General features: G+C 45.4%; 3 protein-coding genes across 3 annotated transcripts; 1 reads left to right on the forward strand and 2 right to left on the reverse strand.

The window, feature by feature from the left end:
* Positions 1-15,396: 15,396 nt before the first annotated feature.
* On the forward strand, positions 15,397-19,541 carry LOC127342030 (uncharacterized). Its single transcript, XM_051367971.2, has 8 exons — positions 15,397-15,723; positions 16,598-17,276; positions 17,829-17,945; positions 18,023-18,201; positions 18,288-18,381; positions 18,489-18,566; positions 18,706-18,807; positions 19,032-19,541. The coding sequence occupies exons 2-8, from the start codon at positions 16,722-16,724 to the stop codon at positions 19,161-19,163; spliced, it is 1,257 nt and encodes a 418-aa protein (XP_051223931.1). The 5' UTR covers positions 15,397-15,723; positions 16,598-16,721; the 3' UTR covers positions 19,164-19,541.
* Positions 19,542-20,214: 673 nt separating this feature from the next.
* LOC139831209 (uncharacterized) lies at positions 20,215-22,103 on the reverse strand. Its single transcript, XM_071820554.1, has 3 exons — positions 21,830-22,103; positions 21,014-21,228; positions 20,215-20,850 (listed from the first exon to the last, which is right to left on the reverse strand). The coding sequence occupies exons 1-3, from the start codon at positions 22,101-22,103 to the stop codon at positions 20,215-20,217; spliced, it is 1,125 nt and encodes a 374-aa protein (XP_071676655.1).
* A 3,304-nt stretch (positions 22,104-25,407) lies between these two features.
* On the reverse strand, positions 25,408-29,689 carry LOC127312836 (uncharacterized). Its single transcript, XM_051343672.2, has 3 exons — positions 29,379-29,689; positions 26,315-27,911; positions 25,408-26,229 (listed from the first exon to the last, which is right to left on the reverse strand). The coding sequence occupies exons 1-3, from the start codon at positions 29,597-29,599 to the stop codon at positions 25,735-25,737; spliced, it is 2,313 nt and encodes a 770-aa protein (XP_051199632.1). The 5' UTR covers positions 29,600-29,689; the 3' UTR covers positions 25,408-25,734.
* Positions 29,690-72,089: the final 42,400 nt, after the last annotated feature.

Raw genomic sequence — 72,089 nt, forward strand, 5'->3', positions numbered from 1 at the left:
TATGATCATTTAGTTTTTGACTTGTAATATCACTTTATGCTTTGATTAATAATGTTTTGTCGCTATGCATGATTATGGCCATTATTGCTCTCTTAGTTGGTCACTCCTAGTCTTTTGCTAGCCTCCGCCTGTACTGAGTATGAGCTCTACTCGTGCATCCAACCACCAATAACCAAAGTTTTCCAATTGTGTCCACCATATCTACCTACTAGCATTATTGCTATTCCAAGTATATTCATCATGTTTTTATTTATCTTCCAAATTAAATTTTGGCATGAGAAAATTAGTCAGTAAAGCTCTCACGAACTTGATTTCACATTTACTTTCTTGCACTTAATAAACTTGATCATTGTGACTATCTTATGAAGTTTATATGTTTGCAAATTGCGAGTTGGGAGTTAGCACAACCATGCTTTCATGGGGAACGCTTTCAACATTGCACTTATTCATATTTAGTTGATGTCATGTTCTTTTGTTTATGGATGCCTAGCGGTGCGAAATAAAATGAAAACTTGTAAGTCCATGGAGTTTGTATATGTGTTAGAGAAACGCCTGGGCCGCTAATCTAAGCCATGCATCATTCATGGTGGAAATTTACAGCGAACCATAGTGAGCATTCTATGAAGCGTTTCCGATAAAAAGCTATACCCATAGTAAATAAAAAGATTGCTGAGATGCTCATTGTCTGTTTGTCTTGTCATTTTGGCATGGGATTGCTCCTACAAGAGTACTTCCATATCATGGGGCAGGAGGTACCCCGTTGGCGGTTCTCGATGATACATGTATACTTACAATGACAAGAACTTATTTGGGACCTAAGTTGAGTAGCATGAGGTTTAGGTACTCGTATTCAAGGGGCATGAGATTTTCAACTTGTGATTTGTCAAGCATATAACTCATATTTGCCATCACATTAACTTTAACCATTCAAGATGCTTATGATAGGGGCAATGAGAGCTCAAAGCTAATGAGTACCATACTTTTTGGAAGGTTTATAAAACTTGTTAATCTTGCTTACTCTGCAAAGAGTCTCTCTTTTACTTTTATGTTGAGTCTTCATCTTCGGCTTTATGAACCAATTAAGAGAGCATAGTTGTCATTCTTAGTGCAATGTGCATAGTCCCAAAATTATTATTGATTGATTCATGATTATGCTATTGCTTGTTCTTAAATTACTTGTATCTAGTCACCCTTTGAACTCTAAAGGTGTCCTAGCATTTATGTTTTGCTACTTCATAAAGGACATGTTGAGTACCACTTTACTATGTTTTCTCTATGCTCATAAACAAACAATTGCTTTCAATTCACTATTATTCATGATCCTTTGTTTGAGTTACTCTTCATGTTAAAACATAGTTGCTAAGTTCTATTGTTAGAATTATATCTATCATGCCTATGTTAGAGTACTTTGATCCCAGCTCACAATGATTTACAATGCTTGATCAAGATTGTGTTGGCTTCATGTCACCTACAAAATTATTTTGTTATCACTTACCTACTCGAGGACGAGCAGGAGTTAAGCTTGGGGATGCTGATACGTCTCAAACGTATCTATAATTTTTTATGCTCCATGCTTGTTTTACACCAATTTATATATGTTTTGTTCATGCTTCGTTGCACTTTTATACATTTTCCGGCACTAACCTATTAACAAGATGCCACAGTGCCTGTTTTCTGCTGTTTTGTATTTCAGAAAAGTTGTACAGGAAATATTCTCGGAATTGGACGAAACAAAAGCCGAAGTCAATATTTTACCGTAACGAAGACGAAGTCCGAAGGGGAGTCGAAGAAAGGCAGCAGGGCGGCCAGACCAGACCTAGGCGCGCCCTGGCCAGCGCCTAGGGGTGGTGTGGGCCCCCCTGGGCTCTACCGACCTCGCCCTTCTGCCTATTTATTCACGATCTTAGGAAAAACCTAAACACCCGAGCCTCCATCCACGAAAAGTTCCGTCACGGCCGCCATTCCAGACCCTAGCTCGGGAGGGTTCTGAAACTCTTCCCGGCACCCTGCCGGAGGGGGAAATCATCGCCGGAGGCATCTACATCGCCATGCCTGCCTCCGAAGTGATGCGTGAGTAGTTCATCCCTGGATTATGGGTCCATAGCAATAGCTAGATGGTTGTCTTCTCCAATTTGTGCCTCATGTTTAGATCTTGTGAGCTGCCCTACATGATCAAGATCATCCTTATGTAATCCTACATGTTGTGTTTGCTGGGATCCGATGAATATTGTATACTATGTTGAGATCGATTATATATTCTTGCCATATGTTATTTGTGATCTTGCATGCTCTCCGTTGCTAGTAGATACTCTGGCCAAGTAGATGCTTCTGACTCCAAGAGAGGGTATTTATGCTCGATAGTAGGTTCATGCCTCTAGTTTTCTGGAAGAGTGACAATAACTTCTAAGATTGTAGATGTTCTGTTGCTACTAGGGAGAAAACAACAATGTTTTATCCAAGGGTAATTCTATTGTTTACTTTACACACATTGCTTAATGCGATAATCTGTTGCTTGCAACTTAATACTGGAAGGGGTTCGGACGATAACCGGAAGGTGGATTATTTGTCATAGACGCAGTTGGATTACGGTCTATGTATTATGTTGTAATGCCCAAACGAATCTCATAGTAATCATCTTGTCATGTATGGTCAGTATTCTGTCAATTGCCCAGCTGTAATTTGTTCACCCAGCATGTTATTTATTTTATGGAGAGACACCTCTAGTGAACTGTGGACCCCGGTCCTTTCCTTTACACTGATAAATTCATCCACTGCAATCCTGCTCTATTTATTTACCGCAAGCTCTGTTCTCTTTAATTACTGCAAACATCTCCTTCCACTCGATACATTTAATCCTTTGTGTTCAGCAAAACTGGTGAGATTGACAACCTCACTGTAAGTTGGGGCAAAGTATTTTGGTTGTGTTGTGTGCAGATTCCACGTTGTTGCTGACGCCGGTAGTGCGCCCTGCCAATAGTCAGCCAGCAACACTTTCAGAAGTCACGCCTTTCTCCTACTGGTCGATTAAACCTTGGTTTCTTACTGAGGGAAAACTTGCTGCTGTGCTCATCATACCTTCCTCTTGGGGTTCCCCAACGGTGTGCAATCTGCGCTCATCAGGCCGCGCTCGGCGTAAGCCGCGCGCTGCAGCTCGTCGTCGAAGTTCAGCGGCAGTCCTGGGTAGTCAGGATGAGCGCGCAGTGGCATGCATCGCTGATGGTACCGGGAGAGCTCATTTGTCGACTGTTGCTCCAGTTTGAATTGCGTGCGCTCCTCCAACTCCTTGTTCTAAGCAGCGTGGAGGCTCTTGTCGTGGTTGTCGAGGTTCTCCGTAGTCGCGATTGCCGAGATTGTCGTGGAGAACGAATCTAGCAACGGGGCGGCGTCCTCGACGCCTGCCATGAGAACGGCGACATGGCGAGTGCGTATGCCCCGCGGGAGCTCGACGTAGTCTGTCTCCGACTCGGTGACCGGGAGGATGGAGTTTTCCTCGAACTCGCCCGGGTTGGAGACCGAGACGATCAACTCGGCGACCGAGGCTGGGGTGACTGATCCGGCGACTGAGACAGCCGTGGACGAGTCGGCGTTGTCGAGCAGGGCGGTGTGAGGCCTAGGAGAGTCGAATGAAGCCCCTCGCCCTGTCTCCCAGGCGAGTCCTTCTGGTGACAGACCTTGTGGGACATATCCCCATCATACAACAATCTATTTAGAAAACGCCAATCTCCCAGAACAATATGTAGCTCTATATAATATTATGTGCCACAAAAGCGATACAACTGCCAAGGTGTTAGAAGCTTTACCACCAAATGTGACGTGTAGAAGAGATCTGGTTGGTCCCAGGTTAGCATCATGGCATGCTTTGAGACGGTGTGTGGCAGGGCATTGACATGTTTTGATGTAATATACATGAGAGTGATAAATTCTTTGTGGATTCTATGTACAAAGCATTGATCCGGCCGAACGTGCTGGGTACGTCGTGCCTTCTCTCGCTCCCGGAATCTCCATCGTCGCTTTCCGTCAACCCTAAGCCCCTCATGGTGGGCATTGCCGAGGAACCGCCTCGTCAATTGGCGCCGTCTGTGGGGATCGAACCCACGACCACGTGACTTTTATTTCTTAGTTTTATTTTTCTTTTTTTTTTGGCTATGTGCATCCGTAATGTTTTAGGGCATTACGTTGTTGCAGAGGCTAGGTGTAATTGATATCCTTTGATATTAATATATTCCCTTTATCGAAAAATTACGATATTTTGGGCTGCCAAAACACGTCACGTGCGTTCATGATATTTCAGGATTTCGTACGCCCAGCCTAGGACCAATCAATCTTGACGTTTTTTTCTCATCAAGGATGACGACACGTGGCAAACAACATCTTGATAGCTGTTAGTCGTCGACTCGTTGTTTCACTTCAATCCACTACCGAGAGTAGATAAATGGAGGCCGAGCTACACGTGAAAAATTATACAACGATCGATCAGCCTTCCTATTGGCTTGTGAACTTCTGGAAACGTCCGCAGCTTGACTTCCCCATCGGTCAGATCTGAAACACTCACCAAAGCAAGCCTCGCCGATAGCGCCATCACCTTGATGGCAGCAGATCGGGGTTTGGTTGGCAAGATCCACCAGATCTGAGCCGCAATCGAGCTTTATTGGGGGAGGGGAAGGGGATGCAGTGATGGCATCGCCGGCAACATCCGGCTCCATCCTCTGGAGCGCCGCAGACAGCAACAGCACCACCACCAGCCACCGGCCACCGCTCGTGAGCTCCGATGACGAGATCCCCGACGGTATCAAGCCATTCTCCACATGAGAAACACTAGATCTAAGCTTAGAACAACAACTAATCCCTCGAATCCAAATTAATTAATTCAACTTTGCTTATCTAAATATGGATGTATCTAGACATGTTTTTACTCTAGATACATACCCGTCTAAGCAAAGTTGAGTCAATTAATTTAGATCGGAGGGTGACATAGGCATCCCCAATGGGCTTGCCGAAGAAGGTACCCGGGGTTTGTTGAAGGCCCACGACCCGAAGTTTATGAAGCCCGGAAGCCCAGTTGTGGAGCAGTTTGGAAACATAGAGTTATATTAGAAATAATGACTTGTAACTACTACGGGTCGAACTCAAAGAGTCTCCCGGACTTTGTAACTTGTACACCACGAAGCCCTCGACTCCGCCTCCTATATAAAGGGGAGTCGAGGGACAAAGAGAGGATCGATTCATTGTCAACATAATCCTAGCTTTCTAGCAGTCGAGTACTTTTCCGGCTGAAACCCTCGAGATCTACTTGCCCTCTACTTCCGCTAAAATCCTAGTCTATAATCCGTAGACATTGACAAGTTAATACCTTGTCAATTGGCGCCGTCTGTGGGAATTAGAGGCGACAAGGAGCTGATCTCGATGGCACGTTCAACATCGTCGATATCTTCGGTGGCAAGCAACGCGATGGATGGAGGTAAACGGATCGAAACTTATCTAGTCGATTTTATTCCTCACCCGCCCTCCCGTGTGGATGCATATGCGTATCTGGAGGAGCCCATGGAGATGACGTTCGGAAGTTTTCACTTCCGCGTCGGGAAGGATGGATCTCACCGTCTCGCGATGCCGAATTCTTCGGGATCGTTCGCGGTCGATTCTGATTTCTCGGGATCAGCATCATCCTTCGAGTCAGGCGAAGAGGAGATCTCGCCGTCAATCTTCACCAAGCCCGCGTCAAGCGGAAAACTCGCCAAGATCTTCAGCAACATGTCCTTCGGGTCGTCTGCGGACTCCAATATAAGCTGTGACTCAGATAGTGTCGATAGCTTCATCGACAAATCTACCCTTATTCGGGAGGTCTTCGCCGATCGTTACGACGGTGTCACCGACCCAGAAAAGAACAACTCAGGGCCAACATATCATCAAGTATACGTGATTGGCGAATCCAACGGTACGATATACATAGAGAAGTCGGCCTCCTCTCTGCCGTCGTCTCCGGCCGGCGAGGCCGCCGGAGAGAAGGGGGAGAGGAGCCGGTGGCGTGGGAGAGACTCTCAAGGGGCGGGTTGGAGAGAGAGAGAAGAGGAAGAAATGAGAGCCCCCTGGGAAAGAACATTATTGTTGTTGTTCTGCTAGTAGCTTGAAACTCAAAATTTCGGCCGTGCGCCCAAGCATCCCGCCGCATCCATTCAAAAATCCCCTGACTAACTTTACCCTTTTAACCCTGGTCTGGAAGCTACAACCCACCGACCATGGAGGGCTCATTCGGTAACAAGAAATATCTTGCCTAGATCCCCAACCCTCCCCAGAGGCCCACACCCACCCACCATTCGCCCCATTCGCTCAAAAATACTCTCACACGCCAAAGCACCGACTCTCTACAGTACTAGATCTACTTCGCCGCCGGCATACTCCTCCACAGCGTAGCCTTGATCGTGTTGGCTGTCCACCCACCGGATCCGCTCCCCCGCCGCCCTCGCCACCGATGGATCTGCTTCACCGCCGACCTAGTCCCCCCATCCAGTCGTCACTTTCCCCCCAAATATTCTCAACTCAGAACTCCACCTCTCCACCTTACTGTAACTGCTTCAACGCCGGCCTCATCCACAGCGTAGCAATCAATGTCTTTCTTGTCGACGCACCGGATCCTCTCCAACGTCGTCCACGGAACCGGATCTACTTCACCGCGGCCCCCATCCACAGCAGCTGATCTATTCCACCGACTACCTCGCACTACAAATAATTCGCAAGTCCATAACGATTTTAGTTCGTCAGCGAATGTGCAAAATCCGTCATAGAGACATGATGCTGACGGTTCGTAAAACCGTGGCGAACCTCGCGTCACAAATGGCCACAGTGACGGTTTGGCCATCCCGTCATGAATCCGTGACGACATGCCTAAGCTCGGAGCCCGCCCGGCCCATATCGTCATGACGCGAAAACTCCGTCATGGTGTCGGTTCTCCCGTTCGGCGACCATTGCGTCAGGTGTGCCAGGCTAATGATTGAGGTGTCCGGTCTGTCGGGTAACATCACCTTTGTCGTTTACGATGACGTCAGTCGAAACGTGGACGAACCAAGATTAGCCAAATGGGCCAATCAGACTAACACTGCATCGTTTACTATGTGGCCACGTGTCCCTATTGCCGGTTGCCACGTGGCACAACTTTCCAGACCGAATGGACCAGTAATAAGCGCGTAGCTGGCCCAATGAAAATGCGACACGTGGCACAACTTTCTCGCTGAACGGACCAGTAACATGCGTGTACCTGGGCCAATGAAAAGGCAACACGTGGCACTAAGAGGTGCCTGCAGCGCCAATGAGAGTGCGGCACGTGGAAACACGAATCTGGCCCAATTAAAATATCTTCCATGAGGCTCGTAGATATTAATGCAAAATCCGGCCCAATTAAGATTACTCCTATCAGGCCCATAAATATTAGAGAAAATGTGGCCCAATTAATATCACTTACAGGGCCTAAAGATCGTAATGTTAAAAGCGGTCTTACTAAGATTATATTTACTGGGCCGAAATGCGAAATCCGGCCCAATTAAGATTCCTTCTATCAGGTCCATAAATATTTGAGAAAATATGGCCCAACTAATATCACTCTTACGGGCCTAAAGATCGTAATGTTAAAAGGGGCCTTACTAAGATTACATTTACTGGTCCGAAATATTGTAATGCAAAAAGAGCGCCCAATTTACATCCCTCCTATCAGGCACATAAATATTTAGATCGTAACCAAATTCGGCCCAGCTTGGATGGTAAGCACAACTAATACAACATGTCGATAGGCTTTTTGCAGCCCATTTAGCTGTAAGGCCCAATAGCTTAAAAACAACCAACAATAACCACGCCAATTGTTTTTGAAACGTAACAACATCAGTTATTATTAATTATAATAACTGACGTGGTTATGTTTCAAAACGTTAGTTACTATTAATTATTACAGATTCGTTCTCCTCAAATAGATTTTTTTTGCAGAAGAAATTCTAGGCTCATAATAAAATCTCAGACATGTGGACAATCAAAATAACAGTCCAACTAGCAAGACCGAGGAGAGGAAAATAACAGTTCGACCGTGCGATGTCAGGCATGACATTATCTGGGCCAATTTTTTTATCTTTGATTTAGTATTATCTCGCATAACTTGTCAATCCTTGCCTCCATGTCAGCCTGTTGCTTTTCGGCTTCTTGGACAATGTTGGCAAGCTCCTCCATTTGATCACGCTGTAAGTTAACAACATCCAGGAGCTCTGCGCTGGCCCTCTTCTCTATCGCCAGATCAGAAGCAAGGCCATTCATTATTGATGCAGTGGATACTGCCTTGGCCTCACTCTTAGGTCCTCCAGATACCATAGGTACATAGAGTTGTTCTTTCATTTCAGTCTTGGTTTGCAAAGAGAAACAAGGTTATCAGATGCAGGAAGATACATTCTCGTTAGAGAGGACTCGTTGAAAGCCGTCTTACTAGTGCATCATGTACATCGGTGGAGAAGTCATTTTTCAGGCTGATGTGACACTCCTTAAATAATTCAAAAGAAGTGGGATCCTTGCAATTGTACTCTTTTCCCTGAAATCACCGACATACATGAGACCAGCTTACAGGTACGTGGATTTTGTATAAAGGTACAATATGCACAAAGGCTCATACAAACAGCTACCTACTTACTTTAATGTACCAGCAGTTGTCCAGCATAGAAGTTAAAACTTACCACATGAAATTTGCAATGTCAACAACATGGAATGGAAATGCCATTAGTGTTATTATAGTTGAAACATCTAGCATATGCATTGAGCGAAAATAAAACTAGATACTCATCATACTTGGTACATTGTTCGCATTGTTCTGATGAACTAAACAAACGTCTGGACTAACCAAATTTTGTAGGTTGTGCACTGCATAGCAACACAACACAGTATCTGGATGAAACTGAACCTTGGAACAGATTTTCTGGTTATTTGCATATCTTATACACGGATGGTAGAATGAAACTGACCTTAGCATGAGGATCACTGAAGTGCTCCGCAGACTTGTCAAAAATCCCTTTCTTTCGGGGGCAATTTGACCTAGTGTCTCCTTTGTTCTTAATCCGATGTGAACGCACATGCATATGATTCCTGAGTGCATTGTTGTGTTCTCTTGCAAACTTTGATGCTATGACGGCAGGCTCGAGCCTTGTCTTCCCTTTTGGATTGAAAACTGCAAGTTTGCCACACATAGGCAGGGGCAACCTTTTGAGTCCGTTTGCCTTGTTTTCTCCCCTTTCAACAGAACAATCACCTTCAGCGTCTGGGTCAACATAAAAGAACAAACGTTTAGAACATTAAAGTGGTACTCCTGGAAGTAACTTACTAAATACAAGAAACATCACTACTACCACATTGTGGAGTTTAATATCTCTAAGGGCATGGTCCTGTATCATCATTACCTATGTTAGAGGGAGGAATTTACCTACTAAACGTGAATAAAGAATTAGGATACTAAGACTCCCCTTTTACTAGACTTTTCCACCGAAACTTGGTTTGGAAGAGTAGAACCTAAACGAGTTACAACAAGGAAGCCTTATTTCAACCTTCCTGCCTCTGCATCTTTTGAGTCTGTTTCCCAATGGAATAATAACCACAGAAAAGACACGTGTATTATGACGTGCGTGAGGGATGAACAGAAGGAAAAATGATGCAGAGACACAAATGTAAGAACTTAGAACCAACGAAATCAAGGTGTACCCGGCATATCCTTTAAAATAACCAAATACTCCCTCCTTTTGGAAATATAAGATGTTGAAGCACTTTCTTTAGTTCACCCACTTTAGTTTGTATCTAGTCTACTTTTAGTACTATGTAGGTGTTCACTCACTTTAGTTTGTATCTAGTCTACTTTATAAGCACCTAAAACATCTTAGAGGGAGTATCTTCTAGAATAACCAACTATCTTCTCCCGAGATCTATATAAACAAACAAATGAACCGCCAACTAGCAAAATTGACCATACAATCGGGCAGATCAAGAAACAATCGAGTTAACTAGGCGTAAAAGTAGAGTATACCTATTTCTATGCTGTTGCTCCGCACCAATGCTCGCGCACCGAAGACACAGCTGACCGAGACGGGCGTGAACGGCACCGGCGGGCGGGAGGCCGGGAAGGAGATGATTTTGCCGAAACAGTGACTTTATGGTCCCCGGGGAAATGGAGGGCCACGATGTGAGAAAAGAGGCAAGGATCTGTAAGAATAAAGGGACGGAGAAATAGGCTAAGGACGGTGGTGGATGTGGCCGGAGACGGAGACGGAGGCAGATGCCGATCTAGGGTTTGTTGAAATGGGGAAAACCATGTTCATTTCGGCTGGGTGCGGGTTATGGTGCCCTTGGGTTAAAAGTACTACAATATCCTTCAGCTCAAACGCAGTTGCGGTGTTACAATTGGCTGAGTCAAGGATAGATGGGACATTACCGCTGGTTCAAATTTTAGCCATCCCGCCAATATGAATGCAAAATTTGGGGACATTTCAGACAGGTGGGTCCACCTCACTCTTGAATTTCATGGGCTCAAGTTGGGCTACCTACACACCGGCGACACCGCCACGCGAAGGGACATGGCCACGCGGAGGGACGTGGCTAGACACATGGGTACATTACGATATTGCCTATACATTTGTATTTTCGATTTTTTTTTTAAAATGTTTGCACTCAAATTGCCTCAATATAGCCCGAGCTAGAAAAAATTAATTGTTGAGCAAGGCTAAGCCTGGGAGTTTGCTGGACTTGATTGGGGTTGATTCAAAGTCGATCGGTGACCATAGGAGAGGCTAGCTAGGTTTATTTTGATTTCCCGAACAGCTTCAGATTTTGTGTTCAATCGCGTGGCGGTCTATGCAATTATGCACCAGCAATAACTGACTCAGGACAGCACCTTTTTCGGGCGTCAGACCGTTGATACGACGTCTGGTGTCACTATTCACTGTACGATGTGGCCTGTATTAAAACGACGAGTAAAGTCATAGGAGTACTCCATTGTGACCTACGTTTCTGCACTCTACTAACGTGTGCAAATAGTCAAACACACATATGCACAAGTTTGGAGAAAAAACCACTTTTGGAGAAAAGTGATGTGCGAGAGGAAGAAGGCCGGCTGTTAGTTAGGCTTTTCCTTTAAGCAATTAGGAAAAATAAAATTCCCTATCGTGGATACGGTCGAAATCGTTTAAAAACACCAACATTTGCGAAAGTAAGGCAACTCGCTCCGCACGCGACAAGTGACGCGCTGTGGTGCCAGAAAATCTCTGGGAAGTGGTCTCCTTGCTCGCCACGTGTAGCAAGGGGAAGCAATGTGGAGATGGGGGAGAAGAGAGAAGGCAGAGGGGGTTGCGTTGTATCAGTTTTTTCTTTTATTTTCTAGATTCGTTTTTTAAAATGAAATATCTTGAGAACCGTAAGTCCAAATTACGAACCGTTTTCACTTTTGAGACCCTCGCGTCGAGATCTTCAAAACTAGATCCCATGTTGATAGGTTTCGACATACTTTTTTTCATACTTCCAATACTAGTATGGTTGTAATCGTGGTGTGTACCTAACTGTACTCATGCTTCCAATACTCGCTCGTCTGCGTCTGCGGGACTGTACTCGCTCTCGTGAGGTAGTTTCGATGGATCGATTCACTTGTTAGCTAGCTAGGTAGTTGTGATTGATCACTTGTTTGATGCGTACCTCGCGGCGGGAGGGCACGTACCTGCGCACGCGTGGCCAGCGGCAGGAGCGCGTACTTCGCTACGCGCGCGGACTCTTGATTTGGAGCACGTACTTGCGCGGGCGGGTGGATTTGCGGGACTGCAGGGCCTGCCACGTGTCAAACACTGTTACGTTGTGGAGGAAGTTTTTCCCTTCACGAAGGTTGGTGTGGTGGTACCCCAGACGTGGGAGACAGAAGCTTTCGTGCGCCTTTGTAACGTCTAGGCAAGGCCCAATAACAAATAATTACCCCCCGCTCACCATCAACGGGAAATAAATTATTTTATTTTTTCTACTCCTATTTCTACTGAGGAAGGTAAGCAAATTCTGTAGCCGAACCAAATCAAAGCTTAATTTGTTTGCTCATCGGAACAAAATTTTCTCTGTGACCTCCCCGTGGAACAATTTCAGTTGCATGGTATGCAAAAAAAAAAAGTTTTAACTATCTTTTCCTGTTTTAGAGGCCGGGTTTAATTTTGTCCTCTAGTCCTTTGATCAAATGCCTTCTTTTTTTTTTCCTTTATAATTCGTTTGGCCAATCACACCAACCAACCCATACTTTTCAGCTGGCGATTAAGCATGTGTACTTAGCTGACCATGAGTTTCTCGTGTACCAGTTGTAAAAAGTGGCACATGTTGGGAAAACTTGGATACAACCGGTTAACCTTTTAATTAGAGATTATCCATGTAATGTTATTTGACAATATGTAGAAGAATCAAAATAAACTTCGACACATAACTAGTACCACCAGGAGAAATAATTCAAGCGGCCCCCGCGTTGCTCCTCCCCTGGGCGACACGGGCGGCGAAACCACCGCGCTGGCAACCGCCCCTCGCCCTCCTCCACCTCCTTCCCTGTCGTCGCCGGTCGTCTCCGCCGGGCAAAGCCCGCGCGGAGTTGGCGGCGGCAGGACCTGTTCTCTCTCCGGCCGGTGGAGGCTCGCTCGCGGTTTGGGGGAGCCGCGGCGGCGGGATGCTGCTCGGGTCTTGGCGGCGGGAGGATGCGGCGCTGCGGGCGGTGGTGATGGTGGTCGCGGCGGAGGGGGTCTGCGGCGGCCCGGAGCGCGCGGCGGGCGGGCGGCGGTGGTGCGGGCCCGATCTGGGCTCGACTTGGGCCGGTCGGGCCGCGACGGATGCGGGCGCTGGGAGGCTGCCTGGCGGCCAGTTCTGGGGCAGCTGGTGGTGGCCGGTGCGTCAGTGTGGCGTGGTGGCCTTAGGAGCGGAGAGGATGGGGCAGTGGAGCATGGCTCGCTGCTGCTCTCCGACGAGGCTGCAAGGCGGGCGCGGAGCTGAACGGCAAGGCGGCGGCCCTAGGATCTCTGGTCGGTTGGCGGCCGATGCGGTTGCGGCAGGTGGCATGGCGGCTGGTTCGGGGAGCCCGTGTTTCTGCGGCCGCCGGCTCTACCTTGGATCCCTGTGTCGGTGTCCGTCGAAGCTCCCTCTCTGTGGCGGTTGGCGGCGCCCGCGGTGCTCTTCTCGGTGAGCTTGGTCAGCAGCAGTGGTGCGGTTCGGCTCTTCAACCCCGCGTGTTGCGGGCGGTGGCTTGTGTGGCTGCGGAGGTGTCGGCAGTATGGCAGGAGCGCGGCCTCGGGGTGGGCGTGGAAGCTGGAGCGGCGGCTCCTGGTTTGTTGATGTCGTGCTTGGTTGCTTGGGCAGCTGTCTCGGCGATCCGTTTTGGGTGCGTGACCTCGGGGTCAACGTGGAAGGTGGAGCGGCGGCTCTTTGGTGCTGGTTTCGGCCACTATGGTGGCCGAGCCATCGGCTAGTCTGGGGCGCGGCCTTGGGGCCGGTGTGGAAGGCGGAGCAGCGGCTCTCTGTGGTGTGGGTTCCGGCTGCTTGGGTGGCGGAGCCTTCGACCAGTCTGGGGCGCGACCTCGGGGTCGGCTTGTGGAGCTTGTCTCGGCCCGGTGGAGGTTTTTGGGTGGAGGTTGCGAGTTGGATCCGGTTGAAAGCCCTGTCTCCGGTTGTGGCTGGAGCCAACGGCGTCGATGCCCTTGGGCGCCGTTTCCTTCTTGGAGGTGCCGTTGTGGTGAAGCTCTTGCCCCTCCCCTAAGTCAACTTCGGGGGAAACCCTTGATCATTGCGATCGGACGATGGCGGCATTTTTGTGTCGTTTTCCCTCTTGCGGGCTTCGTCTTTGGAGTTGTGCCTCCACCGGTGTGACAAGCGGTAGATGGTGGTTTTGGTGGTGTGCCGGAGCGGCGGCTCTGATGGGTTGTAGGGTGGCTGCTCTGGTCGCTTGGGTGACAGAGTTGCTGGCTTGGCAGGTGCGCGGCCTCGGGGCTGGTGTGGGCGTTGGAGCGGCGGCTCATGTGTGGTAGGGTGTTGTCTCCGGTTGCTTGGGTGACGGGGCCATCGGCTCGTTTGGCGCGTGGTCTCGGGACCGGCGTGTGTGTTGGTGGTGTACTGGTTTTCGCCTGGTTTTCCGTAATTAACCAGGCAACTTCTTCTTAATGAATGATCAGGCAAAGCTTTTGCCTTGGGCTTCAAAAAAAAAAAAAAACTTCAGCACCACTAGTGCACCAACTCACAGATCATTGCTCGTGTCGGAAAGTAACATATGCGTCCACATATTTGAAGGGAATGTCACGCTCGGAGAGCCAATTTTCTGATCGAGTGCCTACAATTTTGAATTGAAAACTGCATTAGCAAATCAACACACATGGACCAATAATAAGATTTGAAACACATGAGATAGGGATTGGAGCAATCTCACCAAAGAAATGTGGTTTAACCACAGTATGAATGAGACAAGACAGGTCTTCTCAACCTTATTTGCCTCTCTTCACTTCTCTCTTGGTTTTCTTCTCCAATGAAAGCTATCCTTAATTTTCATCACTCCACCCTAGTGGTGGCTAGATGGGAGGCTTATCCTTTTCCTTCGCTCATGTGAATGTTCAAATGACCATCAAAGAAAAAACTAAGAGATTCCTCGTGTTTGGGCTTTGCATCTTGTCCCTGCCCACACGTCATTTGTTTGTGGACTGTATATAAAACCTAGATCTTGTTTCGGTATACTAGAGATTCCTTCTCGACACTAATAAACGGAACCTCTTCTTTTGAAGCCGTTTTACTAACTTCAATGCCAAAGCGAGCTTGGACTGCGCGAAGCCTGCTAATTATCTAGAAAACTCGAAAACTGCCATCTCAAAGTCTCAAAAATTCATGAAAGGCAACGGCTCAAAAATAGTGGATTCAATCGTCCAACTCTCTAGCTTACACAAGAAATACAAACATCGGCGAACCAATGGTTTAGAAAAAAAGTTCAGATCCATGTTTCTGTTGTAACCAAGAGGATAAAGCACCATCCATAACCAGTGGAACACCACGTGGACTTTTTTTTTTCGGGATTATTTGAAAACCTCAAAAACCTACCTATTTCGACGAGCTCCAAAAATCCCCAGACTATTATAGTACGGAGTACATTATTTTGTGAACCGAGGCATAACCTGGTGGTTGAGATTGGCTGATGCACTTTGGGTTTCTTTTCCTTATAAAGCTATATTTTTTTTTTATTATAGTACATTATTTTTTAAAAAAATTGTCCTCTCGCGTGCTGATAAACTACAGCTCTGACCAAATCACAGTAGATAATTCATCGATTGATCACCTCACAGGCTCACCCTGTATTTTGCCTTTAATTAATTGGCTTGACCAAATCACACCAGCACCAACCACCCCAGCTTTGCCAAATGCCGTGTTCTTCTTCAATGGATTTGCGAGGGGATCACGACTCCGACACACACAACAACAACGATATCAGGGCAGCCACCACATTGACCGACCGCCCACTCCCCCGCACCTCCTCGCACGTTCGTCCTGTCCCCTTCCCCGCCTCCTCCTCCATCCCGGAGCTCCGGCACCGAACATCTGCTAGCTCCGCCGGCTGGTCATCGAGCTTGTGTGGACCGTAGGTGGGGAGATCCAGCGCGCGCGACTGGGATTTGTCGTCTCTGAAGATTCCAGCACCCGGATAGATCCAAAAGCCAGCGGTGGTGACTCGGCTCCTAGGTACCCTTTCTTTCTTGCTCCTTGTTATCTTATCATATCGCGAGCCCTGATCCGTATGCTTTCCTTGCGCCTTTGCCTCTGCTGTGCATCGCTGCCAAAATGTGTCTCATGCCAAATGCAAAGCCAAGGGGTCGAGCGCTGCTGCGAGCGACGCCGGCGCGCGTTTCTATTGACCTTCCATAGCAGCAGCTGCTCGTGGCCTGGAGCTGACTAGATGCTCATCCTGCCATTGTGCGCTGTAGGCAGTAGTTGTTCTTCCGTTCGGTATGGGAAAAGGAGGCTTCTTTTTCTAATATATACAGACTAGTCCAGAGTCTGAAACTTCTTTCCGGGAATGACCATTCATAGCGATGCCTAAAGTGCTGCCAGCAATCAGCAGCAATCGATCATGGACTCAGGCAAATCTGTTCGCTACACACGAATGCAAAATGAGGGTGTCTGTAAATTTCATTTATTCACTTGAATCCTTTGCAGAATCGGTAGAACCTGCCACTGCTTGTCGTGCTAGCTTGATGTGGATCTTGCTCTTCTTTTCAGTTGCTAATCCATTTTTTCAGCTCAGTATATGGAAAATGAGGGTTCTTTTCACGGAGTAGTACACGGCGTGATAGTTCACTGAATGTGTGTCCACACATTACCTTGCGAACACATGAAAAACTGGATTTCCACCCCAGGGGTTACTGAAACAATGCCATATATAGTCATGTGCACAATTTAACTACTTTTCAATTGATCCCTTTTTAATCTGTTGGTTGGGGTCTGGTGGAGTGTACTGTTCAAGTTTAATTTTCCGCATGACTTTCTACATCTTGGTTATAATTGTTCTCCATACCATGCATGGCAACTAAGGTTTTATTTGCTCGAATGGTTGTAGGGATCAACGACGAGAAAGGAAAGCAAGAAGGCAGCACCAAAAAAAAGTTTTCATTTGGGGGTGGATTTTGATATAAATAGTGATACATATATAGTGGCATCACAATAGAAATTTGGATAAGAATATGTTTGGGATCCAACCCAGGGATTTGGTAGATGATTTCAACCCCAGGAGGAGGAGGTGGTCATTGTGGACCACGCCCCCTGCATCCATGCCCACCACCAGCCACAACACCAGGTACAAAGTACCCCGGAAGGGCCATGCCAATGCCTACCACTTGTCTGTGAAGTTTGAAGATCTCTGTGGCTTCATGGTGGAGGGCAATGTGGATGACGTCAATGTTCTGAATGAGGTGAGGGAGAGGATAAGGGAGCAAGGGAGGGTGTGGTGGGCACTGGAAGCGAGCAAGGGCGCAAACTGGTACCTCCAGCCGAGGATCTCATCCAACGGTGGCGAGGGTGTGATTAGGGCCACGTCGCTCAAGCTATCAGTGCTCACTAATACAGTTACATTGAGGAGGCTGATCAGGAAGGGGGTGCCGCCGGCGCTGAGGCCGAAGGTATGGCTGTCCGTGTCTGGTGCAGCCAAGAAGCGGTCGACGGTGCCTGAGACGTACTATGACGAGCTGATCAGGGCCACGGAGGGGAAAACCACACCAGCCACTCGCCAGATCGACCATGTAAGTTTTCATCTGCTCTTTTTCTGTTGATGCCTTCCTACCTCCTAATGGTTATACAACCATGTTTTATTATCTTGGAAGAAAGGAAATGATTATGTCTGAACATTTATGATTGATCTACACCGTTTTGCCAGTTCAATCTGGTTCTTTGTTCTTTAGATTCTGACAGCGGTTCCACATACCAAGAACAAATAGAGAATTAAAGAGTACAGTTTCTCTTTTAAGAGTATACTTATATTGCTTGTTAAACTTATTAATGAGCAACTTTTTTTTTAAAAAAAAAGAGCAACATCTTGCAAGCATCAAATGGCTTCAGCCATATGAATACTTGGTTTCCATGTGCTTCATTGGTTCAAGGATGTTCAAGAAACATTCTTCACACTGCCTGTGTGCTGCAAGGTCACTCTGTGTAATTGATCTACATTGTGTTTTATCTTGATGTGTAGCTTATACGGTTTTATCAAGATCATGTTCATCACTTATCAGCATACAGTGGGCTGTAAACTAGTTTGGTGAATCTTTGATGTAAAGATTAATGCTTTGTCTTTATAGGATCTCCCTCGCACCTTCCCTTGCCATCCTTGGTTGAACAGCGAGGCAGGTCAGGCATCTCTTCGACGTGTACTTGTTGGGTATTCGTTCCGTGATTCAGAAGTTGGATATTGCCAGGTAACCATAGTGCCATGTTCTAGTTTGCCAAATGTTATTTATTTCAGAAAGCACCTTCTAACAGTTGTGTACTGCAGGGTTTAAATTATGTGGCTGCTCTATTGTTGCTCGTTATGAAGACAGAGGAAGATGCATTTTGGATGCTTGCGGTACTCTTGGAAAATGTTCTTGTCAGTGATTGTTATACCGATACTCTTACTGGCTGTCATGTTGAGCAGCGAGTATTCAGAGATCTTCTAGCCAAAAACTGCCCACGGTATGTTTTTCCTTCATGCTATTATTTCTCATTGACAATCATGATCCTGTGGTTGTGAACTATATTGGATTCTCCAAATGTTTCAGCATTGCTGCTCATCTTGAAGCAATGGGGTTTGATGTTTCGCTTGTTGCCACAGAATGGTTCTTATGCCTCTTCTCCAAAACATTGCCTTCAGAGGTTAGAAAATAGTTTACCTGATACCAGCGTTTATCTCATCCATCAGTGATGTCCCTGAACTCACTGTAAAATCATCTCACAATCACCACTGTTATTGCTGTGAACAGACAACTCTGCGAGTGTGGGATGTTTTATTCAATGAAGGTGCAAAGGTCTTGTTCCATGTGGCTCTAGCAATTTTCAAGGTGTGTACTCAGGAAATTTCCTTCTCTGCATGCTATTTAGAAAGTGTTTGGATTCCTTGCCTATATGGTTGAAATAATACCTTATGATTGTTTGGCATTGTTTTGATTTCACTTTTCATAAATTCTCTAATACTTGCAGATGAGAGAAGATGATCTTCTACGAATCCAACATATTGGTGATGTAATTGATGTTCTGCAAACAACTGCTCATCATCTATACGAGCCTGATGAGCTGCTCACGGTAATTATCCGCTCTTTTGTACCGACAAATACTGAAGTAGCCAGTGATGATGCATACTGTTATAAACTTATACTTGGGACACTAAGAAGTTACATTAAAGTGAGAGTCAGAACTTTTGAGCTATCTCTGTAGTTTATCAAGTTGATGCTTCATGCTGAAAGCACTCAATTACCAAACATTGGAATCTGATTTATCCATCTTTCACTTTTTTTTTCCTTTCCTAGTTTGCGTTTGACAAGATTGGGTCCATGACTACGAACACAATTACAAAAGAAAGGAAAAAGCAGGAGACGGTGGTCATGGCCGAGCGCGATCAAAGAACTAGACGGTTGAACTCGCTCAAGATGGATGCATGATGATGTGTAAAAAAGATACATGTTAGGATGCTGAGCTCTGTTTGTTTTGAAAGAACGGCGAAGACGACGTGGTGAGTCAGCACTTGGTTACTTGTTAGACTGGCTGTCTCAACGAGTAAGAAAAGGTGCTCACGCTCCGCCAAAAATAGAGGTGTCTGAGCCGATGCAAAAACTGCAATGTGGGTTTGTTTTTGAAACTTCATGTTGTGTGTGTGTGTGCGTGCCCCGTTCGTGTTGGTGAGATGTGAGGCCTTGGGAACTGGTTTGAAACATGTGTAAATCGGACAGCGGGTTGAAATCCTCTTGCAATGAGCCCTAAGTGCATGTAAATTTTGCAGGCATGAAATGGAGCTATAAAAGTTTGTTTATTCACTTTAATTCTGAGTTTCCGATGAATCATGTACCAAGAATGATTGTATGCCATTGGCATTGCTGAAGCAATAAAATGTGCACACTGTAAAGGGTGAAATAAAATGACGTGGGAATAAAATGGGTAACCACAAAAGTTGATAAATCTTGGTTGTCTTTCCCTTGTGTTCTGCATTTGTGGGTTTAATTACCTCATTATTATGTTGTATCCGGTCCATTATTTATCTATACTGTAGGGGAAACCCATACTGTTTTCTGTTTTTTTTTTTCATCTACAATAAACTAGATTCTTCAAAAGGAAGTTCAATAACAAAAAAATCAGCTGGACCATATCTTGCATATTGGCTTGTTATATTTAGGAGTGCTCAAGCGCATATATATCCAAATAATAAAGGACTTTGGCTTCCAGCGTGGGAAAACATCAATCTGAGAGTACACATGCAAAAGTAATCTTCAACATATAACACTGATGCAAGGTAAGGCACCAAATAATCTTGAACATATCACATTTCAGAATGAGAGTTTATAAGTTACAAGATGAGAGGTGATCACGCCAGACCAGCGCATGGACCTTTTGGCTAGGTACTTCAAACCTATTGGACCATGGAGTTAGGTCAGCCATGGTCAAGGCCACGTTTAAAGTAAACACAACCCTTAGCTCATTACATCACAACTAAGCTTATTAAGTTAGTGGACTACGGCCGTATATGTCCATCATGGACCAGACTACCTTCACTAGAAGCTTACTAGCACCACAACTTACTTTCGTCTCCTCTTGACCACGGCGTTGTGGTGAGAATTCAACTCTTTGTTCCGTAGTAGAATTAGAATCACCAACACCACCACCACAATGACGACAACCCTTACTAACAAACTCAAACGTGAGCATTCTGCCTAGGCAGATGGTAAGGACACGACGCTGCAGCGTGATAACTGTCAAGTCACCAGAAAAAGTCACCACACCATCTTCCTTGCTATTATGAATCACAATCTTTTCTTCAACGCCCTCGATAGCAACTCTGATATCTCCACAGAAATGCCCCCCCTCAAGTATCTCGATTTCAAAGGTACCCTCGACTGCATTTAGAATAGTTGCATAGCTCACCTTCACAGTACTAAACCAGCTCTTAAGAGTTCGACTTCCAAAATTAACCTTCTCATCTTGAGGCTGAACTCGTCCATCGATGCTAAGTAAGCCCTTGCTGATTTGCTGGCCTAAAGGCTCTCCGTCAACTTTGATTTTGAGATTTATCTCTACATATATGAAATCAAGTAACACCAGACCTCGACCTGGGCCAGTTAAAATCAAACTTTCTTCCTATGAAAAGAGTCGCAATAGATTAGAGTATGTTCATCAAAATACCACTAGAGCATGTAACAAAAAATGCAATAGAGTTATAGAGTAAAGAAGAGTCAAGATAGGCATCTCATGACAACAACCAACTAGTATTTAAGTAATGGTTGTGAAGCAAAAGGCATACCTCTGAGTTGATAGTCTGGTAATCCTCTCTATGGCGGTTAAAAATGTATATGCACTTATGGTCAACGTTGTCTCTCGCGATGATGGTGCCATACACGTTGATGGGGAAGCCTCGGTCCGAGGAGGCAATCTTGACCGAAAGTACGTTTGCAGAGTCTTGTAGATTTATGCCGCGTATGTACCCACTGTTGGTAAACCGCATTGGAGGGATAAGAGCTGCAATGGAAAACCAAAATTAATTAACAATCATTGTGATAGACCAAAAAAATCCATGTGTAGATCAAAAACATATCGCAGCATGCAGCACCAGAAGGTTAGTAAATCATACAAAATGCTACTAGTAGGTAGTATAGACTAAAACAGCACTCAATTCAATAAAGAAATAGCACCCGAAGCTGCACAGTCTCAGCATACTACAATGCAGTGGATGGGTGCAGGGGAGATTCTACGCACAGGACCCAATTCGTTATTCTTCACTAGCCAGGGTAAACACCTTGAGTACCAACAGTTCAATAGACATTAGAGAATATTTTTTCCTTTTCTAACTCAATTCTTCAAGTAGAGCCTGAGACCCGTGATCGATCAGGGCTTTTATGTCTGCAATCCCCAACGACTGATAGTAACCAACCTCCCTCCAAGATACATACACACAAACATAAATGAAGAGAGCCACCTAACCTAAGTTTTTCGAAAAACGTTTTCATATATGCCTCTGAAATATAGTCAGCAGGATCTCTGCCGATTCGCTTGGATGTCACCCACGCATGCTTTTGAAACGGAAACAGGAATTTGATCAGGATCTCCGCCAATGACTTACACTCCTCGTCGATGTCGAAGATGGAGAAGTCGGTGAAGGAGTAGCGGGTGAAGACCTCGCGCCCCGTCTTGGGGTCGCGCTCCAGGATGGAGTCCAGCACGGCACGGTGCGCCGCGCCTCTCCGCCGTCGCTCCTCGTCCGTCCTCGCCCGCTCCGCCGCCGCACGCAGATGCGCCTCCCTCTCCGCATCCATCTCGGCAAATAGCTGCGCCTCGTCGTAAAGCAAAGGCTCCACGAAGAAGTCGTCGTCTTCCTCCTCTACTACGCCCGCCATGATCGATCCCAGCGCTGATGAAGCTGTTCCGGGACGAGTCGTGCTTTCGTCTTTGCTGATGGTAATCGCTGCTGGTTTTAGGCTGGGCTGAGTTACCCTAACGCCCGCGCGTGCTGGGCCAGCCCATCAGCGGCCGGTTTTCTGTAGTTTCTGTCCTCTTTTTTTTTTTTGCTTCTTTTCTAGTTTCTGGTTTTTCTGTCTGGTTATTTCGGTGCGGTCGTTTTTTTTGAACTTTTTTTTTAAGTTTGCACTTTTTTAATATTTGAAATTCTTCGAAACTTTATATTTTTGAAAAAATCATATTCGAACATTTTGCACGTTTGAACGTTTTTGAAATCAGAAAAGGTTCTCAAATTTGAACAAATTTCCTATTTGCACATTTTTAAAATTTTATATTCTTGGAATCTGAATAGTTTTCAAGTTTGAACAAGTTTCTATTTGAACCTTTTCAAATCATGAAAAAATTATACCTTAAATTTTAAAAATTTCTTTGACCTTTTTAAAATTTAAAGTTTTTCTCAAATCTCTGAAAACCTAGAAAAACTAGGAAAAAGAACGCAATGACATGTGGTGCTTACGCGATTGGCGCTGGAGTGGGCCGGCCCATTCGGTAAAATGCATAGGTGATTCACTAAGCTGCACACGCTGAGCGTTGTATAGGAGGTTCCTGATTAGACTCGTTTTCTCGGATATTCTGTGGCCTGAGTCGTCCTCCCTCGGGCCTCCTTTTTCTCGTGGGACTAACCTAGTTTCGGTTGCTTCCTCTTTTTAATGTTTCTGTCTTTTCCCAGTTGCTTACATGATAGACTTATGGTTCTTCTTTTCCTTCACTATCTTCTACCTAGGGTTCTTTGGGTGTTTTTGTTGCCTATTTCGTTTCTTGCTACTATATCGTGGCGTCATCTATTTTATCCATCAACGTGATGGCGAGTGAAGGTTTGTACATCCTTCCCTCTCCCCCATTCCAATAGTCCATGGTTTTTCGTGGTTAGGGTTTGGTATGGTACCTCGGGTATTTGCGGTAAATGTTTTTGACTTTTAGGGTCCTAATATTATTCTAGCTTTTACTATATTAATTTTCAGTAAAGTAACTATCTGCGAGAATATTTTTTAAACAAACTTTGAATATACTCTACATGTTCAGTTACTCTGTATTTTCAGTTTGAATCTTTCATAGGTTTTGATCAACTTAGTGACTTACAAAGGTTATTGATCCCATCCTTACTGATGGTATATCCAGCCATTACTGACACCCTAATATAGTCGTACTCTGAGTTGAGTGAATAAGTCGGCATGTACTGTGGGCCTCCAGGTCACTGACTTGCATGCTTTCTGTTGGTATATTCTCAGCGGTTCTATGTTAATTAGTTACTTTTATGTTGTGATGCAGCACTGTGCTAAGTTACTTGATAACAAGTGTGACATCGTGTGTACCTATACTATTGAGGAAAATGTTTGTTTTCTTCAGTTATGCTTGACTATCAGTTAATATGGTGTACAATTTTGTTCTTGATATTTTATATACATGCATGTGCTTCTGGAGATTACTTATGTTTTTAAGTGGCTGTGCATACATGAGCGGAAAATTGGTTCTTTAAACTATATAAAATAAAATATGGTACATTCCAGGGTTGTCGCCGCCATCACATCTCGCAACTGTGCTGTTGGGATCTCGTGGAGTGGATCCCTGCGCATCTGCGCCAGCGTTCCAGATCTAGAGCCGTTAGTATGAGGATACAAATGCGATAATGTGTGATCCCACTCTGTAGGGGAAATACTTCCGTTTGACCTATTTCTGTATCTTGGAATCCTTCGCTAACCTGCCTCATGGCCTCGTGCTTATACGAGCAAGTTTAATAGTAGAGCCAGCTGTTAGCTGGAAGGTTTTTCCATGTCAGCTACAACCAGCTCTATGGCCAATATGTAAATAGTTAGTTACAAAGATGAGAAATGCATTGTGGCTCTCGGGTGCTACATGTTGGAGATATGTTCAAGAGACAATAATAAAGTGGTTATTATTATATCTTTGTGTTTATGATAAATATTTGCATCTCATGCTATAATTGTATTAACCGGAAATATTAATATTTGTGTGTTTTGTAAATATAAGAGTCCCTAATAAGCCTCTTCTTAAACTAGCTTGTTGATTAATAGATGATCATGGTTTCCTGATCATGAAAATTGGATGTTATTAATAATAAGATCATATCATTAGGAAAATGATGTGATGGACACACACCCATAGTAAGCATAGCATAAGATCAACTCATGAAGTTCGTTTTGCTACAAGCTTTCAAATACATAGTAACCCGATCAAGAGTGAGATTTGTTCATCCAAATGACAGATAGATATACTCTGGGCCCTCTCGGTGAAATATCATCGAATTAGCTTGCAAGCATGTGACTAGGTCGCAAGGGATGTCATATCACAGTACGAGTAAAGATTACTTATCAGTAACGAGGTTGAACTAGGTATGAAGATACCGATGATCGAATCTCGGATAAGTAAAGTATCACGCAATAAAGGGAATTTGTATCGTATCTTAATGGTTCTTTCGATCATTAAGTCATCGTTGAATATGTTGGAGCTATTATGGATCTCTAGGTCTCGCTATTTTTTATTGATCAGAGAGGTGTCTCAATCATGTCTGCATAGTTCATGAACCGTAGGGTGACACACTTAAGATGCGATGTTGTTTAAGTAGATATGGAATATGAGGAGACTGAATATTGTTCGGAGTCTCGGATGGGATCCAGGATATCATGAGGAGGTCCGGAATAGTCCGGAGAATAAGATTCAGATAAGAAAAATTATTTTCCAGGGTTCGGAAAATTTCAAGAATTTTTCGGTGGAAGATCAGATGGTTTCTAGAAGGTTCCGGAGGGGCTACTGGTGGGCCCACAACCCCGGGAGTGGACAACTGAGCCAAGGTGGTGCTGCCCAGCCCTAATGAACCAGGCGCACCAAGCCTCAAAGCCCAGGCTGGCCAACCCCTAGGGTTTAGGGGAAACCCTAAAGGAGGGAAGACTTGGGGTCAAGTCCCCCCCCCCCTCTCCTTGCGCCGGCCCTAGGGCTTGGAGGAGGGGCCAAGGCTGCCCTGGCCGATCCCCCCTATATAAAGAGGGGAGGGGCAGGGGCGATTATGATAAGAGATATATAGTCAAACCATAAATTCTATCAAACTTATACACTTTAAAACTTAGAAGGAAATGCAAAACATCATGAACACGGAATACAAATGTTCAGCAGCGCTATATGCAGGGACGGAGCCAGGAAAGTGATATAAGGGGGGCCAACTACATGTAAAAATTCTTGGAGGGGGCCATATAGCTAAATTTAGCTAAAACTGCAGGTCAAATCATCATATTAACAAGGGTATTTTCATAAAAATTTCCATCATGAGGGGGGCCATGGCCCCAGCCAGCCCCCTGCTGGCTCGGTCCCTGGCTATATGGACACAATTAATGCAATACGGTATAGAGATATTAACATACTCTCTCCGTCACATGAAAGTTGTCTAAGATTTGTCAAAATCTAGATGCATCAGACATTCAGATGACTCTGAATGGACGAAGGGAGTATATAGTAACTTGAATCGACACTGAGATGTAGCAGACGACACCATGGCCTTCAAACATCAACATTAATGGGTTGAGCTAAAAGTCGCTTTACTTCTCTCACGAGGTAACCCAGGGCAGGAACACCATCGCCTGCAGATAAAAGCATCATGCCGTCCAAATCTTTGGAGAGGTACTCATCGTTATTCCAAGCATTGGACAGCGAGGTTTCCAATCTTGTCAGGTCCCCCAAGTCGTAGTTGCTCCTGTGTCGTATCATTGGTATGGTCATCTTACAGGCAAACTTTAGAAGCCTCACCCCATCTTCTGTATGAATATTTATATTTCTATCTACCAGCAGACTGAGACTTCTTGGAAAGTTAACTGGAGGGACAATCTTGTCAAACGTAGGAGCCAAATTATGTCCTGGAGTGATGATTAATTTTTCGCACACTGCCGTGCAAAAGGACCATATGGCCACCTCCAGACTTTCATTCATGGGCCGCACGGCCGGCTCCCCGCCTTCTATGTCAGCATCAGCACCGGGCATGAGTACTTGTCTAAACGCCTGTAAGATTAAGGTACTGAGTATATATTTGTATTTCCATGGGTATACATATGCAGAGACCAGAGAGTTGGTGAATCAGATTTACCTTTGGGACCACATCATCGAGGAGGAACTGATCGTGATCGTTATAATGGGCACATATACCCTCCAGAATACCCGCGGAGATAATGCGGTAACTGTGGCATTCATCATTCAGAAGTACGTCAGAAATGGCCTTAACATTCTCTACAGTACCACGTCCTCCTTGTAAGATTATCAAGGCATCACCACGGCTTTCACATATTAATGCCCGAAGATCTTCACCTGCCAACTTTCTGATGTCGCTGTTGTCATTGTTATTGGGTACAATGTTTTCGCAGTGTATATATGGCACATTGTTTTCAATATAGAAGCGGGCTATAAACCTTTTCTCTAAAAATATCTGTAGCAAAATCTGGATGAGATTTCCGCGCGTATCTATCGGTGGTGTTACTTGTATGAGGATCTTCATGGCTAGAATACGCAGGCGTACATGGCATCCATCACCACCTTCACCTTGACAGCTAAGAATACCTTTCATACAGTTGACTGCTGCCTGGTTGCCTGAGATTTCATCACGCATCCTGTCGGCTGCCTCTTCGGAAGCGGTCACGAGCCAACAGATCATCACTTTCAGTGATGCCTCTGCTGCGTCGGACCATTTCTGATGATCCACTTGGTGCAATAGGTTGGAGCTTAAGGGCCCCATGATCTTGGAGAGAAGACCATCTGTGTTGATCATGATCCTGCAGTTCTCCTTGTCAGTCCCGAGGTTCTCAAGGATAGACAAGCCAGGTAAAATCAGTGATTTGAAACCAGACCCATCGAGCAGGGAAGATATGCTTCGAATTGCTAGTGGGAACTGCTCCAAACTGATGTCCCTAGCAAGGTGTGTCACTACCCTCGCAGCGTACTCCCTTGTACGTGGGAGATTATATGGGCTTCTCGAATCCAGAGTATGCAGCAGTCTCTGCAGTACAGTGCCAGAGGATCCAGAGATGATCAGAAGGTTCATCAGCGGCTGCTGGGCATTGAAGTTGGGAGCATTCAAGAGGAGCTCCAGTGGCATCTCGACGATTGGGACCAGGATCAACAGGCCAGGAAGGTAGTCATCGAGTATATTGGACCTCATCAGATCCACGGCATATGTGATGAAGTTCCTCCCTTTGGCAAACAGTGGGTCCTTCTCGCAACCGGTCCTGGTTTCACGCAAGTATTTCAAAATCGAACTGTGCGTCTGAGCCCCGAACATATAATCGGCAGCAACTTTCTTCACTATTCTTTTCTCCGCAAGACCAAAGCCGAAGCTGTAGATGAAGAGCACACCCTGCAGCACAGCAAGGGAGTACAATACATAAAGTGCAGGTTCTAGGTTGTCTTTCTCCTTCTTACCGCCGTAATCGTGCTTTATGAGGCGCCACAGCGAAACACCAGTGGAGAACAGCAGCCCAAACATGTATAGAACCCCCAGAGGCAACAATACAAGGACGAACAACAGCAGTTGGAACAAAGCTGCAGAAATTCCAACAAGGTATCGTGCAATATAAGTCAGCTGCCCATCGTTCTCGTGTGCCCCCACCACGGCAAATGTAGAACCCAATGTTAAGCCCAGTGCTGATTTCCATATGTATTCCAACTTTTCATTCAACAGAACGTTGAATATCCTGTTGCAAATTTCAAGTTAGAAACTCATACACAATGTCTGTTCAACGATAAAACAAACGGAAAAAATAAACAAGGGGCATAGATTGAACGTTAGGTCCTCATCCACCAGAGCAAGACTAGGATGACAGGAACGAATTGCTCTTAAAGGAGGAACTAGTCACATAGGAAGAAATCTAACATCATCTCAGGTAGGCATGCAGAGGCTGGGTGTAATGATTGAATTTTGAGTAATGAAGCGTCCTTTATCGAAAAAATGTCGTAGCTACTCTGCTCCACCACCGAAGAGGACACATGTCCTATCGCCCTAGCTCGAACGGCTCCGTGCCGCCGGATGACAGAGTCGCTCACCCAGAGCTTGAACAAAGAGGGCAACACAATAACCATTTACCAACATCTACCTAGCTCTCTTAACCAGGCACAGCTCATCGGAAGCGCCACACCACCACCACCCGAGGCATGCCAACTGATCTTGACACTAGTAGGGACAACGTTATAGGGGCACGCTCACTGAAAGTGACCCCCCTTTAAAGGCACGCGACTAGTGTGCTCCTAGTGGTAGCGGACCTAGGTCCTCTTCATTACTTGGTTTTGAAGTTGCTCATCAGTCTCATGATCTCTCCATTACCCAACAAAAATATGTTGTTGATCTTTCGCGTCGAGCTTATACACTTAAGTGCAACTCTGCTCACACACCCCTGAAGTTATTTAAGTTCTTGTTCAAAAAAAAACTTATTTAGGTAGAAGCATAAAAGAACTTAGTATTCAACAACCGTTAGTTGTTAGTTTTGTAGTGCGATAATATTGGAGCAACCTATCTATCACCGAATCTCACCTTTCATGCTCGGACAAAGCACATTGATGGGGGTTGGTGGCTGCGTCCTCCTCGCTCCTGCCACCGTCAGCTGGGCGGCGACGTGGCTGTGGGACCTTCTCTATCGGCATAATAATGGTGTTCTTCTTAGTGGTGATTTCAGGTGCCGTGGTGGCGACTTGGCAGCTAGATGCTATGGGATCCTGACGACGTACGTTGATCGGCAGCGGCGGTGGAGAAATTGTCTGCCCCGCGCGACAGAGACGCCCCGTGGCGACGGCCCGGATCTCATGGCCCGCTCGTGGTCCTGATGGGCCTAGGCAGCTGCAGTGGTGAAACCTGACCGTGTCTCCGCACCGGGCACCGCGGCGGTGCTGGTGGCTGGCCAGACGGATCTCCACTGTCCAGCCACAGTTCGGTGTGTAGTACAATTATTAATGCATCGTTTCCTATTGATGCAGAGGCCGGGGCTATGCTCCCATATCAAAAAACAATTATTAATGCACCGTTTCCTATTGTTTTGAACTTAGTTTGACAAAGTCTAGAAAAACCAATTCGAAACAACACGAGCTATCATGAAAATTTCAAAGCAAGTGCGTAATTTATATGTAAAAAAAAGCCAAAAAGAAATGAGTAAGCGATTGGGAAAACTGACCCAGCCGTCTGCAGGAGGGTAATCCCTGTAAGAGCGCAGAAGTCCTTCGTGTTCAGCGTAGTCACGAAACCACCGAGGAGAACGACCGTGGTCCAAGTAAGAATCAGGAAGCCCACGCCCCTGACGGCCATGGACACATAAGCCATGAACAGGACATAGCTGTTGATATACCTTACTTCAGGCCAATGTTCGTCACCATTGAAATTAATGGGACGCTCCATTATTCTCAAGCAGGAGCGCGCTGTACCCTGAACTGACCAGGAATAGATCGAGGCTACGCTCAAACTACGGCAAGGCAAGGAGAAGAGGACTATGAGACTCACCGGCCTTAATCAGTCTTGGTGAAAATATGCTTATTTATGATGAGAGTGGATATCGAATGGCTCTAGTTAATGTCCTAGTAGCTGATAACTAATCCTAATATAGTATATAGTAGTTGGCCAGCCTGTTCATCTCAGCAGACTTGATCAACCCTACAGTCCAGCACATGCGGTCGACTGACGAGGGAAACATGTCCGTCCAAAGTACAAACGTTAGAGTTGACTTCATAAAGTAGGAGGATTTCACAGTTTTTTTTTATAAACGATGCTTTATTATTTAAAAGTTCATGTATTACACCGGGCATTTGCATACCTAAGATGCACACTCCCGCTCAACAACCATCTAGGAAAAGTTAAATACAGTACAAATAATCATTTCAGAATCGTATAGACACCTAAGGAGATGGACATATCTTTACATTACGTTGCTATCCATGTTGGGTAAAAATATCGGGAGGGAAGGGGAATTTCTTCTTCCTCCCCATCTTCCCACGTGCCATCATCAGAAAACGACTCCTCCTCACCATCGTCGTCGCTCCCCGGTGCCGACGGTCATATTGCATTGACCGATCTGAACCGTCCTCTGCTTCCTCGTCAGTGCCGCTGTGTCAGAAGCCAATGACGCGTCGGCGATGAGGCCTGCTCCAGTAGGCCGAGATCACTGAATTTCGGCATACGAGCTAGGATGCCCGTGCGCTCGGGATGAAGCCATAACGGATGAACCTCGAGAGGGAGCTCTCCCATGGCTTGGGACTGTCGAGCCGGTGGAGCCGCATCTCGACTTGCACGGCGGAGTAGTCATGGTCCGCCACCAGCCAGAGATGGGTCGTATCGTCCGACCCTACCAGGCCTGACGATACCTCGCCTGCAGTGGAGCCTGGCGCATCTGGAGGAAGTCTGACACCACTATCTCTGCTCTAATCCCGCAGGCGTAGAGGTGCTTGATGCGCCGCAGGACAGGAACCAGGTTCCCATACTAGGGATCCTAGGTCGCACAGGCGTCCTTCTTGTTCGTGACGGTGACCGGATCGGTGAAGCAAGGGACGTAGTCCTTAACAGTGACATATCACCATTGCCCGCACCATTCATCGATCACAGCGAGACTTGAAGGTACCTTCTAGGTCCCGCCTCGAGGAGCCGCCACGGAGGCGGAAGGTCACCTTGCACCAGAGAGGCTTGTGAGCGTCTACCCGGGGAGGGCGGGGTTGAAAAAGTGATGAAACATGGAAACCAATGGCTTCACCCCGATGAAACCTTGGCATAGGTGGGCGAAGACGGACATTACCAGCAACGACTGGGGGTGGAGCTTGGAGATCTAAGAGCATCTCTGTTAGAAATAGGCACTCCGGCTCCGGCACGACACCAAGCAATCACTCTAGGATAACGTTGCATAGAAAACAAAAAATTTCCTACCGCGAACACGAAATCCAAGCCAAGATGCAATCTAGAAGACGGTAGCAACGAGGGGATTATCGAGTCTCACACTTGAAGAGATTCCAAAGCCTACAAGATGAGGCTCTTGTTGCTGCGGTAGATGTTCACTTGCCGCTTGCAAAAGCGCGTAGAAGATCTTGATCACGATCGGTTCCGGCGCCACGAACGGGCAGCACCTCCGTACTCGGTCACACGTTCGGTTGTTGATGAAGACGACGTCCACCTCCCCGTTCCAGCGGGCAGCGGAAGTAGTAGCTCCTCTTGAATCCGACAGCACGACGGCGTGGTGTCGGTGGTGGTGGAGAAGTCCGGCGGAGCTTCGCTAAGCGTGCGGGACGTGGTGGAGGAGAGAGGCCGCTAGGGTTTGGGGAGAGGGGGCGCCGGCCACTATAGGGGTGCGGCCACCTTGTGGTTCTTGGGGTGGCCGGCCCCCTCCCCTTGGCCCCTCATTATATAGGTGGATCCCCAAGAGTTGGTCTCCAAGTCTTCGAATAAGACCCGAACCAAAAACCTTCGATATGGTGGGGAAACCTAGCCAAGCTAGGACTCCCACTAGAGGTGGGAGTTCCACCTCCCATATGGGGGGGGGGGTGGCCGGCCCCCTAAGGGGGAGTCCACTTGGGACTCCTCCCCCACTAGGGCTGGCCGGCCATGGAGGTGGAGTCCCATGTGGACTCCACCTTCCTTGGTGGTTTCTTCCGGACTTTTCTAGAACCTTCTAGAACTTTTCATAGAATCTTCCGCGTCAATTTAATTCACATAAAATGACATCCTATATATGAATCTTATTCTCCGGACCATTCCGGAACTCCTCGTGATGTCCGGGATCTCATCCGGGACTCCGAACAAATATTCAAACTCCATTCCATATTCAAGTTCTACCATTTCAACATCCAACTTTAAGTGTGTCACCCTACGGTTCGCGAACTATGCAGACATGGTTGAGTACTCACTCCGACCAATAACCAATAGCGGGATCTGGAGATCCATAATGGCTCCCACATATTCAACGATGACTTTAGTGATCGAATGAACCATTCACATACGATACCAATTCCCTTTGTCACGCGATATTTTACTTGTCCGAGGTTTGATCTTCGGTATCAATCTATACCTTGTTCAACCTCGTCTCCTGACAAGTACTCTTTACTCGTACCGTGGTATGTGGTCTCTTATGAACTCATTCATATGCTTGCAAGACATTAGACGACATTCCACCGAGAGGGCCCAGAGTATATCTATCCGTCGTCGGGATGGACAAATCCCACTGTTGATCCATATGCCTCAACTCATACTTTCCGGATACTTAATCCCACCTTTATAGCCACCCATTTACGCAGTGGTGTTTGGTGTAATCAAAGTACCTTTCCGGTATAAGTGATTTACATGATCTCATGGTCATAAGGACTAGGTAACTATGTATCGAAAGCTTATAGCAAATAACTTAATGATGAGATCTTATGCTACGCTTAATTGGGTGTGTCCATTACATCATTCATATAATGATATAACCTTGTTATTAATAACATCCAATGTTCATGATTATGAAACTAATCATCCATTAATCAACAAGCTAGTTAAGAGGCATACTAGGGACTCTTTGTTGTTTACATATCACACATGTATCAATGTTTCAGTTAATACAATTATAGCATGGTATATAAACATTTATCATAAACATAAAGATATATAATAACCACTTTTATTATTGCCTCTTGGGCATATCTCCAACAGTCTCCCACTTGCACTAGAGTTAATAATCTAGATTACATTGTAAGGTACCTAACACCCATGGCATTCTGGTGTTGGTCATGCTTTGCCCTAGGGAGAGCTTTAGTCAACGGATCTGCTACATTCAGATCAGTGTGTACTTTGCAAATCTTTACTTCTCCATCTTCGATGTACTCGCGAATCGAGTGGTAACGCAGCTTGATATGCTTCAGTCTCTTGTGTGACCTTGGCTCTTGTGCATTGGCGATGGCACCCATGTTATCACAGTAAATGATTAATGGGTCCAATGCACTAGGAACCACACCGAGCTCTACAATGAACCTCTTGGTGTACTCAGATTCTGTTGAAGACTTCGCCACCGTGCACTGCTTCGAGCTTGCCCAGCTTACTGCAGCACCATTCAATATAAACACGTACCCAGACTGTGACTTAGAGTCATCAGGATCAGTGTTCCAACTTGCATCGGTGTAACTTGTTACAACGAGCTCTTGGTCACCTCCATAACAAAGAAACATATCCTTAGTTCTTTTCAAGTACTTCAGGATATTCTTGACCGCTGTCCAGTGTTCCATTCCTGGATCACTTTGATATCTGCTAGTCAAACTAACATCATGTGCTATATCCGGTCTAGTACATAGCATGGCATACATGATAGAGCCTACTGCCGAGGCATAGGGAATCTGACTCATCCTTTCTCTTTCTTCTGCCGTAGCCGGACCTTGAGTCTTACTCAAGACCTTGCCTGGTAACATAGGTAAGAATCCTTTCTTACTTTCGTCCATTCTAAACTTCTTTAGAATCTTGTCCAGGTATGTACTCTGTGATAGCCCTATTAGGCGTCTTGATCTATCTCTATAAATCTTGATGCCTAATATATACGATGCTTCACCAAGGTATTTCATTGAAAAACTATTATTCAAATAACCTTTAACACTGCTTAATAGTTCTATATCATTCCCGATTAATAATATGTCATCTACATATAATATCAGGAATGCTACAGAGCTCTCACTCACTTTCTTGTAAATACAGGCCTCTCCATGACACTGTATAAACCCGAAAACTCACTTTCTTGTAAATACAGGCCTCTCCATGACACTGTATAAACCCGAAGTCTTTGATCACCTTATCAAAACGTCGGTTCCAACTTCTTGATGCTTGCTTCAGTCCATAGATTGAACGCTGAAGTTTGCATACTTTGTCAGCATTTTTAGGATCGACAAAACCTTTGGGTTGTACCATATACAACTCTTCCTCAATGTCTCCGTTAAGGAATGCTGTTTTGACATCCATCTGCCAAATCTCATAATCGAAAAATGCAGCTATTGCTAACAAAATCCTCACAGATTTTAGCTTCGCTACAGGTGAGAAAGTCTCATCGTAGTCAACTCCTTGAATTTGTCGGAAACCCTTTGCGACAAGTCGAGCTTTATAGACAGTAATATTACCATCAGCATCTGTTTTTCTCTTGAAAATCCATTTATTCTCGACAGCCTTTCGGCTATCAGGTAAGTCTACCAAAGTCCATACTTTGTTATCATACATGGATCCCATTTCGGATTTCATGGCCTCTTGCCATTTGTTGGAATCTGGGCTCATCATCGCTTCTTCATACGTCGCAGGGTCCTCATCATTGTTATCTACAATCATGACATTTAGATAAGGATCATACCAATCAGGAGTGGCACGTTCCCTTGTCGATCTGCGAGGTTCAGTAGTTTCCTCGTTTGAAGTTTCATGATCATTATCATTAGCTTCCTCTGTTGCTGGTGTAGGCGGCACAGGAACAGTTTCCGGTACTGCGCTACTCTGATCAACGAGTATAGATTCATCAATCTCATCGAGTTCTACTTTTCTTCCAGTCACTTCTTTAGTGAGAAATTCTTTCTCAAGAAAGGTTCCGTTCTTAGCAACAAAGATTTTGCCTTCGAATCTGTGATAGAAAGTGTACCCTATAGTTTCCTTAGGGTATCCTATGAAGACGCATTTCTCCGCTTTGGGTTCTAGCTTGTCCGGTTGTAACTTCTTTACATAGGCTTCGCAACCCCAAACTTTTAGGAACGACAGCTTAGGTTTCTTATTAAACCATAATTCATACGGTGTCGTTTCAACGGATTTTGATGGTGCTCTATTTAAAGTGAATGCGGCTGTCTCTAATGCATAACTCCAAAATGATAACGGCAAATCAGTAAGAGACATCATAGAACGAACCATATCTAAGAGAGTTCGATTACGACGTTCGGACACACCGTTTCGTTGAGGTGTTCCCGGCGGTGTCAATTGTGAAAGTATTCCGCATTTCTTTAAATGCATGCCAAACTCATAACTCAGATATTCACCTCCATGATCAGATCGTAGAAATTTAATCTTCTTGTTACGTTGATTTTCTACTTCACTTTGAAATTCCTTAAACTTCCCAAAAGTTTCGGATTTATGTTTCATGAAATAGATATACCCATATCTACTCAGATTATCTGTGAAGGTTAGAACATAACGATAACCACCGCGCGATGCTACGCTCATTGGTCCACATACATCGGTATGTATGATTTCCAATAAGTCAGTAGCTCGCTCCATCATACCAGAAAATGGAGTCTTTGTCATTTTTCCCATTAGACATGCTTCGCATCTATCAAGTGATTCAAAATCAAGTGATTCAAGTAATCCATCAGTATGGAGTTTCTTCATGCGTTTCACTCCAATATGACCAAGACGACAGTGCCACATATAAGTAGAATTATCATTCAATTTAATTCGCTTAGCATCAATGTTATGTATATGCGTATCACTACTATCGAGATCTAACAGAAATAAGCCATTCTTTTGTGGTGCTCGACCATAAAAGATATTATTCATAAAAATAGAACAACCATTATTCTCAGACTTGAATGAATAACCGTCTTGCATTAAACAAGATCCAGATATAATGTCCATGCTCAACGCAGGTACATAATAGCAATTATTTAGGCTTAAAACTAATCCCGAAGGTAGATGTAGAGGAAGTGTGCCGACTGCGATCACATTGACCTTGGATCCGTTTCCAACGCGCATCGTCACTTCATCTTTCAGCAGTTGTCGTTTATTCTTTAGTTCCTGTTTCGAGTTACAAATATGAGCAACCGAACCAGTATCAAATACCCAGGTACTAGAACGAGAACCAGTGAAATGAACATCTATAACATGTATATCAGATATACCTTCTTTCTTCTTCTTGACAAGGCCGCTCTTCAGATCAGCCAGATACTTGGAGCAATTACGCTTCCAGTGTCCCTTCTCCTTGCAGTAATAGCACTCAGCATCAGGCTTAGGGCCGTTCTTAGGTTTCATAGGAGGCGTGGCAGCTTTCTTGCCACCCTTCTTGAATTTTCCCTTAGACTTGCCCTGTTTCTTGAAACTGGTGGTCTTGTCGACCATCAACACTTGGTGCTCTTTCTTGATCTCAATCTCAGCAGCTTTAAGCATGGCGAAGAGTTCAGGTAACTCTTTGTTCATGTTCTGCATATTGTAGTTCATCACAAAGTTCTTGTAACTAGGTGGCAGTGATTGAAGGATACGATTAATCCCCAGTCTGTTAGGAATAACTATTTCCAAGTCACTGAGTTTCTTCGCATGCCCGGTCATGGCGAGCATGTGCTCACTAACGGAGCTACCTTCTTCCATCATGCAGCTGAAAAATTGTTTCGATGCTTCATAGCATTCCACGGCCGCATGAGTTTCAAAAATAGTCTTCAACTCTTTTATCAACTCATGTGGATCATGGTGCTCAAAACATTTTTGAAGATCGGCTTCCAGACTGCATAGGATGGCACACTGTACTTGAGAGTACCGAGTTTTCCGAGTCGCGTAAACATTCTTTACTTCATCGGTTTCTGTTTCTGCAGGAGGGTCACCTAGCGGTGCATCAAGCACATATTGCAGATTTCCGCCAGAGAGGAAAATCCTCACATGACGGAACCAGTCGGTGAAGTTGCTACCGTTGCTCTTAAGTTTCTCTTTCTCTAGGAACTGATTAAAATTGATTGAGGACGCCATCTCTACAACATATATTTGCAATAGTTTAGACTAAGTTTATGAAAAATTGAGTTCAAATTTTAATTCAACATAATTAAAAACTAAGTGAACTCCCACTCAAAACAATATCCCTCGCATTGTCTTAGTGATCACACGAACCAAATCCACCGCACCTAAACCCGATCATCACGAGAAAAGGTGTGATTTCAATGGCGAACACTCAAAGTGTTCATCATATCAACCATATGATTCATGCTCTACCTTTCGGTATCACGTGTTCCGAGACCATGTCTGTACATGCTAGGCTCGTCAAGGCCACCTTAGTATCCGCATGTGCAAAACTGTCTTGCACCCGTTGTATGTACTTATTGAATCTATCACACCCGATCATCACGAGATGCTTCGAAACGACAAGACTTGGTAACGGTGCTACTAAGGTTGAACACTTTATTATCTTGAGATTTTAGTGAGGGATCATCTTATAATGCTACCGTCGCGATCTAAGCAAAATAAGATGCATAAAAGGATTAACATCACATGCAGTTCATATGTGATATGATATGGCCCTTTTGTCTTTGCGCCTTTGATCTTCATCTCCAAAGCGCGGACATGATCTCCATCATCTTCGGGCATGATCTCCATCATCGTCGGCGTAGCGTCAAGGTCAATGGCGCCGTCTTCATGATTGTTCTCCATGTAGCAACTATTACAACTACTTTGAAATACTACTCAACATGAAATTTAAAGACAACCATAAGGCTCCTGCCGGTTGCCACAATACAATAATGATCATCTCATACATATTCATCATCATATTATGGCCATATCACATCACCAAACCCTGCAAAAACAAGTTAGACGTCTCTAATTTGGTTTGCATATTTTACGTGGTTTAGGGTTTTCGAGAGATCTAATCTACCTACGAACATGAACCACAACGTTGATACTAATGTTGTCAATAGAAGAGTAAATTGAATCTTCACTATAGTAGGAGAGACAGACACCCGCAAAGCCTCTTATGCAATACAAGTTGCATGTCGAACGAGCAACAAGTCTCATGAACGCGGTCATGTAAAGTTAGTCCGAGCCGCTTCATCCCACTATGCCACAAAGATGCAAAGTACTCAAACTAAAGATAACAAGAGCATCAACGCCCACAAACCATTGTGTTCTACTCGTGCAACCATCTATGCATAGACCTGGCTCTGATACCACTGTAGGATAACGTTGCATAGAAAACAAAAATTTTCCTACCGCGAACACGAAATCCAAGCCAAGATGCAATCTAGAAGACGGTAGCAACGAGGGGATTATCGAGTCTCACCCTTGAAGAGATTCCAAAGCCTACAAGATGAGGCTCTTGTTGCTGCGGTAGATGTTCACTTGCCGCTTGCAAAAGCGCGTAGAAGATCTTGATCACGATCGGTTCCGGCGCCACGAACGGGCAGCACCTCCGTACTCGGTCACACGTTCGGTTGTTGATGAAGACGACGTCCACCTCCCCGTTCCAGCGGGCAGCGGAAGTAGTAGCTCCTCTTGAATCCGACAGCACGACGGCGTGGTGTCGGTGGTGGTGGAGAAGTCCGGCGGAGCTTCGCTAAGCGTGCGGGACGTGGTGGAGGAGAGAGGCCGCTATGGTTTGGGGAGAGGGGGCGCCGGCCACTATAGGGGTGCGGCCACCTTGTGGTTCTTGGGGTGGCCGGCCCCCTCCCCTTGGCCCCTCATTATATAGGTGGATCCCCAAGAGTTGGTCTCCAAGTCTTCGAATAAGACCCGAACCAAAAACCTTCCATATGGTGGGGAAACCTAGCCAAGCTAGGACTCCCACTAGAGGTGGGAGTTCCACCTCCCATATGGGGGGGTGGCCGGCCCCCTAAGGGGGAGTCCACTTGGGACTCCTCCCCCACTAGGGCTGGCCGGCCATGGAGGTGGAGTCCCATGTGGACTCCACCTTCCTTGGTGGTTTCTTCCGGATTTTTCTAGAACCTTCTAGAACCTTCCATAGAACCTTCCGCGTCAATTTAATTCACATAAAATGACATCCTATATATGAATCTTATTCTCCGGACCATTCCGGAACTCCTCGTGATGTCCGGGATCTCATCCGGGACTCCGAACAAATATTCGAACTCCATTCCATATTCAAGTTCTACCATTTCAACATCCAACTTTAAGTGTGTCACCCTACGGTTCGCGAACTATGCAGACATGGTTGAGTACTCACTCCGACCAATAACCAATAGCGGGATCTGGAGATCCATAATGGCTCCCACATATTCAACGATGACTTTAGTGATCGAATGAACCATTCACATACGATACCAATTCCTTTTGTCACGCGATATTTTACTTGTCCGAGGTTTGATCTTCGGTATCAATCTATACCTTGTTCAACCTCGTCTCCTGACAAGTACTCTTTACTCGTACCGTGGTATGTGGTCTCTTATGAACTCATTCATATGCTTGCAAGACATTAGACGACATTCCACCGAGAGGGCCCAGAGTATATCTATCCGTCATCGGGATGGACAAATCCCACTGTTGATCCATATGCATCAACTCATACTTTCCGGATACTTAATCCCACCTTTATAGCCACCCATTTACGCAGTGGTGTTTGGTGTAATCAAAGTACCTTTCCGGTATAAGTGATTTACATGATCTCATGGTCATAAGGACTAGGTAACTATGTATCGAAAGCTTATAGCAAATAACTTAATGACGAGATCTTATGCTACGCTTAATTGGGTGTGTCCATTACATCATTCATATAATGATATAACCTTGTTATTAATAACATCCAATGTTCATGATTATGAAACTAATCATCCATTAATCAACAAGCTAGTTAAGAGGCATACTAGGGACTCTTTGTTGTTTACATATCACACATGTATCAATGTTTCAGTTAATACAATTATAGCATGGTATATAAACATTTATCATAAACATAAAGATATATAATAACCACTTTTATTATTGCCTCTTGGGCATATCTCCAACAATCACGTGTACGAGTAGAATTGCTAGGATACGTATTTGTATAGGAGTGGATCTAGTCACGACTCGTACTGGTAGTTCGAGTAGGATAGCAAGTCCTGGCATATATAAGTGCGTGTATACCTAGCTTTGTAAACTACACCGTGAGTTGAGCAATAGAAAATCTGCAAGGACCGACAAGGTCCTTTGGCGATCATCAGTTTATTGCGTGCGTGTGTATGTGCTGATCGGAAGTAGCTTCGCAAGAATCGATCAGGCTAGCTTTGGTTAGCTACGTACGTGCATCACGGCTTGTCATTGGTACGTGCGCGTCTCGCCGGAAACTCATCGCCAGGCGTCGTCTGGAAAGCACTCGACGGCAGGGGCTGTGTTTGGTATCAGATCGGCGAGAGTACTGCCGGGTCTGGGCCAACAATTGGTATCAGAGCCTCGTGGAGGATCTCCTAGTAACGGGAGGTCATGACGAAGGAGATGGGCGAGTATTCCGGCGTCGCGGCGCCGGTGTCGACGCAGTACCCGCAGTACATCCGCGACAACTACACGGTGTGGGGTACCACGATGATGTGGGCGCTCGAGTCCAACGAAATCTGGGAAGCTGTCGATCCAGGCGGCGACGAGTTCAAGAAGGGCGCGTCGAAGTACCGCAAGGACCGACAGGCACTCACGGCCATCTGCTCGGTGATGCCGATGGACGTGAAGCAGCACCTGATCTCGAAGAAATCTGCAAAGGAGGCGTGGGAGACGATCAAGACGCTAAATCTTGGTCATGAGCGCGTCCGCGAGGCAGCCCTACAAACCTTGCAGAAGAAGTACGAGAATCTGGAGATGGGAGAAGATGAGACGCTGGACGCCTTCGCTTCGAGGGTCGCTACATTTGTCAATGGGATTCGCGCGCTCGACGAGAAGCTCGAGGAGATCTCGATCGTAAGGCGTTTCCTTCGCACGGCGCCGCCCCGTTACTTGTCCGTTGTTTCGGCGATCGAGCAGTGCGTTGATCTCAAGACTCTCACGATGGATGATCTAGTTGGACGGTTCAAGGCTCATGACGAGCGGATGAAGATCACCTACGGTGAGGCGGTACCGGAAGAGCATGTTATGCTTACCCGTGCCCAGTGGCAGGTGGTGGTCGCCAAAGAGAAGGGCGATAAGGCATATGACAATAGAAGTGATAAAGAAGCTTCTCGCCCAACGAAAAAGTACATCGCATGGGAGGACGAGGACGACGCTCCGCCGAGGAGGAAGTTTGACATCAAGAAAGTAAGATGCCATAACTGCGGCGAGCTCGGTCACTTCAAGGTTGATTGCCGGAAACCACCAAAGCCGAAGGAAAGGGCTCTCATCGCCCAGGAAGGAGATGATGGACCGATGATGCTGATGCTCGAAGTATGCAAGCAGAAGGACGAGGAGGAGCTACCTCCTCCATCACCGGCTACGGAGATTGTGACGGATCACGGTCTACCGTGTGTGGATCATGTGGACAAGCTATGCGACGAAGGTGTCGTCGAGAAGCAACGGAGTGCCCCGTACCCACGTGAAACCACGGATCAGGCAAGTGAAGCTTTGGAGCTCGTTCATGGCGCTATATGCGGTCCAATTTCACCCGCAACCCCGTCCGGCAATGAGTACTTCATGCTTGTGGTGGATGATCTCAGCCAATACATGTGGATTGTGTTGCTGAAGAGTAAAGATCAAGGTCTACAAGCATTTGAGAAGATCAAGGAAGCTGGAGAGGTCAAGGCGAGAGCGAAAAAGTCCCTACGCATAGATCGGGGTGGTGAATTGAAGCATACAGTGGTGGCCATGGCACGGAGCATGATGGAGAGCAAAGGCTTGCCAGGAAAGTTCTGGGGTGAGGCAGTCAACACGGCTGTCTACTTGCTGAACAGGGCGCCAACTAGGAGTATGGTTGGTGGGACTCCGTACGAAGCATGGTATGGACGAAAGCTCTCGGTTGATCATCTTCGCACTTTCGGATGTGTGGCGCATGTCAAGACGGTGTCCGGCCATAAAAGAAGCTTGGCGGGTAGGAGTACTCCAATGATCATGACTGGCTATGAAGAAGGCTCGAAAGCGTACCGCTTGTGCAATCCCTCGACGAACAAGGTGGTTGTCACATGCGACGTAGTCTTCGAGGAAGACCTATCATGGATTTGGGACTCCACGGAACCGGACGAGATGTTTACTGTTGTTTGCAGTGAATTGCATGTAGATGATCAAGGAACTCGATTTGGTGGTGACACGGACACGCGCAAAATGAGTTCAGACGCCGACGGCGACAGCTCTCCGCGGCGATCAGCAGCATCAGGCAGCAAGGAGCGTGGTCGAGGGAGCAATCCAGGCAGGAGTACCGAGGCGACCAGCAGCAGCGATGCACATGGTGGCTCGTCAGCGAGCTCAGCAGCAGCCGCGAGCGAGAGCGCTCGCTCCGGCTCTCCGCACGGGAGCACACCCAGCAGCTCAGGAGGGGCTCAGAGCAGGCCAGTAGGTCGGGATGTTGCTGCTGCAAGCAGTTCGAGTGGAGCTGCACCACCACATGAAGCTGGACCACGCAGAGGCCTGTCGGCAGGACGTGATCCTAGTGGAGCTTCGTCTGAAGACCAGTCGCCAAGGGAAATTGATCCAGGAACGATGGAAGGCACTCCAACGGCTAGTACGTCTGAAAACGCTGAAGTTTCGGCTGATGCAGAAGTAGGAGCTCCACCAGGAGTTCCAGGAAGTGAAGAAGGGCTCTCTAGCCCAGAAACAAGGCCGGATGGGGGCAGCCGTGTTGCTGTTCTGACCAGGCCAGAAGAAAGGAGGAGCCTATCTCAGGTTGCACCAGACGGGATGGAAGTTGACATCCTAGCAAGAAATAAGCAGCCACGTTATGCATGTCTCCAGCTAATTGATCTAGCTACATGTGAGTTGCCTCGTACGTGGGTACATGATGGCCAAAAGAATCGGCTTGAGTTGCACTGATGAGGACATCCCTACCGAACTACTACCTCCGTCATTACAAGATGAAGACAATGTTGCTGCGAAGCTCAAGTCCGATGAAGTTAGGATTGGACCCATTACAAGGGCTCGTGCGAAGCTACTTAAACAACAGGTGAATTCGCTCCTAAACGATACTTTGATTGATGAGAACTTTATACTACCTAAGTCATTTCACTTATGTATGATCAGGTATGAGGAGGGAGCAAACATCGCACGAGGAGGAGAGGAGCAGCTGGATATGGCGTTGGACGTGAAGACATTCCACGGATGCGCGAGGGAGGAGAGGGAGGCATGCGCAAGACAAGAGGAAGTCAAAAACAGCTCTGTGTCGGTTTGGACAGACCGAAGTGCTGATTTTGAAACGGACGCCATTTATTCATACGAACTCGGAATCAAGCAAATGAAGAGTCGTTGGAAAGATAATTTCAAGATCTTTCCAGCAAAAATACCACCGGCACTGCCGGCCAAGGATGGGCGGCACTGCCGGCCCGGCGGCACTGCCGGCCCTGCAGGGGCAGCACTGCCGGCCTGTGCACCCCGGCACTGCCGGCCGTGACACCCCGGCACTGCCGGCCACCCCGGCACTGCCGGCCTCGACACCCCGGCACTGCCGGCCTTGCCCGAATTCGACCCAGTTTTGGCCGAACCTGTTTTAGGTCGGTTTGTATCGAACTATTTCGACCCCTGGTCGACCTGGACGCCTATATAAGCCCCAGGGACGCCCCCAAATTAGGTTTAGACCACGTTTAAGATAAACCCTAGTTCTTAGTTGTTTGCTTATGCAAAACTATTGAATCCCTACACCATATTGCTTGATATTGTGTAGATCCTGAAAAAGTCTTGTGTGATCTGCTGTTCCACTGGGAATTAGACGGTTGCAACTTACCGCTTCATGGTCGGCGGCTACGTGCGCAAGTGTGTGGAGTTGCGAATATCTTGCAGGGTTGAGAGCTGTTGCATTGGCGACAGAGACCAATCGAGAGATCTCGTTGCGTCATACAAGTTATCATCCACTACATCGTCGTGTTTCTCCGCTGCCATCACCCCGTGATCATCATCACCACCGTTGCTTACTGAGAAGATCGGGCCACCCCTTATCATCTTGGTATCAGATTTCCAGTTTTCCTCGGTAAGCCATCCACAATCCACCCCATAGTTGAGTTGTGAGTGTTTTCCTATCCAGAAAAAGCCAAAAAAAAAAAATATTAGGGTTAGGGTTTGCCATAGCCTTAGATTGCACTAATTTCGAGTTTTAGTTGCTTTTCGTAGTTGTTTTTGCGTATCTTTGTCTTCCATCTAGTTTTTAGGGTTTGAGTATCCACCATCATCTTGTGTTTACATTATCATATAGTGTCGGTTTTTGTTACTCCGAGTCCACATAGCGTACAGTGTGCTTGTTCCCAACCATAGACACAGCCATTCGATATACGTGACTAGGAACTTCCCCAGAAGAGACTAGTTTTACCGCTTGACAGGCTGCTCGTTAGGTTATCGGTGCTTTGCATATTTCTGTGGCCGTGTTATCAAGTAGTTGAGTCATAAAATAAAAAAAAAAGCAAAAATAGAAAAGAAGCAAAAAGAGCAACATAGCTGCGTGTGTTATACAAAAAGAAAATACAAAAAGAAAAGCGAAGTGCTAGTTGAATCAAGTGAAGGCCTAAGTTTACTTTACTGCACCCGTAGTTGAGCAATCTTGTGCCTGTCTCGTTGAGCTTTGCTAGCGTCTCTCTAGAGCATTGCAACCTTTCCTCCACATAGTTGCATTGCCCCATTATATCGCCTTGTGTGAGTATCTTTGGTTGTCTACGGTCAGCGCTTGTAACAACCCAAGTTTCAACAATAAGAAACAAGAAAGAGAAATTCCCCAAACCCAAAATTTGCAATTAACAAAAACTTTTTCTATGCATATAGTGTCACATATAGATATATGCATTTGAGTGATTTTTCTTTTGTGCAATTGCCATGATGAGTGTTAGTATGATTAAATATTGTTATGTGAACCCTAAGCAAGATCACCAAACCCTAAATTGAGGGGAAATAGAGAAAATGAGAAAAACTCATTTCTCACTCACATACACAATATGCATTTTAGCAAATCTTCAACCAAGGCCAAGTTTGCTTGACCCCTTGCTTCTAAAATGCTTCAATGTGATAAACTAACCCTTTTGCATCTTTGGTTCATGAATCAAATCAAAAGAAATCAAGATTTCATCATACATGTGATAATGGTCACTTCACCCAAAATTATTTTCTTCACCACTTTACCCTTCTGTATTTCTCAAATCTTGAACTAAGCAAGGTCAACTAAAGCCAGGTCATCCAAGACCATATCAAGGTGAGTAACTTTGATGTTGACCACCCTCCCTAAAGTTGACTAGGTTGACCAGAATAAGAGGGCAAAGAGGGAACCCGAGAGAGAGAAGAAGATCACCTCAAATTTGCAAAGTCGCAAATCACTTCCAAATTGAGTGCCACCACCACCAATACATCACAACAATTATATAAATGAGATTCACCAAAGAGATTTTCAAAATTCAAAATAAAATTTCATGCGGGCATTTTGTCGAACAGGTGGCAGGCAGCTTCTAGAATTGTTGTTACATGCTATTATCCACCAGTTTTTGACCTAAACCACTTTTGGTTTGTGATCATCAGCCTCCCCTACACCCCCTGCCTCTAGCCCAGTACTTGCATGGCTGATTAAAGTGGAGGAGAAACCCTAAAACATGCCAAACAATGCCATGCCGGCCACCTTTGGCACTCCTCTCCCTGGCCTCTCCCTCGTCGTTTCTCCATGTCTGCGAGCATCTCTGATGCATAAGGACCAAGCCTGTACCCCTCACTCGATCGCCATTGCACGGCACTGCCCAGAACGCCCGCGTCCAAAACGTGCCAGGACGTGCCAGCCGGCGTGGTGATCACGCCCTGGACGCGCAAGGACGCCACGCACTCGACCGCTACCGCCCTCGCCCTGCATCCCTATCACCGCGTCGAGCATCGCCTCTGCACCCTCTACAAGCTAGACGAACGCCCGTGCCTGCCCTGCACCGTCGCCGTCGCCATAGACCAAAATGATGCCGCGCGCCCAGTGATAGACATTACCAGCGCTCGAGCTCTCCCATCACTCTTTTCTCTGTCTCGATACAGGTTGAGCATCTCCAGTACACCGGCTAGCCATAGCCGTCCTTCGCTTGCCCTTTCGCTCGCCGGAAACGCCACGCCATGGCCGCGCCCTTGCAGCACCCCACGGCACCCCTCGACGCTATAAATAGAGGCCCTCCCAGCAAGCTCTCCTCACACCAATCGACTCCCCTCTCACCACTGATCTTCCTCACCACCATAGCTTGATCGATTGCCGCCGGAGGAGAAGCAATTTCAAGATCGGAGCCGCCGGGGGACGCAGCTCACCGTCGACGATTGGCGCCACCCCAAGCGCCGCCGCTGCTCCCAAGCTCTTCCCCATCTACTACACCTTCACCGCGCATACTGCCTGAGTCCTGCATCGGCCTGGTAGGCTCTCCGACCCCCTACTGCCGCCGTGACCTCGTCGGAATCCCGTCGGTGACGACGACGTTCACCCACCGTTGATCTCTGTTCTAATCCTACGGTTCATACTTCGCGTACCGCTTCGCGGAGTTAAGAGGCGCCGACAGGTGGCCCCCACCCTGTCAGCGTGGCCCGAGCGCGCCAGCCGCGTGTTGGGCTGCGAAGTGCTGCTGATTTTCGTTTCGGCCCAATAACTCTTCCCGCCTAAGCCCACCAATTCAAATCCCGTTTATTCTTTATTTCAAATTGCTCTGCTGAATGTTTAGTAAAATTTGAATAATTTGAATTCTACCAAACCAAATCTAGCAAACTTTATACCGTTGGAAAGCCCATGAATTTACCTATCCAATGCCACTGGCCCCATCTCCATTTTCCTTGTAGATTTAATTTGACAAAAAAGACAAGACAGGGACTTTTGCACTTTCAAACTTTATTTAAAATTCAACCAGAATAGTTTTTGAAGTAATTCCAACGCTAATAAATCACAAATGATGTCCTCTAATTGATTATGCAATAACATAGCCCTGTTGTTTGTATGATCATGGACTAGATCAAATAAAATGGCTATGTAGTCATTTCTAGAGCATTTTAAGTTGGAATTCAAACTCAACCCTAACATGAGATTTACCTCTCATTTAAATTTTGATCCTAAGTACTAATAACCAGGGGGAATGACTTAGGCTAATAAACCCCTGAGAATTATTACTTAGAGATTTTAATTTATTTAGATGTTAAGTATTAAAAACTATGTGAAGTGTAGCACTTCAATTAAATTGAACTCACATATAATAGATATGAAATGTTGACTTTGGGTCAACCTATATTTCATACCTTAGTATTATATGAAGAGATTAAATCTTAATATTAGGTAATGCAAAGAAATGAATTTCTTTAAAGACCTACACACAAATTTTAAGAAATGAGAATAATGAGAGGAAATTATTTTTCTCCTAAATAAGAATTCATCAAATAACCCACCATGCCATGTTTGATTGATAATAGGACTAGAGTGTGAACTCTTTGAGTGTTCCTAGTCTAGTATGAAAGCTTGGTTTAGTATTTATACCTCGTATTCGTATATAGACGCTAGTACCGAGGAATACCAAGAGGAGGAAGACTACTCACAGGAAGAAGAAGAGAACTTCGATAACTACCCAGCTCAAGGCAAGCTAACCCTTGCTAAACACAAGTGCTTAGCTCTACAAGAGCAAAGGCACCATCACCCTTTACTTTTATGTATTACCCATCCCATGTTTTTACTTACATTTGCTTTTGCTTATTTATTTCAAAGTACTTTTTGATTTATGATTCTCTTGTCTAGATTAGAACAAGAGCATCAAAGTTAGCCTAAGCAAATAAAGCTAGATAGCACCCCCTCATGACTAGTTGCTATTGCTAAGAACTAAAATTGACTACTCTAGATGGGAACATTTGTGAATTGAACTGAAGTGAAAGTTTTGAAGGTGAATATGACCAAGAGAAGATGGTGATTTTTGACAAAATAGATGATTGAGTTTGAATGCGATACCTTTCCAATTATACAAGTACCCCCACAATACCTGATTATGGGTAGGGCTTAACTAGAAACTTGTGTATTTTAGTATGGGTTCCCTCTGAACAAACATCATAGGGGTTACGCTGCGGCTGCCTCCGTTACTTGTGGATTGATGTTGAAATGAGGTGAATGTACGGCCCAAGCCCTGTGCAGTTCCCGGGTTGACTGCGGTTTTCACCGGGAGGCCAAGCTCATGGGGAGAGGTGCTCATACTAGCATATATAAGTGAAAGGTTTCGATTGATGATCCGCGTACTGTGTTACGATGATTCGAGGTTACCCTCGACGGATGTAATCAAAAGTTGTGGCACAAGAGTACAACCTCTGCAGAGTGTTAAACCTATTCGAATAGCCGTGTCCACGGTTACGGACGATTGGAAAGGCCATACTACCTCCGTTATCATTAAAATGTTTTGGTTCTGGAAGTGAATGGTGGTTTGAAAGGTGACATTATGGTGAACTATAATGAGTAGTGGGAATGACACTAATGTTCCCACTTGAGTTAGTCTAGGACATGATTTAGGCTTTTACCAAAGATTTATGAAACTAAAACTTGGCTTTATGCAAATAAACCTAGAGCTTAGCACCCTCTTACACTTAATGAGTATTTATCTTAGAGTTAGTTTGCGAGTACTTTAAAAGTACTCATGGCTTTGCCCTGGCTATTCAAATGCCAGACTTTGAAGGAGAGCAACAGTATCAGGATGACGGACAACATGACGTCTAACGTCAAGCGTTGCCTGTGGAATAGATCATCCACTACTACTTCGCTTCCGCTACTATTTGTGATGTTGAACAATATATTCGTGTAATATTGGATCATGTGATCTATGGTTGTAAGACAATATGTGTTGTAATAAATGATGACTCTATGCTACTTACTATTATGTCTCACAAAAACATTATTCCTGGGATTGCGATGTACGGCATAATAGGCATCTGGACTTAAAAATCCGGGTGTTGACAAGTTGGTATCAGAGCCATTGTTTGACCTTAGGAGACCCTAGTTAGAATGGACGTTCAAAAATTTAGCTTCAAATTCCATGATTTGACTAGTTATGAAAATCTTATTCACCTCCTTACCTTGAAGAGTCTTTTTCAAACTTTAAATTCATGCCCTTCTTCTAAGAGAATTAAAATTTGGAACACTTGCACTTATCTAACTTAATCATCTCATCTCTCTACAGATGGATCACGTCGTGGACGCGCAGCCCTTTCTCCATACTGAGTTCTATCAGTTGGGGAACGGTGGAGAGATCATCTTTGAGAGGGACCTCTTCTCCCTCTCCGAGTTCCTCGGGCGCCCACCACCGGAAGTCTTTGGCGGAATGCTGAATGACCAACCCGGTGGTCAACTACAGTGGGTGATCATGGTGGACCTTCGTGGAAGGTTCACGCTCCCAATGAGCGCAAGGATCCAGTTCTCCTTCAGGGAGAACAACTGGGCAGATGGTCTCGCAAGGGGACTTCAGGAAGGACTCGCACGTCTGTGCGGGCAAAACTTCATGGACTTCACCGATAGTCGCTTTGTGCACTATGCAAGGCACAACTCACTCGGAGTGCCAATGAACCTGCCGTCACACCCGCAGCTTCGCCACCATGTTGATCATCTTGACTTCATGCTGAGTGAGACCCGCATCGACCTCGACAACTCCCGCGAATACGCCAACCACACTCACATCCAGTTGGCGCAGCAGGCGGAGACCATCAAGGTCATCGCCGGAGAACACAGGGCACTTCGCCGTGCCAACCAGAAGAAGGATCACGCCATCAACCGCCTGAAGGCCAGGATCGCCACTCTGAAGGCTACCATCGCTGCACAAGCTGAGCAGATCCAGGAGCTGGAAGGCGAAGGTGAAGGGGAGAACATCCAGGGGGACGGCTACTCCTACGTCAGCAACGACGACGACTACGAGGAGGAGGAAGACGATGACCTGGAGTTCCACCCTTACGAGGATAGCCACGAGCACCTCGATGCCGGGGTAGACAATGTCTACCCTATCAACGTCGATGGCGAGTAGTCCCGTCTGAGCACTTGCGCCCCGTGTTATGTATCTGTCCTTTGTACCCGCCCCATGTATCGTAGCTTGTTGAAAGGGTTCATAAAACCCTCCTGAACATTTGGCTTGTAATATGTGCTACCTCCATGACTATGTTTGTGTGTGTGTAATATTATTATTATGAATCAAGTTTAAGTTGTATTTTATCCCAAAATGAGCCATAGACATTTCCCTCTTATCTCATGATCCCTATCACTGTTCAGATGGCACCCCCAACTCGCAACATGACTCAGGAGGCAATGATGCAGATGTTGCAACAGATGTTGGCTGATAGAGAAGTTGAGAGAGCTGAACGGCAAGCCAACCTAGCTGCACTTCAACAACTTGCTCAGGGCAATCAAGGCCATGGAAACCACGACCACCCAGGGTCAAAGCTGAAAAACTTCCAGAACACTAACCCACCTGTGTTCAACAAGACAGAGGAACCCCTCGATGCTGATGATTGGCTCCAGACTATGGAGAACAATCTCGAGGTTGCCGGAGTGGAGGACAACGAGAAGGTGTTGTTCGCCACCCACTATCTGGCTGGACCTGCACGTGCCTGGTGGACAAGTACCCGCGCCTTACATGCAGGGAACCTGATGACTTGGGAAGACTTCAAACTCAAGTTTAGCAAGTATCATGTGCCCCCGGGTTTGATTAAGAAGATGAGGGATGAGTTCAGGGAACTAAAGCAAAGCAGAATGACCGTGGTAGAATACCGCGACAAGTTCCTCACTTTGTCAAGGTACGCCCCGGATGAGACAGACACCGTCGAGAAGAGGAAGGAGAGGTTTCTAAATGGACTGCATGATGAGATGCAGACTGTACTGATCAACATCCCCTTTGCTGACTTAGAAGCCCTTGTTGACTCCGCCATTCAGATGGAGGGGAAGATACACCAAGCCAATGAGAACCGCAAGCGCCGCATGATGAACCAGAGTGGGCCCAGCAACAACCACAAGTATCGCCCCAACTCAGGTGGAGGGTACGCCCCAAGAAACAACAAGCCCCCGATGCAGAATCCACGTCCGAGTTATCAGAACCGGAGTGGAGGAAACCCCAGGTCAGGAGGACACAACAACAACAACTACAACAACAACAACAACAACTTCAACCGCGCTCCACCTCGCGCCCCCAACAATAACTCCAACACTGCTCCAAGGACGGGGAGCAACGCTGTTCCCATCACCCCCAAGGACAAGTCCACCTACAACTGCTACGAGTGCGGAGTGGCCGGGCACTTCTTCTATGAGTGCCCCAAGAAGCTCGCCAAGACTGCCGCCAACACCTCAAAGGCCTGCGCAGCGAGCGTCGTGTCACCACCAACAAGAAGTTCGCCCCCAACAACCCGAACAACCGCAACGGCCGCCTCTACCACATGAATGCAGAAGAAGCTCAGGAAGCCCCAGACGTTGTGCTGGGTATGTTCTCTGTTAACTCAATACCCGCAAGAGTGCTGTTTGATTCTGGAGCATCGCATTCATTCATTACCGAAGATTTTGCATGCACTAGTAAGATTCAACCCATCAGTTTGAAGCATGTCATGATAGTTCAAATTCCTGGATCAACAACTAAAGCTAGAAAAATTTGCAAAGATGTGCCAATCAGAATACATGAAATAGAATTCTATGCAAATTTGATTGTTCTGGGAGCCAAAGGTTTGGAAGTAGTCCTGGGAATGGACTGGATGGCGAAACATCATGGACTGATTGATTGTGCCAAGAAGGCCATCACCATGACTAGTAGCACCGGAATAATAGTCGAACACATATCTGAAAAGATGCCCCGAAAATTTACCTGTAACCAAAGCCTAGCCAAACCCACCTTGGATCAAATCAGGGTCGTTTGTCGATATCCTGATGTGTTCCCGGATGATCTACCCGGTATGCCCCCAGATCGGGATATCGAGTTTATCATCGAGTTAATCCCCGGAACCGGACCTATAGCCCAGAGAGCCTACAGCATGAACCCGGCAGAGTTAGTGGAACTGAAGAAGCAGCTGGATGATATGCTATTCAAAGGTCTGATTCAACCAAGTGCGTCACCCTGGAGATCGCCAGTTTTGTTTGTGGATAAAAAGGACGGTGCCACTCGATTGGTTACGGACTATCGTAAGCTTAACGATGTCACCATTAAGAACAAGTATCCATTGCCCAAGATAGAAGATCTGTTTGATCAGCTGACCGGAGCCCAAGTATTCTCGAAGATTGATCTGCGGACAGGATACCATCAGCTAAAGATTCGTGCCACCGATATCCCCAAAACTGCCTTTACCACCAGATATGGATTGTACGAGTACAATGTCATGTCATTTGGATTGACCAATGCCCCCGCTTACTTCATGAATCTCATGAATAAGATCTTTATGAACTTCCTGGACAAGTTTGTCGTTGTCTTCATCGACGACATCCTCATATACTCCAAGTCCGAAGAAGAACATGAGCAACATTTGGAAGTGGTCCTAGATACCCTTCGGGAACATCAGTTGTATGCCAAGTTCAGCAAGTGTGAATTCTGGTTGAAAGAAGTAGGATTCTTGGGTCACATCTTGTCAGCCGGAGGAATTGCCGTTGACCCCGCAAAAATCAAGACGGTTGAAGAATGGAAAGCCCCAACCACTCAGACCGAAGTCCGTGCTTTTCTCGGATTGGCGGGATACTACCGCCGATTCGTTGAAGGATTCTCGAGTATAGCAAGACCGATGACCCAATTGTTGAAGAAGGACCGGAAGTTCGAATGGACCGACAAGTGTGAAGAGAGCTTTCAACAGCTCAAGTTAAGATTGACAACAGCTCCAATTTTGGTTATGCCGGACATTACCAAGCCCTTTGATGTGTACTGTGACGCCTCCAAGATTGGTCTTGGATGTGTGCTGATGCAAGAAGGCAAAGTGATATCTTACCTATCAAGACAGCTAAAGCAGCATGAACAGAACTATCCAACCCATGACTTAGAGCTAGCAGCGGTGGTGTTAGCACTGAAAGTATGGCGTCATTACCTCATGGGTAATCGATGCGAGGTTTACTCGGATCACAAGAGCCTGAAGTATATCTTCACGCAGAAGGAACTGAATATGAGACAGCGCAGATGGATAGAGCTAATCAAGGATTACGACATGGAAATCCACTATCACCCCGGCAAGGCCAACGTGGTAGCGGATGCTCTGAGCAGACTGCCGTGTCAGTTGAACTCCATGTTAGCAATTGAGCAACCTAGCCTGTTTGAAGAGTTTGAACAGTTTAGACTTGAACTGGTTAGCGAAGGATACCTCGCCAGCATTGAACTCCAACCCACCCTGATTAGTCAGATCAAAGAAGCCCAGAAAGGAAATGCTAGCATTGACGGAATCAAGAACCAAATAGCCGCCGGAAAAGCACCGGGATTCACCGTAGATGAAGAAGGAGTGCTATGGTATAACAAGCGCCTTTGCGTACCGTCAGACTCAGAATTGAAGCAAGTTATCCTGAAAGAAGCTCACGACACCCTATACTCCATACACCCCGGAGGAACCAAGATGTACCAGGATTTGAAGGAGCAATTCTGGTGGCATGGAATGAAGAGAGAAATTGGAAGCTACATCGCCAAGTGTGACATCTGTCAAAGAGTCAAAGCAGAACACCAACGCCCCGCAGGACTGTTGCAACCCCTACAGATTCCCGAATGGAAGTGGGATTCCGTAGGAATGGACTTCATCACCGGACTGCCCAAGTCTAATAAAGGAAATGATTCCATCTGGGTAGTGGTCAACAGACTGACCAAAGTCGCCCACTTCATCCCCGTCAAGACCACCTATCAAGGACCGAGACTCGCAGAGCTATATATCTCAAGGATAGTCAGCCTGCACGGAACCCCGAAGTCGATAGTATCCGACAGAGGATCCCAATTCACCTCCAGATTCTGGCAGAAGGTACATGAAGGACTCGGAACTCGCCTGAATTTCAGCACCGCCTATCACCCACAGACAGATGGACAGACTGAACGAGTCAATCAGATACTAGAAGATATGTTGAGAGCATGTGTGCTAGAGTATGGATCTAAGTGGGAAGACTGCTTGCCATACGCAGAATTCTCGTACAACAACAGCTACCAAGCCAGCTTGCAGATGGCCCCCTTCGAAGCACTGTACGGAAGGAAGTGCCGTACCCCTCTGAATTGGTCGGAAGTAGGAGAGAGTCAAATCTTTGGACCAGATATTCTCCGAGAAGCCGAAGAGAAGGTTCACAGGATCCGCGAGTACCTCAAGACAGCCCAATCAAGACAGAAGAGCTACGCCGACAAGAGACGCCGAGAGATGACCTTCGAGATCGGAGATTTCGTATATCTCAAAGTGTCCCCTCTTAAGGGAATGCAGAGATTTCAACTTCGAGGAAAGCTCGCACCCCGATATGTCGGACCTTTCAAGGTCCTAAGTCGCCAAGGAGAAGTATCCTATCAGCTGGAGTTACCGGAAGAAATGTCAGCGGTGCACAATGTGTTTCACATCTCGCTACTCCGGAAGTGTTTAGAAGTGCCTGAGAAGACCGAAGTTTTCAAGAACATCGACCATCGAGCTGTCGATATCAACTCAGATCTGACATACCGCGAAGTACCTATTCACATCTTGGAAGAAGCTTTCAGAACCACCCGTACTCGAAGTATCAAGTTTCTGAAGATCCAATGGAGTAACCACACCGAAGAAGAAGCCACCTGGGAGAGAGAAGACTTTATGAGGACTGAGTACCCAGATCTCTTTAGTACCTAGTTTTCTCAGATCTCGGGACGAGATCTTTTGTAAGGGGAAGGGTTTGTAACAACCCAAGTTTCAACAATAAGAAACAAGAAAGAGAAATTCCCCAAACCCAAAATTTGCAATTAACAAAAACTTTTTCTATGCATATAGTGCCACATATAGATATATGCATTTGAGTGATTTTTCTTTTGTGCAATTGCCATGATGAGTGTTAGTATGATTAAATATTGTTATGTGAACCCTAAGCAAGATCACCAAACCCTAAATTGAGGGGAAATAGAGAAAATGAGAAAAACTCATTTCTCACTCACATACACAATATGCATTTTAGCAAATCTTCAACCAAGGCCAAGTTTGCTTGACCCCTTGCTTCTAAAATGCTTCAATGTGATAAACTAACCCTTTTGCATCTTTGGTTCATGAATCAAATCAAAAGAAATCAAGATTTCATCATACATGTGATAATGGTCACTTCACCCAAAATTATTTTCTTCACCACTTTACCCTTCTGTATTTCTCAAATCTTGAACTAAGCAAGGTCAACTAAAGCCAGGTCATCCAAGACCATATCAAGGTGAGTAACTTTGATGTTGACCACCCTCCCTAAAGTTGACTAGGTTGACCAGAATAAGAGGGCAAAGAGGGAACCCGAGAGAGAGAAGAAGATCACCTCAAATTTGCAAAGTCGCAAATCACTTCCAAATTGAGTGCCACCACCACCAATACATCACAACAATTATATAAATGAGATTCACCAAAGAGATTTTCAAAATTCAAAATAAAATTTCATGCGGGCATTTTGTCGAACAGGTGGCAGGCAGCTTCTAGAATTGTTGTTACATGCTATTATCCACCAGTTTTTGACCTAAACCACTTTTGGTTTGTGATCATCAGCCTCCCCTACACCCCCTGCCTCTAGCCCAGTACTTGCATGGCTGATTAAAGTGGAGGAGAAACCCTAAAACATGCCAAACAATGCCATGCCGGCCACCTTTGGCACTCCTCTCCCTGGCCTCTCCCTCGTCGTTTCTCCATGTCTGCGAGCATCTCTGATGCATAAGGACCAAGCCTGTACCCCTCACTCGATCGCCATTGCACGGCACTGCCCAGAACGCCCGCGTCCAAAACGTGCCAGGACGTGCCAGCCGGCGTGGTGATCACGCCCTGGACGCGCAAGGACGCCACGCACTCGACCGCTACCGCCCTCGCCCTGCATCCCTATCACCGCGTCGAGCATCGCCTCTGCACCCTCTACAAGCTAGACGAACGCCCGTGCCTGCCCTGCACCGTCGCCGTCGCCATAGACCAAAATGATGCCGCGCGCCCAGTGATAGACATTACCAGCGCTCGAGCTCTCCCATCACTCTTTTCTCTGTCTCGATATAGGTTGAGCATCTCCAGTACACCGGCTAGCCATAGCCGTCCTTCGCTTGCCCTTTCGCTCGCCGGAAACGCCACGCCATGGCCGCGCCCTTGCAGCACCCCACGGCACCCCTCGACGCTATAAATAGAGGCCCTCCCAGCAAGCTCTCCTCACACCAATCGACTCCCCTCTCACCACTGATCTTCCTCACCACCATAGCTTGATCGATTGCCGCCGGAGGAGAAGCAATTTCAAGATCGGAGCCGCCGGGGGACGCAGCTCACCGTCGACGATTGGCGCCACCCCAAGCGCCGCCGCTGCTCCCAAGCTCTTCCCCATCTACTACACCTTCACCGCGCATACTGCCTGAGTCCTGCATCGGCCTGGTAGGCTCTCCGACCCCCTACTGCCGCCGTGACCTCGTCGGAATCCCATCGGTGACGACGACGTTCACCCACCGTTGATCTCTGTTCTAATCCTACGGTTCATACTTCGCGTACCGCTTCGCGGAGTTAAGAGGCGCCGACAGGTGGCCCCCACCCTGTCAGCGCGGCCCGAGCGTGCCAGCCGCGTGTTGGGCTGCGAAGTGCTGCTGATTTTCGTTTCGGCCCAATAACTCTTCCCGCCTAAGCCCACCAATTCAAATCCCGTTTATTCTTTATTTCAAATTGCTCTGCTGAATGTTTAGTAAAATTTGAATAATTTGAATTCTACCAAACCAAATCTAGCAAACTTTATACCGTTGGAAAGCCCATGAATTTACCTATCCAATGCCACTGGCCCCATCTCCATTTTCCTTGTAGATTTAATTTGACAAAAAAGACAAGACAGGGACTTTTGCACTTTCAAACTTTATTTAAAATTCAACCAGAATAGTTTTTGAAGTAATTCCAATGCTAATAAATCACAAATGATGTCCTCTAATTGATTATGCAATAACATAGCCCTGTTGTTTGTATGATCATGGACTAGATCAAATAAAATGGCTATGTAGTCATTTCTAGAGCATTTTAAGTTGGAATTCAAACTCAACCCTAACATGAGATTTACCTCTCATTTAAATTTTGATCCTAAGTACTAATAACCAGGGGGAATGACTTAGGCTAATAAACCCCTGAGAATTATTACTTAGAGATTTTAATTTATTTAGATGTTAAGTATTAAAAACTATGTGAAGTGTAGCACTTCAATTAAATTGAACTCACATATAATAGATATGAAATGTTGACTTTGGGTCAACCTATATTTCATACCTTAGTATTATATGAAGAGATTAAATCTTAATATTAGGTAATGCAAAGAAATGAATTTCTTTAAAGACCTACACACAAATTTTAAGAAATGAGAATAATGAGAGGAAATTATTTTTCTCCTAAATAAGAATTCATCAAATAACCCACCATGCCATGTTTGATTGATAATAGGACTAGAGTGTGAACTCTTTGAGTGTTTCTAGTCTAGTATGAAAGCTTGGTTTAGTATTTATACCTCGTATTCATATATAGACGCTAGTACCGAGGAATACCAAGAGGAGGAAGACTACTCACAGGAAGAAGAAGAGAACTTCGATAACTACCCAGCTCAAGGCAAGCTAACCCTTGCTAAACACAAGTGCTTAGCTCTACAAGAGCAAATGCACCATCACCCTTTACTTTTATGTATTACCCATCCCATGTTTTTACTTACATTTGCTTTTGCTTATTTATTTCAAAGTACTTTTTGATTTATGATTCTCTTGTCTAGATTAGAACAAGAGCATCAAAGTTAGCCTAAGCAAATAAAGCTAGATAGCACCCCCTCATGACTAGTTGCTATTGCTAAGAACTAAAATTGACTACTCTAGATGGGAACATTTGTGAATTGAACTGAAGTGAAAGTTTTGAAGGTGAATATGACCAAGAGAAGATGGTGATTTTTGACAAAATAGATGATTGAGTTTGAATGCGATACCTTTCCAATTATACAAGTACCCCCACAATACCTGATTATGGGTAGGGCTTAACTAGAAACTTGTGTATTTTAGTATGGGTTCCCTCTGAACAAACATCATAGGGGTTACGCTGCGGCTGCCTCCGTTACTTGTGGATTGATGTTGAAATGAGGTGAATGTACGGCCCAAGCCCTGTGCAGTTCCCGGGTTGACTGCGGTTTTCACCGGGAGGCCAAGCTCATGGGGAGAGGTGCTCATACTAGCATATATAAGTGAAAGGTTTCGATTGATGATCCGCGTACTGTGTTACGATGATTCGAGGTTACCCTCGACGGATGTAATCAAAAGTTGTGGCACAAGAGTACAACCTCTGCAGAGTGTTAAACCTATTCGAATAGACGTGTCCACGGTTACGGACGATTGGAAAGGCCATACTACCTCCGTTATCATTAAAATGTTTTGGTTCTGGAAGTGAATGGTGGTTTGAAAGGTGACATTATGGTGAACTATAATGAGTAGTGGGAATGACACTAATGTTCCCACTTGAGTTAGTCTAGGACATGATTTAGGCTTTTACCAAAGATTTATGAAACTAAAACTTGGCTTTATGCAAATAAACCTAGAGCTTAGCACCCTCTTACACTTAATGAGTATTTATCTTAGAGTTAGTTTGCGAGTACTTTAAAAGTACTCATGGCTTTGCCCTGGCTATTCAAATGCCAGACTTTGAAGGAGAGCAATAGTATCAGGATGACGGACAACATGACGTCTACGATAACTAGGATCGTCTTCTAACGTCAAGCGTTGCCTGTGGAATAGATCATCCACTACTACTTCGCTTCCGCTACTATTTGTGATGTTGAACAATATATTCGTGTAATATTGGATCATGTGATCTATGGTTGTAAGACAATATGTGTTGTAATAAATGATGACTCTATGCTACTTACTATTATGTCTCGCAAAAACATTATTCCTGGGATTGCGATGTACGGCATAATAGGCATCTGGACTTAAAAATCCGGGTGTTGACAGCGCTAGAGCTTGTTATTGGTGCAAATAGGTAGCCCACCTACAGCCCCATATATATCCTGCTTTGTCGTGTGATTTGTTCTTATACCCTTGATATTCGCTTCGCTACATCCGTGCACTAGTTGTTACTACAAGTGGTAAGCAACACTAATTTGCTTTGGAACGGTAAGATCTCCTTTTCTTATCAGTTTTGAGTGAGTTGTGAGAGTACCACCATATATTTTTGATTTAGTGCACTAATCTACTAACGATGTCTGCTAGTGATCATAAACTTGTGAACCAGGAAAACAAGAGTGCTGTAGATATTATCACATGGAGGGAGTATGAGGCTCTTCGTAATGAGATGCGACGTGAATTCTGCGCTCAGGATGATGAGCTTAAGGGACGGTTCAAGAAATCTCCCAAAAGTTGGATGCTACTCATGTGACCGTCACTACAATGCAAGATCAAATGACGGATGTACAACGCAGTCTTGTTGATTTGCGCCTAGCTGTTGAGAATTTGACCGCGCAACAACAACAAGACGATGATGATGATCCTGAGCTTCAAGATGACGCACACAATGCTCGTGGTGCGCCACGTGGTTATCGTCCTCGTGGCTGGGCTCCACTTGGCCGCAATGGTCGTGGCCAAGATGAGGAAGATGGCTTGGGTAAGCCCAAGTTTTCTATACCCAAATTTGAAGGAGGAGCTGATGTTGAAGAATACCTCACTTGGGAGCTCAAGATTGAGAAGTTGTGGAGCTTACACCCACATTATACTGAAGATCGGAAGATTAAGCTTGCTTCTTCCGAATTTGATGGCTATGCTTTGCGTTGGTGGGATGCTTTTGTTCGTAACCGAGACGAGGATGGTGAGCAACCTATACGTACATGGCGTGCCATGAAGGAGGCGATGACTTCTCGCTTTGTGCCTACAAATTACTTGCGGAATATATATGATAAGCTGACTCTATTGAGGCAAGGTGTGAAGACTATCGTTGAATACTACATGGAGATGGAGATGCTAATGCAGCGTGGCCGTGTCCGTGAGTCTCTTGAGATGACAATGCAGCGTTTTATGAATGGTTTGAAGTATGATATCAAAGGCATTGTTCGTCACTACAGCTACACCAATATGAACCAATTGTTACATCATGCAAGAGAAGCTGAATCACAGTTGGCTGACGAAGCAAAGATCAAAGGACGAGCTACAGGAGCTGGGCGTTTCACACCCCGCGCGGCCCCATCTACGGCGCCGGCGCCTTCGACGCGCTCCGCCCCTTACTCTACTCAGCCTAGTAAGCCGGTCTCCAATGTGTCTAACACAAAGAAGTCCGAATCTGCTGCAAGTACGAGTGGCTCTAATGTGTCTACTGTGCGTAACCGTGATATGGTTTGTCACACATGTGGTGGCAAAGGTCACTTCAAGAGAGATTGTCCTAACCGTAAAGTCATGATTATCAATGAGGACAATGAGTATGAGACTGGAGATGATGTTGATCCTAATGCTCCAGAAGATGATGACTATGACACTGATGGTGAAGATGCATATCCGTCTGATGCTCGCACCATTGTTGTGTCGCAGCGTGCTCTTAATGTGTTGCCTAGTGCATCTACTCAGCGCTGCAATTTGTTCCAAACAAAAGCTTTAGTTGGTCCTGACAAGGCTTGCAAGGTCATTATTGATGGTGGGAGTTGCCGCAATTTAGCAAGCAAAGAGTTGTGCACCAAGCTGAAGTTGAAGTATCTACCGCACCCGCATCCATACTATATTCAGTGGTTGAGCGACAATGGTGAGATGAAGGTAAACCACATGGTGCGTGTTGAATTTTCTATTGGACCGTATAAGGATTGCATTGACTTTGATGTCGTTCCTATGACGGTGTGTCACCTACTATTGGGTGGGCCTTGGCTCTATGACCGTTCTGTGCAACACAATGGCCGTGCCAATACATATCACTTGGAGTTCAAGGGCAAGAAAATCAACTTACAGCCTATGACACCACAACAAATTGTCAATGAGTCTCGTCAGAAAGTTGAAGTGAATTTGGAGGATGCATCTTTAGATAGGCGAGAGAATTGTAATGTTGTGAGTGATATAACGAAAAGTGAGAGAGTGAATTCCTTAGTCTCATTAGCCACCAAAGAAGACATGAGAGAATTTAGTGAGGATCCTACAGCCATGCCTCTTGTGCTATTGTACAGGGGTACGGTTTTGGTTTCTAACGACATGACCCCTCTTCCTCTTGGTGTTTCTAATTTTTTGCAGGAATTTGGCGACGTGTTTCCGGATGAGGTACCCGCAGGACTTCCACCATTGCGAGGTATTGAGCATCAAATCGACTTGATTCCCGGAGCTTCGCTACCCAATCGGGCACCATATAGAACGAACCCCGAAGAAACGAAGGAGATACAGAAGCAAGTACAAGCGCTACTCGACAAAGGTTATATCCGCATAAGCCTTAGTCCTTGTGATGTTCCTGTTATTTTAGTTCCTAAGAAAGATGGTACATGGCGTATGTGCGTAGATTGTAGAGCTATAAACAATATCACTATTCGATATCGTCACCCTATTCCCCGTTTAGAGGATATGCTAGATGAATTGAGTGGTGCTGCTGTGTTCTCTAAAATTGATTTGCGTAGTGGTTATCATCAAATTAGGATGTAAGAAGGGGATGAGTGGAAAACAGCCTTTAAAACAAAATTTGGTTTATATGAGTGGTTAGTAATGCCTTTTGGTTTGACTAATGCACCTAGCACTTTCATGAGACTGATGAACCATGTTTTGCGTGATTTTATTGGCAAGTTTGTGGTTGTGTACTTTGATGATATATTAATCTACAGCCGCAATGAATCTGAGCATACTATACATATTCGACATGTTTTGCAAGTGTTGCGTGATAATAAACTCTATGGTAATCTTGAGAAGTGCACATTTTGCAAAGATAAGGTCATATTTCTGGGTTATGTTGTCTCTCAGCATGGAGTAGAAGTAGATGTGTCTAAAATTGAAGCTATTCAAAATTGGCCTACTCCCATGAATGTGAGTCAAGTAAGAAGTTTTCATGGTCTAGCTGGGTTTTATAGGAGATTTGTGCCCAACTTTAGTACTATTGCTACACCTTTGAATGACTTGACTAAAAAGGGTGTTATTTTTGAGTGGGGCGCAGCCCAAGATCATGCTTTTGATGAACTTAAGAGATTGTTAACTTCGGCACCGTTGCTTGCACTTCCTGATTTCAATAAGCAATTTGAGATTGAATGTGATGCTAGTGGTATTGGAATTGGTGGTGTGTTAATGCAAGAGGGTCGCCCAATTGCATATTTTTCTGAGAAACTGTCTGGTGCTAAGTTGAACTATCCTATATATGATAAAGAATTGTATGCTTTAATTAGAGTTCTTGAGGTTTGGCAACATTACTTGTGGCCAAAAGAATTTATCATACATTCTGATCATGAAGCTTTGAAATACCTGAAAGCTCAGTCTACTTTGCATAAGCGTCTTGCTAAGTGGGTTGAGTTCATTGAGACTTTTCCATACATTATAAAACATAAGAAGGGAAAAGATAATATTGTTGCTGATGCTCTATCTAGGAAGAATATGCTATTAACTCAACTTGATGTTAAAATTCCTGGATTAGAAGTACTATGTGAGTTATATGCTACTGATCATGATTTTGCTGAACCATATCGCTTATGTGCTCTTGGTAAAGCATGGGAAAAATATCACATACATGATGGGTTCTTGTTTAGAGCTAACAAACTATGTGTTCCAGAATCGTCTGTGCGTTTGCTCTTATTGCAGGAATCACATGCTGGAGGTTTGATGGGTCACTTTGGGCGTGAGAAGACGCTACTCATGCTAGCTGATCACTTTTATTGGCCAAAGATGAGGCGGGACGTGGACAGGTATGTGAAGAGGTGCATTACTTGCAACAAGTCCAAGTCCAAGCTGAAGCCTCACGGTTTGTATACTCCTTTACCGGCACCTACTACACCATGGGAGGATATAAGTATGGATTTTGTGTTGGGTTTGCCGCGTACTAAGAGAGGCCATGATTCTATATTTGTGGTGGTGGACAGATTTTCTAAGATGTCACACTTTATTGCCTGCCACAAAAGCGACGATGCGTCGCATGTTGCTAACCTGTTTTTCAGGGAGATTGTTCGACTACATGGAGTTCCGAAGACTATTGTTTCTGATCGTGACGTGAAGTTTATGAGCTACTTCTGGAAGACGCTGTGGGGAAAGCTAGGGACAAAGCTGCTGTTCAGTACTACTTGTCATCCCCAAACTGATGGTCAAACTGAGGTGGTGAATAGAACATTGTCACAACTGTTGAGATCCATGATCAAGAAGAACCTGAAGGAGTGGGAAGAGTGTTTGCCGCATGTGGAGTTTGCTTACAACAGGGCGGTACATTCTACCACGGAGCTGTGTCCTTTTGAGGTGGTGTATGGTTTCAAACCTATTACTCCACTTGACTTGTTGCCTTTGCCCATACACGAGAGAGTTAATATGGAGGCGTCCAAGAGGGCAGATTTTGTGCGTAAGATCCATGTGAAGACTAAAGAGTTGATCGAGAAGAAAGGCAAGAGCAATGCTGCAAGGATGAACAAGAAGTGCAAAGAGATGTTGTTCAAGCCTGGTGATATGGTCTGGGTACATTTTCGTAAGGATAGGTTCCCGAAGCTGCGAAAGTCTAAGTTGAAGCCTCGTGGTGCTGGTCCTTACAAAGTGCTTGCCAAGATCAATGATAATGCATACTCGATAGATTTTCCAATTGATGAGTTTGGTGTCAGTAATTCTTTCAATGTTGCTGATTTGACACCGTATGACGGAGAAGACCTTGGAGCGTCGAGGTCGACGGCTTTTGAAGGGGGGGGAGATGATGAGGACATCCCTACCGAACTACTACCTCCGTCATTGCAAGATGAAGACAATGTTGCTGCGAAGCTCAAGTCCGATGAAGTTAGGATTGGACCCATTACAAGGGCTCGTGCGAAGCTACTTAAACAACAGGTGAATTCGCTCCTAAACGATACTTTGATTGATGAGAACTTTATACTACCTAAGTCATTTCACTTATGTATGATCAGGTATGAGGAGGGAGCAAACATCGCACGAGGAGGAGAGGAGCAGCTGGATATGGCGTTGGACGTGAAGACATTCCACGGATGCGCGAGGGAGGAGAGGGAGGCATGCGCAAGACAAGAGGAAGTCAAAAACAGCTCTGTGTCGGTTTGGACAGACCGAAGTGCTGATTTTGAAACGGACGCCATTTATTCATACGAACTCGGAATCAAGCAAATGAAGAGTCGTTGGAAAGATAATTTCAAGATCTTTTCAGCAAAAATACCACCGGCACTGCCGGCCAAGGATGGGCGGCACTGCCGGCCCGGCGGCACTGCCGGCCCTGCAGGGGCAGCACTGCCGGCCTGTGCACCCCGGCACTGCCGGCCGTGACACCCCGGCACTGCCGGCCACCCCGGCACTGCCGGCCTCGACCGAATTCGACCCAGTTTTGGCCGAACCTGTTTTAGGTCGGTTTGTATCGAACTATTTTGACCCCTGGTCGACCTGGACGCCTATATAAGCCCCAGGGACGCCCCCAAATTAGGTTTAGACCACGTTTAAGATAAACCCTAGTTCTTAGTTGTTTGCTTATGCAAAACTATTGAATCCCTACACCATATTGCTTGATATTGTGTAGATCCTGAAAAAGTCTTGTGTGATCTGCTGTTCCATTGGGAATTAGACGGTTGCAACTTACCGCTTCGTGGTCGGCGGCTACGTGCGCAAGTGTGTGGAGTTGCGAATATCTTGCAGGGTTGAGAGCTGTTGCATTGGCGACAGGGACCAATCGAGAGATCTCGTTGCGTCATACAAGTTATCATCCACTACATCGTCGTGTTTCTCCGCTGCCATCACCCCGTGATCATCATCACCGCCGTTGCTTACTGAGAAGATCGGGCCACCCCTTATCATGCACCCATCAGGCAAGGAGCTAGCTAGCGTTGCTAGTAGCTGCAGCATGCAAGTTCGTGTGAATCTTGGCGAGAAAGAACTTCGACGAGATTACAAAGGTGAGTCACGAAGAAGCGACGTGGGTCCTCAGCCAGCAAATGAACGGTCCGCAAGTGAAGAAACGAGCGCGACGTCGGGCGCAGAAGAGTATGTCATGCTATCTTCGACTGCACTGAAGACGAGCCGACTACGACCGACACGAGCACGCATGCGAGGCGTGTTGGACTACTATCCGAAGAAGGAAATTCGGGCTGTGAATAATCCGGTGAAGATGAAACGCAAAAAGAAATGTTTGTTCATCAAGGTACCGGTGAAGACTGAAGACGCGGGCAAGGAGGACTGCCGGCGTGAAGCCATGGAGAAGCCAACGAAGGTAAAGTCGGTGGCATGGGTTCCACGAGGAGCGGCAAAAGCAATGCCGAAGAAGACGCCTGCGGGAAGCAGCTGGCGCATTTGGGACTCAGGTCGAAATGAAGTGCACGTCGTGCTTAGGGGGTGATTGTTAGAAATAAGCACTCCGGCTCCGGCACGACACCAAGCAATCACGTGTACGAGTAGAATTGCTAGGATACGTATTTGTATAGGAGTGGATCTAGTCACGACTCGTACTGGTAGTTCGAGTAGGATAGCAAGTCCTGGCATATATAAGTGCGTGTATACCTAGCTTTGTAAACTACACCGTGAGTTGAGCAATAGAAAATCTGCAAGGACCGACAAGGTCCTTTGGCGATCATCAGTTTATTGCGTGCGTGTGTATGTGCTGATCGGAAGTAGCTTCGCAAGAATCGATCAGGCTAGCTTTGGTTAGCTACGTACGTGCATCGCGGCTTGTCATTGGTACGTGCGCGTCTCGCCGGAAACTCATCGCCAGGCGTCGTCTGGAAAGCACTCGACGGCAGGGGCTGTGTTTGGTATCAGATCGGCGAGAGTACTGCCGGGTCTGGGCCAACAATCTCTAGCAGATACGGCATATATATTTGCCAAAACTGCATAATAACCGCCCGTATGCAGTTATGGGCGAAAAAAACACCCCGAGCAGATCCTGCATATCGGCAAACCTGCAAATATTTTTCTAGGTGCCGGCTTCCGCGCTTGCCAGACCTACATATATGTAGGTTTCGCGGACGGATGCAAATCGATCTGCATCGCGTGCAAGGCATTGGCGCGAAGGAAAATCCACCTCTCCTTTCTTCCCGCGCGCCACCGCCGCCGCCGCCGCCTAGCTCGCTCCGCCGCCGGATTGCACCTCGCCGCGGCTTGCAAGCACAGCCATGGCGGCCCCTACCTCTGGGAGCGTGCCCCTCTCTGCTGCGTAGGTCGAATCGACCGCCGCCGCGAACCCTACCGCTAGATCCGCCGCCGCCGCCCAGCTCGGTCCCCGCGCCGTGGAGGAAGCGGCCAAGCGCAAGCGGCTGGCCACGATTTCCTCGCGTCGTCATCCACCGTCATCCACCGCCAAGCTCACTCCCCCACCAAGGACCGCGGTGAGGAAGGTCCCCGCCAAGAAGGCCGCGCCGAAGAGCCGAAGAAGGCCGCCGCCAAGAAGCCGCCACTGAAGAAGAAGGCTTTGATGGCGGCCTTGATGACTGCGCCAGCAGCACCCACTCCTCCGACGGCAACGACACGCCAAGGTACAATTTTTCCCCTTGATACGTCCAATTTGCATCACTATTTTATATCATAATTTGCTGTTATTCATTGATATATTTCATATTGGGACACAATACTTATGTTATTTCATCTATTTTGCATGTTTCATCATTATTGGAGGATCAAGCACCGGAGCCAGGATTCTGCTGGAAAAAGCACCGTCAGAACGCAATATTTCGGAAGATCAACTGTGGGAGGAAATTATACCAAAAATCCTATTTTTCAAGATAACGGAGGAAGCCAGAAGGAGGGGCCAGGAGGACCCAGGGTGGGCCCACACCCTAGGGCGGCGCGGCCCATGCCCTGGCTGCGCCGCCATGTGGTCTGGGGGGCCCACGACCCCTTTCGCCTCCTTTTCTTCGCGAAACCCTTCGTCCCGAAGACCTAAGCCACAGAGGATACCTCACGAAGAGTTACAGCCGCCTCTGCGGGGCGGAGAACACCAGAGAGAAAAGAGCTCTCTGGCGGCTGAAATCCGCCGGGGAAATTCCCTCCCGAGAGGGGGAAATCGACGCCATCGTCATCGTCATCGAGCTGGACATCATCTCCACCACCATCACCATCATCTTCGTCATCATCACCACCATCTCCACCGCAGCACCTCGTCACCGCTGTAGCAATTTGGGTTTGATCTTGATTGTTTGATAGGGGAAACTCTCCCGGTATTGATTCCTACTTGTTGTTGATGCTATTGAGTGAAACCATTGAACCAAGGTTTATGTTTAGATTGTTATTCATTATCATATCACCTCTGATCATGTTCCATATGATGTCTCGTGAGTAGTTCGTTTAGTTCTTGAGGACATGGGTGAAGTCTAAATGTTAGTAGTGAAGTATGTTGGGTAATATTCAATGTTATGATATTTAAGTTGTGGTGTTATTCTTCTAGTGGTGTCATGTGAACGTCGACTACATGACACTTCACCTTTATGGGCCTAGGGGAATGCATCTTGTACTCGTTTGCTAATTGCGGGGTTGCCGGAGTGACAGAAACCTAAGCCCCCGTTGGTATATCGATGCAGGAGGGATAGCAGGATCTCAGAGTTTAAGGCTGTGGTTAGATTTATTTTTAATTACTTTCTTGTAGTTGCGGATGCTTGCAGGGGGTATAATCACAAGTATGTATTAGTCCTAGGAAGGGCGGTACATTAGCATAGGTTCACCCACACAACACTTATCAAAACAATGAAGATTAATCAGCTATATGTAGCGAAAGCACTAGACTAAAATCCCGTGTGTCCTCAAGAACGTTTGGTCATTATAAGTAAACAAACCGGCTTGTCCTTTGTGCTAAAAAGGATTGGGCCACTCGCAGCAATTGCTACTCTCGCACTTTACTTACTCATACTTTATTCATCTGTTACATTAAAACCCCCTGAATACTTGTTTGTGAGCATTTACAGTGATTCCTACATCGAAACTGCTTGTCAACACCTTCTGCTCCTCGTTGGGATCGACATTCTTACTTATCGAAGATACTACGATACACCCCCTATACTTGTGGGTCATCAAGACTATTTTCTGGCGCCGTTGCCGGGGAGTGAAGCGCTATTGGTAAGTGGAATTGGTAAGGAAAACCTTTACTGTTGTGCTGATTTTATTTCTGCCTGCTGCTATAAGTCATTATGGAGAGATCTTCTCTTCAATTTTTATTTGAGAAATCTACTACTACTGCAACGGTAGTGGATGAGGCGCCAGGTGAGGAAGTGATACCATATAAAATACCTACGAAAATTATTGAACGTGTTATGGATAACCGCTATGAAGGGGATGGAACTGTCCATCCCGGTGATCATTTACTGTTTTTGCATGAATTATGCGGGTTATTCAAATGTGCATGTATTGCTATGGATGAAGTGAGGAAGAAACTATTCTCTTTATCGCTGTCTGGTAAGGCGGCGCATTGGTATAAATTACTGGATAATGGGGATTCTCTTGAATGGAATGATATTGTGCCCCGGTTTTATTCTAAGTTCTATCCTCCAAGTGAAATTCACAAGGATCGGAATCGCATATATAATTTTTGGCCTCATGATGGAGAGAGTATTGCCCAAGCTTGGGGGAGATTGAAGTCTTTAATGCTCAAATGCCCCATTCATGAGCTTCCTGGTAATGTTATTATTGATAATTTCTATGCAAGACTTTCTTTTCAAGACAAGACCTTGCTGGATACTTCTTGTTCTGGATCATTTACACGCAACAAAGAAGAGTTTAAAAGGGACCTTCTTGATCGGATCCAAGAAAATACTGAAGGTTGGGAGAACGACAAGGATAGAGAATCAGGTATAATTTATGATTATAAATGCATTGAAGCTTTTATGGATACTGATAAATTTCGTAATATGAGTGCTACATATGGTCTTGATTCTCAAGTTGCTGCAAATCTTTATAAAGCTTTTGCCTCTCATTATGAATTGCCAAAGAAGAATTTTGATAAGTATCATGAACCGTATAAAGATAAAATTGATTCATCTATTAATAAATGTGTTGTAGTTGAAACTGCTGATCATGTTATTCCTGAAGCTTATATTGAAAAAACTCCTTTCCCTGCTAAAATGAAGGAGTACTCTGTTATAAATAGTGCGGTTCATAAAAGTGGAAAGAAACCTGTAGAACCTGAAGAACAAATAAAAGTTGAACCTGCTGTTGCAATAATTAAAGATCTTGTGACTGAAAATGTGGAGGATGGTCATATTATTTTCTGTGAAGATGCTTCTAATATTGTTTCACATCCTAATAAACCCAAACAAGCTAGTGTTCCTATGCTATCTGTTAGAATTGGTGATCATTGCTATTATGGATTATGTGATATTGGTGCAAGTGTTAGTGCTATTCCGTATGAGCTTTACACGGAGATTATGCACGAAATTGATTCTTGTGAACTTGAAGATATTGATGTGGTTATTCAGCTGGCTAATAGAGAAACTATTTCTCCAATTGGTATTGTTCGAGATGTGGAAGTATTATGCGGTAAGATTAAATATCCTGCTGACTTTTTGGTACTTGGTTCTGCTGCTAGCGATTATTGTCCTATTATTTTCGGTAGACCTTTTCTAAATACTTGTGGAGCTATTATAGATTGCAAGAAAGAGAAAATTTTGACTAAATTTGCTGGTGAATCTTATGAGTTTAACTTCTCTAAATTTACTAAAACTCCTTATAAAGCTGACTTGCCTAGTAATGATTTTAAAATGGAGCAATGTGCATCTATTGTTCTTGTTCCTAATAATCCTTTGCAGCAACATTTGGAGGATAGCGAGAGTGAAGTTTTTAGGAAAGAAAGAGATGAGCTTGAGGAAATTTTTCTTCGCCAACCTATTCTCAAGCATGATTTACCGGTGGAAGATTTGGGTACAACACCTCCACCAAAGGAAGATCCTGTTTTTGATTTAAAGCCTTTGCCTGATAATCTTAAATATGCTCATATTGATGATAAGAAAATATATCCTGTTATTATTAGTTCTAAGCTTTCAGAGATTGAGGAAGAAAGGTTATTGGAAATATTGAAGAAGCACCGAGGAGCTATTGGCTACACTCTTGATGATTTGAAGGGGATTTCTCCTTCTATTTGCCAACATGCTATTAATATGGAAGATGATGCAAAGCCTGTTGTTGAACATCAGCGTCATCTAATTCCGAAGATGAAGGAAGTGGTAAGAAATGAGGTATTACGAGTTCTTGAAGCTGGTATTATATATCCTATTGCTGATAGTAGATGGGTTAGTCCTGTACATTGCGTTCCCAAGAAAGGAGGAATGACTGTTGTGCCTAATGATAATGATGAGCTCATCCCTCAAAGAGTAGTTGTAGGGTATAGAATGTGCATTGATTTTCGAAAAGTTAATAAAGTTACTAAGAAAGATCATTACCCTTTACCATTTATTGATCAAATGTTAGAAAGATTGTCTAAAAATACTCATTTTTGTTTTCTTGATGGTTATTCTGGGTTTTCACAAATTGCTGTTAAAGCTAAAGATCAAGAGAAAACCACTTTTACTTGTCCCTATGGAACTTATGCTTATAGACGCATGCCTTTTGGTTTATGTAATGCTCCTGCTACTTTTCAAAGATGCATGTCTGCTATTTTTCATGGTTTTTGTGAAAGTATTGTAGAGGTATTCATGGATGATTTTTCCTTCTATGGGAATTCTTTTGATAGTTGCTTGCGAAACCTTGATAAAGTTTTGCAGAGATGTGAAGAAACTAACCTTGTTCTTAATTGGGAGAAATGCCACTTTATGGTTAATGAAGGAATTGTATTGGGACATAAAATTTCTGAGAGAGGTATTGAAGTTGATAGAGCTAAAGTTGAAGCAATTGAGAAGATGCCCTATCCGAGGGATGTTAAAGGTATTCGTAGTGTTCTTGGTCATGCTGGGTTTTATAGGAGATTTATTAAAGATTTCTCCAAGATTTCAAAGCCTCTTACTAATCTTCTTCAAAAAGATGTACCATTTGTTTTTGATGATGATTGTAAGGAAGCTTTTGAAACTCTTAAGAAAGCCTTAACAACTGCTCCTATAGTTGAACCTCCTGATTGGAACTTACCCTTTGAGATTATGTGCGATGCTAGTGACTTTGCTGTAGGCGCTGTTCTTGGACAGCGAGTAGATAAAAAGCTGAATGTTATTCATTATGCTAGTAAAACTCTTGATGCTGCTCAAAGAAATTATGCTACAACTGAAAAAGAATTATTAGCTGTAGTCTTTGCTTGTGATAAATTTAGATCTTATATTGTTGATTCAAAAGTTACTATTCATACTGATCATGCTGCAATTAGATACCTAATGACAAAGAAAGATGCTAAGCCGAGGCTTATTAGATGGGTACTTCTTTTGCAAGAATTTGATTTACATATTGTAGATAGGAAAGGTGCTGATAATCCTGTTGCTGATAACTTGTCTAGATTGGAAAATATTGCTTATGATCCTGTTCCTGTTAATGATAGTTTTCCAAATGAACAATTGGCTGTAATAAAGGTGAGCTCGCGAGACAGTCCTTGGTATGCTGATTATGCTAACTTTATTGTTTCCAAGTACTTGCCTCCAACCTTTTCAGCTCAGCAAAGGAGGAAGTTCTTTTATGACTTGAGGCATTATTTCTGGGATGACCCACACTTATATAAAGAAGGAGTGGATGGTATTAGGCGAAGATGTGTTCCCGAATATGAACAACAGGAGATATTGAGTAAATGTCATGGTAGTGCTTATGGAGGACATCACGCCGGAGAAAGAACCGCGCAAAAGGTTCTACAATCAGGTTTTTATTGGCCAACTCTCTTCAAAGATGCGAGGAAGTTTATTTTATCTTGTGATGAATGCCAAAGGGTTGGTAATATCTCCAGACGTAATGAAATGCCTATGAATTATACTCTTGTTATTGAA

Source organism: Lolium perenne, chromosome 1 (genome assembly GCF_019359855.2).
Source record: "Lolium perenne isolate Kyuss_39 chromosome 1, Kyuss_2.0, whole genome shotgun sequence".
NCBI lineage: Eukaryota > Viridiplantae > Streptophyta > Magnoliopsida > Poales > Poaceae > Lolium > Lolium perenne.

Excerpts from the sequence above, each read along its gene's own strand:
- LOC139831209 (XM_071820554.1), bottom strand. The coding sequence starts at position 22,103 with ATGGCGGGCGTAGTAGAGGAGGAAGACGACGACTTCTTCGTGGAGCCT. Across the intron at positions 21,229-21,829 it reads CTTCGACATCGACGAGGAGT|CTCTTATCCCTCCAATGCGG; the intron begins GTAAGTCATTGG and ends TTTCCATTGCAG. Across the intron at positions 20,851-21,013 it reads ACCAGACTATCAACTCAGAG|GAAGAAAGTTTGATTTTAAC; the intron begins GTATGCCTTTTG and ends CTCTTTTCATAG.
- LOC127312836 (XM_051343672.2), bottom strand. The coding sequence starts at position 29,599 with ATGGAGCGTCCCATTAATTTCAATGGTGACGAACATTGGCCTGAAGTA. Across the intron at positions 27,912-29,378 it reads ACCCTCCTGCAGACGGCTGG|GATATTCAACGTTCTGTTGA; the intron begins GTCAGTTTTCCC and ends AATTTGCAACAG. Across the intron at positions 26,230-26,314 it reads TCGATGATGTGGTCCCAAAG|GCGTTTAGACAAGTACTCAT; the intron begins GTAAATCTGATT and ends TTAATCTTACAG.
- LOC127342030 (XM_051367971.2), top strand. The coding sequence starts at position 16,722 with ATGTTTGGGATCCAACCCAGGGATTTGGTAGATGATTTCAACCCCAGG. Across the intron at positions 18,202-18,287 it reads CTAGCCAAAAACTGCCCACG|CATTGCTGCTCATCTTGAAG; the intron begins GTATGTTTTTCC and ends CAAATGTTTCAG. Across the intron at positions 18,567-18,705 it reads TGGCTCTAGCAATTTTCAAG|ATGAGAGAAGATGATCTTCT; the intron begins GTGTGTACTCAG and ends TAATACTTGCAG.